At 36.7% G+C, this 72,089-nt stretch overlaps 2 protein-coding genes across 3 annotated transcripts; one reads left to right on the top strand and one right to left on the bottom strand.

Annotated features, from left to right (window-relative positions):
• Positions 1–26,390: 26,390 nt before the first annotated feature.
• Positions 26,391–32,535, bottom strand: LOC127083081 (uncharacterized). The gene is made up of 7 exons (XM_051023310.1): positions 32,107–32,535; positions 31,360–31,663; positions 31,171–31,279; positions 30,624–30,741; positions 29,732–30,484; positions 27,532–29,347; positions 26,391–27,159 (listed from the first exon to the last, which is right to left on the bottom strand). Exons 2-7 carry the CDS (start codon positions 31,553–31,555, stop codon positions 26,729–26,731), a joined length of 3,423 nt encoding a protein of 1,140 aa, XP_050879267.1. The 5' UTR covers positions 31,556–31,663; positions 32,107–32,535; the 3' UTR covers positions 26,391–26,728.
• A 17,044-nt stretch (positions 32,536–49,579) lies between these two features.
• LOC127083080 (protein Iojap-related, mitochondrial) lies at positions 49,580–52,459 on the top strand. Of its 2 annotated transcripts, none has more exons than XM_051023307.1 (4): positions 49,580–50,087; positions 50,247–50,334; positions 51,393–51,490; positions 52,209–52,459. In XM_051023307.1, exons 1-4 carry the CDS (start codon positions 49,788–49,790, stop codon positions 52,278–52,280), a joined length of 558 nt encoding a protein of 185 aa, XP_050879264.1. In that variant the 5' UTR covers positions 49,580–49,787; the 3' UTR covers positions 52,281–52,459. The 2 variants fall into 2 exon arrangements, with proteins under 2 accessions (XP_050879264.1, XP_050879266.1); XM_051023309.1 differs by lacking the exon at positions 52,209–52,459 and adding an exon at positions 51,918–52,201.
• Positions 52,460–72,089: the final 19,630 nt, after the last annotated feature.

Here is a 72,089-nt window from a genome sequence, read left to right as displayed (position 1 = left end):
GGCTCTTAAGCTTTGAGTCGACATATGGTCCTCTTGCTGATTATAGAAGTCTCAAAACACATGATCGAATCTCGGAGATTCACATACAAAATGGGTGAAACTTTCGTAATCCACCTTGTAACCCCCACTGCGTGAGGTTCCATTCTTCTTTGAAACTCTGAAGCATGTTGACATTGAATTTGTTGTTATTGGTTATGCATTTATGGTCGGTAGAATCCTTTATCATTGCCCGCTTGATTGTCTTGTTGATCATTTTGAGTCGCTTCTCCTTCATGCATGTTATGCAACCTCCTTATATCTTAAGCGTTGAAAGGTGTTTTCGGATTGATCATCTCATCGTCGGGGTAAGCAGGCACACCTGCTCTCATGCACAATTCATTTATAACACAAAAATTCCCACAAGCTCGTTGTGCAGCGTTAGCCATATATTTGATATTTTCATAAATTAACCGCCCCAAGTCAATGGGTTCCCCCCTCAAAAGACATAAAATACCTAAACACCACTTCACAATGAATTGTGATTGGTTAGGCGCGATTTCTAAAGATAACACAAAAAATGAGACCAAAGCCCTCAGAATTTGGCGAAATTAAGCATTTTTGAGTTGCAGCGTTAAGCCAGACTCAACTACTCATTTCCTCGTTTATAACCTTGTGCTCATGTCTATAGTTACTAAGAGCACATACAGGTGGATGTTGCAAATTGAAAAGAGAATTTATAACAGAAGGAGAATAGTCAATATACTTACCTCTCACATAAGAAGTGTAGGTGCTTTCCTTACCAAATGTCGTGTTTGCATAAAATTCTAGGCCTATGTTTTTATTTGCTTCACGAATCAAATTGTTGAAACTTACCCAACACCTTTGTTGCAGAACCTTCAATACCTCTATAAAACCTTGCAAATCTTCAATAGCGAAGGCTTTCTCCCTCACAATATTGTAATCCACTAATTTGAGGTATTTTTTAGCATGAGCCTCAGAAAGAAATTTGAAGTTGGGGAAGGTGGGAATGTTTGGAGTAGGGTGAGCTCTTGATGATGAACCTCTTGTTAATCTTCCTCTATTTGAAGCCATTTGTACCTATAACAACACCCAAAAAAATGCTGCATGGAGAAAAGAAAAGAATCACGCAGAAAGTATGTTAAGATGAATTTGTGAAAAACATAAGGATTAGAAAAAGAATTATGGAGAAAGTGATTTGAAAAATCACTATTTATAGGCCAACTAGTGGTTGCCCATCGCGCGCACTATACATCCATCGTGAGCGATGGCAAAAGTCATATCCAATGTCTCTAACATTTATATCGTGTGTCTCATGCCTTCATCATGCGCGTGATTTTAATGGTACTTGGATTCTTCCCTAACGTCTCTATCGTGCACGTTATGCACATATCGCGTGCGCGATGGAGTCCTATCACACACATGATGTCCCTGTGGGGAACAATTTAATGCACATGAGAATAACGTCAACTTTAGGCACCATGGAAGCTTCATAGAACAATATGGTTGGAATAGACCATTATTCATATTTTTATCTTCATCCTCAATACAAACTTCTTTATGACCCAAATCGTCTTGCCTAACAGATATCAACTAACTTAGAAAGACCATATACTTTTCCCCAAGTGGCCAAACACCCTAAAATCTGATGTTGTTGTAAGGACTTCTGATTCTCAAACATGTGATCCTACGTATTTTGAGGCTTGACCACCTATGGAGTGAAGCAAGAAAAAAGTAACAACCAAACTCAAGCACCTAAAGACCTTAACTCAGCGACCAACTTATAAAGAGTATCTTTTAAATCCTATGAGAAAACAAGACGACATCTAAGAGGTATACTTTTCAAATTGAAGATAAGTGATGTGAAGACTCTTTCTAACAACATTTCATCTAGAACAAGCTCTTCATTTGCGTTAGGGGTATCATAGTCTGCTATAGATGGTTTTAAAATATGTAAGATGTGGGTTCTGACCTTCCCTATCCCATGAGAAACATGAACCAGACCATCGGGACAATGACATGTCCGACTCATGATATGAATACTCATACACTTTCATGGCCATTCATTGCTTAACCACACTTAAAGAGTTATCCAATGCCATAAATAAACTATGATTGTTCTTAATGATAGGTGTAGAATCTTAAAATGAGAAATTATAAGATAAACACTATTGCTTTCATACTTTCCAACAATGGAACTCTCGAAATGGAATAATGCAAACTTCCTATATGAGTTAAGATCATTAGACAATGCAAAAATGCACCTCTTCTCTATGCAATACAAAATTGCATATGGTTAAGAAATTTAATCAAACGAGTATTAAGCATTAACGAAAGAGCATTTTACCATGGTTGGTTGTGTTGTTGCCTTGTATTACTTTGTTTTCATATCAATGAAATCAGAAAAAGGAGAAGATGAAAAAGCATAAGGATCGATTTAAAATTAAAGTGGTTTCAATGTTATAGTATCAATTATGATCAAAACAATTATCAACAGTGAGAAGTAAGCTTCAATATAGATAATATATCTCATAGAGAAGTCGAACCGTACATGTCAAATATTTACATTTTATTTATAAAAAAAACTATAAATTTAGTATATCATATTTAAGTTAAAAAATATATTATATAAGAATGGTCAAAACATTTTCATTTGTTTGTATCATCTAGGAATGACAATGGGTACCCTTTCGAAAGGGTACTATAGTGCATGTCCCCATACATACCCATATTTTTAAAAAGCATCCATACCCAAGCCCATACCCTCATAGGCAACAATTTTAAAGTATATCCCCATGCTCATGCTCTTTGAGCATCTCAGTGCCCGTACCTATACTCATTATCCACAGGTTAACAAGAACAAAAAAACAATAAATAAATAAATAAAAATATCACAACTAAATTTAAATGTGATTCAAAATCCTTCAAATGAACTCACAAAATATTGCAAACCAAAGTATTTAGAAAAAAATGAATCTCATACAAAATATGTAAATAAAAGTGTATATTGCAAAAATATGAAACGTAATTGAATTATGTAATAAAAAATAGAATATAGTCATTAATTTGTGACTCCTGAACTTGTGTTCTCCGTATCCTGAAAAATAAAATACTTTATACTAAAATGTTGTAATTTATAATAAAAAATTGTTGTCATAATAATTTTTTTAAAAATTAATGTACCTCTTCTCCGGAATCATAATCTTGAAAAGAATGTAATCACTTGTCTTTCACATGCAAATTTTGCTTTGCTCTGATCATACCAATAGAAGCCGAAACTAAACAAAAAACGACTAAACAAAAGTTTCATTGAAGAAATATATAAATGTAAAAAAATTTACCTTTCTTTTTATTATTCATCCAACTTTGTGCATACATAAGTGCCTCCAAAGTATCTTCATGAAGTTTAGAACGACGAGGACACAATAACCTGTCACTTGTGCTAACATTAGATTTTGAAACAACCGTTGAAATTAGGATGGGTAAAAGATCCTTAGCAATTTTTTGCAAAGTCAGATACTTAATCCCATTTGTTTTCCACCATCCAAGTATATCAAATGTAACACTCCTAGGCAATACCTTATCTTCCAAGTAGATATATATTTAAGACTTTAATTGTATATCGCTAGTATCATTGACAAATGAGTCATAACCACTAAGATAATTGTTATTAGAAACATTATCTAAATATGTATCAATGTCATTTGACTTTTCTGTTGATTTAGGCTTGATATTCTTCAAATATTGAGAAGAATAATTCTTTGATGTTGATAATTTCAATTGAAGATGTACTTCCATAAAGTAAATGAAATAAGTCCTTTAATAACTTCATTTTATATCTTTTATCCAAAGCAATTGCAATACCCACGATTCCATGAATAACAAACCAATATTTGTTAAACTTACCTATCATTCTGAAGACATTTTTAATTGCCTCAATAGAGAAAGTCTCTCATTTCTTCAAAAATAGTTTTATTTCACAAACTAAAGGAAAAAATATATATTTGTTGTGGGATATTGTGTACCTGAAAACATCTCAGTTACACTATTAAAGACTTCAAATCTATTATAAATTTCTTTTGCAATTTCTCAATCGCTTGTTGTAGGAAAATATGTATACAAATTCTCTCTTATTTTCAAATGAATAAAAACATCCTTATAAGCCAATGTAATAACAAGTATGTGATAAGTAGAATTTCACCTAGTTTTGCAATCAAGAATTAATTTATTTGTGATTGAAGCTTTTATTTGGTGTGTTGCTTCTCTAAAAGTTTATTCTCTCTTAGGTGTGGTTGTCTAAAAATCCACACTATTTCTTGTTGGAGAATGGCCATCCAAGGCGCAACGGAATTAAAAATTTCTCCATTTAGTGATCCTTACGAATGGGCATGATCAGTGATAGAATCGTTACCTCTTGTGGCGATTCAAACCTTTGGTGCAGATCTCTGATAATGATCAAAACCTTTGATACAGATCCACGGGGCGATCACGAATGTTGAACGATGACAACGTCTCTACTCAGTCCACACGAACGGATTCCTTCAATCGCAGTGCTAGCTGTTATGAATAAAGGCTTTGAGTGCGAGAGAGATACGAAATTCCAACTCTTCAGTTGTGTTGTTTGTCTCAGTGAGTTACTATGCTTCTACCCAAGGGGTTCTATTTATAGAGCCACTTGTGTGGGCTTCAAGCCAAAAAGCCCACTTAAGTGCATTTTGGCTCATATCTCATAATATGCCAAAATCACTTAAGTATTTGGTACCTTACCATATTTCGTATTCTGCTTAAGTACACCGTACCTTACGATGTTCCTTAATTATTCTATCTCTCATCAATCCGTCCTTTGTGTGTGACCCTATAGGTTTTCGCGACGTTGGCAATTATATTAAATCACGCATTTAACATAATAAACAGTGAGCGGTATCTAGCAACACATCACTGCTACCCAAGTCACGAAAATGACATGTGATCTGACAAAACCTCCTGTGATAATAATTATGTGTATAATTACCCCTTTGCCCTTATGTCTATATTGAACACAAGGTATAGACCGTGTCACCCTTGTCCAGTTCAATATTGGGCTCATAGACATTTATCCTGTTACGCAGGATGGGCAAATTCCATCTAGGACACTCATGTCCCTCAGCATGCTTTGTGGAGTATCCATCAACTGTCTTTATGGTTATCCAGTTACGGACAATGTTGGATCAGCAACAAAGCACTCGACTCTACATCTAGGATCCATAGTGGTTTCAGGTCAAAGAGTGGTATACACTATTATCACCATGAGAATAACTTATGACACTTTGCATAACTTTCTATATAGTATTCTCATAGCGGGTCAATCCGGTATAAATATTACTCCTAATATTCATACCTATGTTTAAGACTTGATAACTCTTTATCTATGATCCATGAGATGTGATCATCAGTCTACAAACATAAAAGTCTTAATGCTTTAATGTTATCCCACTTCACATTAAAGCTCGACTACGGATACTTTAAGAATAGTGCCCTTATGTTTAATGTGTTCTCATGATTAAGTCACACTTAATACATTAAACGGACTATCTATTCTAGGGACTTTATTAATCAACCATAATAAAGAAAATGCCTTTTATTATTAATAAATAATTCGATACAAGTACCAAAAGTATTGGCCTCTAGGGCTTACACCAACATTTCTAACCTTCTCTATGCCATCTCCAAGAACACTCAAACCATCTTGAGCAATTAAATTTAAAATATGAGTGCAACATCTCATATGAAATAAATGACCCTCAAGCATAAAAGCATATCTTCAAGCTTGTTTAGCAACATACCAACAATATATTCATTAATGTTACAATTATCCAAAGTGATGGTTGACAACTTCCTATCAATATTCCAAGTCATTACACATTCAAACAACTAGTTTGAGATGGTTTCAGATGTATGTGGACGTTCTACATACACAAACTTATTATGCAATATAATTTATTAAATGTTAATACAGTTTAAAATTCTACATGTAAGATAAAGTTAACAAAAAACTTATATATATCATATTTTAAAATACGACTTTGCATACCCCAGTCATCATCAATGTAGTGAGTTGTAATGGTCATATACCATTTCTTTTGGTTGCTAGTAGTCCACATATTTGACGTTAAGCAATTTTACTCTCGATCTTGTCTAAAAGACTCCTAGTTTTTAACTTTTCATTTTCATATATTTTGATAATTTCACTTTTAATCGTGTTTCGACTATAAACTTTGAACAAGGATCGAACACCTTCTGAATATGATCTAAATTCCAAATGATTAACTATTGAAAGTGGATACTCATGAATAATTATCATAGAAGTGTTAATATTAATTCATATTTTGAGAAACTTGTAGACAAAGTTTGTTAGAGGGTATTTTAGTATTTCCATTAAGTCTCACTTGTATTTAAGTAAGTGAGTGGTGTGAGCATTAGTATATTTTCTTTTTGAAGTGTGTGTGTGCATTGTGTGTGCAACCATTTTGTAACCATTTCAAGAGTAGTGAAAGTTTGTTATTATTCTCTCTTATCTCTCTTGTTCATTGTTCATATTTATCACCTTGTGCATCAATAATTAGTATCTAGAGCTCCGGTTCAGATCCACAGGGAAATACCACAGAAAATTCGTGTTTGAATTTTTGTTCAGAATCGTAATAGAATCATATATCTTGATTCTGCAGGATTGGGGAACACTGTGTTTAGATGAGATATGAGCGTATTGCACGAGGTTGAAAATGAATGGAAACGGTAATCTAAGCACCAAGCTTCCAGTGTTCGATGCCAAGAACTGAAATCGTTGGATAATTCAGATGCGTGTGTTGTTTGGAGATTAAGATGTTCTTGATCTCATCAATGATGGTTACGTTCAGGTTGCACTTCCAGAAAATGCAAAAGATGCGCAGGGAAATGCTCAGCATGATCTGAGGAAGAAGGATCATAAGTATTTGTTCTACATCCATCAATGTGTGGATGTGAACATGTTTGAGAAAATCGTTGATTCGATGACGGCGAAAGCTGCGTGGAACACGCTGGTGCGATGCTACGGAGATGATGCATCAGTGAAGAAGGTGAATCTTTAGTCACTATGTAAGTAGTATGAGAATCTCAGCATGAACAAAAATGAGAAGGTACCTGACTATATCTCCAGAGTGATTCTAATCACAAATGAGATGAAGTCGTATGGAGAAACTCTCTCTCAGGAAAGTATCATTGAGAAGGTACTTAGATATCTTACTCCTCATTTTGATTATATTGTTATAGTAATTGAATATTATAAGGATCTGAGCACCATGAGAATGGAAGAGCTGCAAAGCAGTCTAGAGGCGCAAGAGTTACGTCTGACTGAAAGAACCTCTGAGAAAGAGGTAGAGCAGGCTATGAAAGCTTCTTTTGTCAAGAAAGACCAGAAATAGTCTTTGTCAGAAGCCAAGAAAAGACATGGTAAGTCTCAGAAGTCAGAAAACTCAACTTCTGGGAGTCGGAAGGGAAAGGAGAAGTATGGCAAGAGAAAAGTTCAATGTTACTGTTGTAAGAAGGTTGGACACTTCGCTGCAGATTGTTGGTCAAACAATGAGAGGAAATCAGAAGAAGTGAATATAGCCAGAAGTTATGATGATGAACATGTGCTATTAATGGCTTATGATTCTGATAGTGCGTCTCTAGAAGACTGGTGGTGTATGGACACTGGTTTTTCAAACCATCTTACTGGAAATAAGAAATGGCTAGTTAATTTTAACTATGGGAAGAGGACTAAGATCAAATGTGCTAATGATAAGTATCTGAATGCTGAAGAAATGGGGAATATTAGAGTGATTCTGAATAATGACAAATCTGCGTTAATTCAGAATGTCTGGTATGTTCCTGGCATGAAAAGCAATCTGATGAGTGTAGGTCAATTAATTAAAAAAGGATTCTTGGTTACATTAAGTACAATTTTGAAGTTGTATGACTGTAACCAGAAGTTGATTATGAAGTCAGAACAAGGAAGGAATAGAACATTCAAGATGAATGTTAAAACTGCAGACTCTAAATGCCTTAGTGCAACAAGTGTTGTGAAGGAAAGTGAGTTTTGGCACAAAAGAGTTGGTCATTTGAAATTCAGAAGTTTAAGGCATCTGAATTCAAAGAAACTGGTACGTGGAATTCGTGCAATTAAGAAACCAGAAAAACCATGTAATGTGTGCATGAGAGGGAAGCAACCCAGACTGCCATTTGCATCAGAAGTAGCTCCACTACGCCAAATAAGGGAATAGAGGGCGCTTTTTTTGGCCTATAACAGCGCTTTAAAGCGCCCTCTAATCTGGCACTGGCATAGGTAAAGACAGCGCTTTTTTTCCTGGTGAAAGCGCTGTCTAAAGTGGCTCTTTAATCCCTTTAAGGGCCACTTTAGAGGGCGCTTTTTAAAGAAAGCGCCCTCTAAAGTGGAAACATTTAAGGGTTTAGAGGGCGCTTTTACTGGAAAGCGCCCTCTAAAGTGGAAACTTTTAAGGGTTTAGAGGGCGCTTTTACTGGAAAGCGCCCTCTAAAGTGGAAATTTAAAGGGTTTAGAGGACGCTTATTTTGGGAAGCGCCCTCTAAAGTGGGTGGTTATTTAAAATTTTTTTTTTAAAAAGCGCTATATATTTTTATTTATTTTAGACAACCTGTATATTGAAGCAGTACACCCAAAACTGTATAATTTGAAGCCCTTTTTCACACATTGCATTCAACAAGCCTTATATACAACAATCCATACATATACAACAATCCACTGATACATAATCGTTTAACTTCTAAAGATTCTAAATATACAACCAATTCATAACTTAAAAAGAAATAAAACTAAGTAGCAAAAGCATCTCTGAGATGTATTTTTTTTGCTAGCAGTAGTCTTCTTAGCAACAACCTCTTTTTGTTCAATATCAATAGCATGAACCTAAAATATCATAAAATTAGTTAGGTGATGTATAAGATCAAGAATTAACATTTTCTATGCATAAATATCATATAATTGTGTTTATACCTTTTTTTTTATGCAACTGACTCGATTTGCTGCGTAATCCCCTTATATTTTTGGTCCCTTATCTTTTGAAGATAGAATTGATATTTGTTTAGATGGACATGTTCCATTGTCGTGGAGGGATACTTTCAAATATCCAGCATCATCATCTACGCGAATGAGGCTTGACGACAATGGAACATCTCCATCTAAACAAATATCAATTGATACTTTCAAGTATCCCTTGCCCCTTGCACGAATGATTGACTTCATAATAGCCATTTTACCTGTAATAAAGAAAACAATTAAAATCAGATGACAAATGTAAAAACAATTAAAATCATAAGTCATTTTACCTGTAATAAAGAAAACAATTAAAATCATTTGACCTGTACCTTTTTCACTAAGTTCTCTTTCTTTTCTTGGTTGGAATATGTTCTACATGTCTCTTAACAACACGGACGGTTGGATTGATCCAAATACCCTCATTATGATCATTTCTAATATATGAATCATTTGATATAATATTCTCATCTTGATCATTTCTGGTAAACGATTCAATCTCAACATCAATATCACCTTGATCTCCAGTGTTTTCATCAATTACTTTGTTGGAAAAAAGAACTATAGATCATTTCGTACTTTTCGGATCATTGACATAGAACACTTGTCTAGCTTGAAAGGCTAGAATAAAAGACTCATCTTTGTATCCCACTCTATTAAGATCCACTTGCAAAAATCCTGACTTATCCATTCGAATGTCGTTATTATTTTCAACCCACTTGCAACCAAATATAGGAATCTGAAACTTCTCATAATCAAACACCCAAATGCGCTCGATAACACCAAAATACGACAGATTTGCAAATTTGGGGTTTAAGTCCTTCACACTTGATATGTGCATTGCTTCAGCTACCACGGTGACACCACTATTCTGCATAATACTTTTATCATCTTGTTCTTTGGTATAAAATGTGTATCCATTAATCGCGTATGCGCTATAAGAAAAAACATGGAAACTTGGACCATATGCTAAGCATCTCAACCTTTCTGTTATTGAAGCGGGATCTGAATAATACTTTGAATAAATATGATCCTTAAACCAAGGTATAAAACATCGATTGTGCTCTCGTACTATCCAATTTTCATTTCTATTGGGATTTAAACCTCGGAGAACATCCTTGTGAATTTCAACATACGGCTCAACCTCATTCTCATTGTGCAGAACATACAAATGCACTTGATCCCGTTCGACCCTTGATACTGCCACGATTTTATTTCCAATTAGATTTTTTCCTTCTTTCTTTTCGACAAGCTGAGACTTGGGGAGTCCGATTGACTGAACATTAGACAAATATTCAGTACAAAACTCAATCGCTTCTTCAACAATGTATCTTTCAACCATACAACCTTCTGGTCGACTTCGGTTCTTCACGTACCCTTTTAATATTTTCATATAACGTTCAACAGGGTACATCCATCTCATATAAGCTGGTCCACACAATTGTGTCTCTTTCACAAGATGAACAACTAGATGTACCATTATGTCAAAAAATGATGGAGGAAAAAACATTTCAAGCTCACACAAAGTAATAACGATTTCTTTTTGCAACATTGGTAAGATCGCAGGATTGATCACCTTACTGCAAATTGACTTGAAGAAAGAACACAACTTAGTTATAGAGCTTCTTACTTTTTCTGGAAGAATAGAACGTATACCTATTGGGAGAAAATGTTCCATTATAACATGGCAATCATGGGTCTTTAAACTCTTTAACTTGAGGTCTTTCATAGACACAAGTCTTCTAATATTTGAAGAGTACCCTTCTGGAACTTTAACTTCACTTAGAAACTTACACAATGTTTTTTTCTCCTTTCTAGATAGAGTATAAGCAGCAGGCGGTAGATATGTTTGTTTTCCTTTCTTCAAGGGTCCTAATTCAGTTCTTATTCCCATCGCTATCAAGTCCTTTCTTGCCTTAAGGCCATCCTTAGACTTTCCTTGTATATTGAGTAACGTGCCAATAACACTTTCAAATACATTTTTTTCAATATGCATAACATCAAGAAAATGTCTCACATACAAGGACTTCCAATACGGCAATTCAAAAAAAACTGACCTCTTCTTCCACCCACTTTTGACAAGTGTTTGGGCAAAAGGCTTGCCAAACTGAGTATCCAAATCTTTCACCTTTTCAAAAATTTGATCACCCGTCAATATAGGTGGAGCTCTGCCTTGTTCTCTCTCTCCATTGAACGCCTTTCTCCATCAACGGTAGTGATGATTTGAATTTAAGAATCTCCGATGACCGAGAAAGACATTCTTCTGACCAAACTCCAAGCGCTTCCAATCTGTTTTATCTTCACAAATAGGACACGCACATTGACCTTTTATGCTATACCCTGATAGATTTCCGTATGCTGGAAAATCATTAATTGTGCCAAACAACATCGCCCTCAAGTTGAAACTTTCTTTCCTATATCCATCATAAACCTCCACACCGGTCTCCCACAAAATCTTTAAATCTTCGATTAAGGGCTTCAAGTACACGTCTATGTCATTCCCTGGTTGTTTAGGTCCAGAAATCAACATAGACAACATCATGTACTTACGCTTCATACATAGCCATGGAGGTAGGTTATAAATCATAATAATCACAGGCCATGTACTGTGTGAGATACTCTGGATACCGTGTGGGTTCATTCCATCAGTAGATAATGCCAAGCGAAGGTTTCTTGATTCTTCTCCAAATTCAGGATAATCATTATCAATTTTCAACCACTGTGGTGAATCTGCCGGATGTCGATACTTTCCATCTATAATTCTTTCATCTGCATGCCAGGTCAAGTGTCTTGAATCGGTTTCACTACGAAACATGCGTCTAAATCTCGGAATAACAGGAAAATACCACAAGACTTTTGCTGGAGACAACTTGTTCTTATATCGCGAGACAACGCATTTAGGACACTCATTTAACGATGCATACTCATTTCGAAACAAAACGCAATCGTTTGGACATGCATGTATCTTATCATAGCTCATGCCAATAGAGCACAACATCTTTTTGGTCTCATATGTTCGATTGGGAAGAACATTATCCTCAGGAAGCATATCTTTCAAAAGGGCTAATAACTCTGTGAAACTTTTATCCGACCATCCATTGCCCGCCTTTAAGTTGTACAACTTTAATACCGCAGACAATCTTGTGAATTTAGTGCAACCATCATACAAAGGTTTCTCTGCATCACTTACCAACCTCTCAAACATTTCGGGACAATCCTTAAGATCTCCTTCAAGTGCTTCTGCAATCTCTTCAACTCGATCACAATCGTATGTATCTGCGCCACTATAGTTTGAGGCATAGGTCGTACTATCCCCTGGTTCAACATTCTCGTTACTTTTCTCACCATGCAAATTCCAACATGTATAACTTCGATCAATTCCATGCCTCATTAGATGCGATGTCAACTGAACTGCGTCAACCCGTTTCCCATAACAATAACCCAAGCAAGGACATATCATTCTACTGGGGTCTTCGGCGTGCGCAACGGGAAACTTAACGAATTCTGATACCCCATTCTCGTACTCTCTCGACAATCGATTGGAAGACATCCATGTATTATCCATTAATAATTAGAATAAACAAAAAACAATTTCAGAAGAGAAACCAATTTCAGAAGATACTCTGTGCAGGGCATTCATGTCTCCATTTACTCTATCAAATAACATCCATACCTAAACTTCTTAAGTTACTAGCTACGCTATGTACTGGTTGGCTGTTAATGAAGAATTCAAACACATTCGGACCTAGGTTTCTAATGATACTGGTGTTGACACAAAATCAGATGTTCATAAGTCGTATAACCCTAACTACTGGGTAATGTAGTCCCATTGCATGCGCTATCATGGTCACTAAAAACCAACCGTCAATTGCCTAATAAACCCAAACTATTTAAATGACTATGAATATTGAAACTTTACAGGTCGAAACAAACGTAGCATAGACAACAATAACATAAAACTGAAATGGGGCAAAGCTAAAACAAAGCAATAGTGCAAGTAATAATGTATGCATCGTGTACCTTTGATTGGTAGAAGGAGGAAACGTCGTAGATCTAACAGAGGTGGAAGGAGAACGCCTTAGAACCCTAACGTGAAAAAGAACGAAAATAACAGAGAGTGAAATAACAAAACGCGCAGTATGTTATAATTTTAATGTTTACTAAAGGGGACCTTAGAGGGCGCTTGTGGAAAAAAAGCGCCCTCTAAAGGGGGCCTAAGAGGGCGCTTATGGAAGCGCTCTCTAAGGCTTTCCAGAAGCGCTTTATAAGCTGGAAATACACATGGACTTATAACAACGCTTTATTAAAAGCGCCCTCTAAGGGTAACCTTAGAGGGCGCTTTCTAAAAAGCGTCATGTATTGTTGTCCCTCTATCTCCTCCTTATTTTTTCGCTTCACCTTAGAGGGCGCTTTATTACAAAAGCGCCCTCTAAAGTGCGCTGTCTATTGCTCCTTATTTTTTCGCTACACTTTAGAGAGCGCTTTTGTAATAAAGCGCCCTCTAAGGTGCGCTGTCTATTCCAGTTTTTGGCGTAGTGAGCTCCAAGAGCAAAGTATGCTTTCAGAGTAGAGCATTCTAATGTGTGTGGACCATTTCCAGAACCTTCACTAGGAGGGAATAAATACTTTGTGTCATTTGTGGATGAGTTCACAAGGATGACATGGGTATCCCTTATAAAGTTCAAATACGAGGTGTGTAACACCCCGATTAAAATAAGAGAATTATTTAATTGAGTCAATATTATTTTATTAATTTAATTAAATAAAGTTGAATTATTGGATTATTTTTATTATTATTATAGATGTTATTTATTTTAATAATAATTAAATAATAAAATAAATGGAATATGAAGAGTGGAAGGGTAAAAGTGGAAATTGGATAAAAGAGGCCAAAGTGAGGACTCAGGTTTTTTCACGTGTTTTGCCTCAGAGTCAGAGAAAGGGGGAGAAACGCTGAAGAGAAAGAGAAGGAAGAGGAAAAGGCCAAAGATTGCTCAGAGCTTCCTTCAATCCAAAGAGGTAAGGGGTCTGAACCTTATTAAACAATAATATGCTGAAAATGGTGAAATATTGGATGAACGAAAATGGGGATTTTAATCGAAGGAATTCGTAGAAATTATATGCAATGATGTTAGGATTTGTGAAATCGAATAGGGGACTATTTGTATTAGATGATATGAATGATTTTGTGTGAAATTTGGATTGTGGAAGGATGAATTTGGATAGATCTCGTAGCAGAAAAAGCCATTGCAGATCTGGAAATCTGGTTTCTGGTCATACGCGTATGGCACTAGGCAATACGCGTATGAGATTGCTGGTACGCGTATGGCACTAGGCAATACGCGTATGGATGAGGAAGATGATGTTTTGAACGTGTTTTGGTCTCTGTTGGTACGCGTATGGGAATGTGATACGCGTAGCATACGCGTATGGACATGGCAATACGCGTATGGATTTGGTCAGGCGTGGGCAATACGCGTATGGGCATAGGCAATACGCGTATGGGCAGACTTGTGGTCTTTCCTGGGCTGTTGTTGTGCAGTTTTTGTTTGGTTAGGCTGAGCGAGGTAACTTAGCTGATGCATGGTATACGAGGGATCATTTCCCGTTGCTTTGAGTGGTATAGATATTAGTAGAGTGTGATAATACTGTGTTTGATTATGTGGCATGATGTGATATGCTTTTGTGATAGAATGTGTTAATGATGATGATAACATGAATATATGATGCTGTTGTTGCTATGTTGATTATGATGCATGCTTGGTGTGCATGCATTCATGAAAGGCCGATGCCTAGTGATGAACGGACTGAGTTCCAATGATGTTGTTGACTCCAGGCTTGTTGAGAGGCTTGGTTCCTTGCGGGGAACTCGGATTCTATGGTGATGAATCTGGGAGTGGTGATCCTGTAGTTGGTCACAAAATGGGTATACCGAGTCGTGTTGAGTCATGCATGGGTGTGTGCATTGCATTTGATATGTTGTTTTGTTGATGTTCATGAATATGTTGATTATGATGATTATGATGAGCTGTGTTGGCATATGTGAAATATATTTATGTTTATATTTCTGTCGTTATATTATTATTTAATAATGTAATTCTCACCCCTTCTGCATGTGTTTATGTTCATCTATGATGAGCAATGTGCAGATAAAGAGGAGTAGCTATTGTTGAGGTTTGAAGAATAAGTGTAGAGTTATTCTACAGAGTCGAGTCAAATGCTCTGGTCATGTGACACCGGGGTTATGGGATTCGATAGATAATTGATTATTATTTACGTTGTTTATGATGACTAACATGTTGAGATGTTTTGTTGAGATAATGTTGAACCATTATTATGAATTGTTATATGATGAATGATAATATTAATGTTGTTGTCCGCTGCGAAGTTTTAATAAAATAAAAAATAATATGTTTTATGTTGTGATGCGATAATTGTTATGTTGTAAGAAATGTAAACTCTTCTACATGTTGTACTCTGATAATCTATTTAAATATGTCGTTTGGGTAGAAGGGTGTTACATTAGTGGTATCAGAGCATGGTCAGTCCAGTCGAGTCATAATGTGATGTTTTCCCTGTTGGTCGATTAGTGTAAATGACACTGTCGATATTTAACGGTTGTAGTTGTGTCGTGCAGAGTATGGCTGGAGAAAATGACCGTGCGATTGCTGAGGCTTTGGCTGCTATGGCGCAGGCTATGCAGGCGCAACAGAATCCGCCGGTCGACGAGTTTAGGAATTTGGGAAGGTTTCTGAAGAATAACCCTCCTACATTCAAGGGGCGCTATGATCCAGATGGTGCTCAGATTTGGCTGAAGGAAATTGAGAAGATTTTCCGGGTGATGACGTGTACTGAAGCACAGAAGGTGCAGTTTGGTACGCATATGTTATCTGAAGAGGCTGAAAACTGGTGGGATAACACTCGACAGAGGATTGCAGTACCAGGTGCTGAGATGACTTGGGAAAGGTTCAAGACGGCCTTTCTGGAGAAATATTTTCCTGCTGATGTGCGATGTAAGAAGGAGATGGAATTTCTGGGACTGAAGCAGGGTAACATGTCTGTTGCTGATTACGCTTCGAAGTTTGAGGAGCTGGTACAGTATTGTCCTCATTATAATAATGCTGATGCTGAGGAATCCAAGTGTGTCAAGTTTGAGAACGGGTTGCGTCCCGAGATCAAACAAGGTATTGGTTACCAGGAGATTCGTAGGTTTCCTACACTGGTTAACAAGTGCAGGATATTTGATGAAGATAGCAAGGCTAAGACTGCTCACTACAAGAGTCTTAGTGAGAAGAAGAATAAGGATCGTGGTAGTCCTTATGCATCTCCGAATGGTAAAGGTAAGCAGAAAGTGGTAGATGCGAAGAAGCCAAGTGGGGGAGGATCTCCCATAGCTGGTAAATGTTTCAAGTGTGGCGAGCCAGGCCACCGTGCTGATAGCTGTGCCAAGAAAGTGCTGAGATGTTTCCGATGCGGTCAGGCTGGTCATAGAGTTACGGAATGTAAGGATGCTGGTCCGACATGTTTTAATTGTGGCGAGAAAGGCCATATCAGTTCGTAGTGCTCGAAACCGAAGAAGGCGGCTACTGCAGCTCATACTACTGGTAGGGTGTTTGCTCTGAGTGGGACTGAAGCTCCTAAGGAAGATAATCTGATTAAAGGTACTTGCTTGATTAATAATGTTGAATTGCTTGCTATTGTTGACACTGGTGCTACTCATTCGTTTATTTCGTATGAGTGTGCGACCAGGAGTGGTGTGATTATGTCGTCCCTAGGTGGAAGTATGGTGATAGATACTCCTGCTAATGGTTCTGTGAAGACTTTTGTGGTCTGTCGAGGTTGTCAGTTGACGATCTTTGAGAGAGAGTTCGTGGTTGATTTGGTGTGCTTACCCTTGCACCAAATTGATATTATTCTGGGAATGAATTGGCTAGAATTCTATGGCGTGTTTATCAACTGCTATAGGAAGACGGTGCGATTTTCTGAAGTTGGTGAGAATGATGAGGCAAGATTTCTATCTGCTAAGCAGGTGGGGGATTTTGTGAAAGATGAAGCTCAGATATTCGCTTTATTTGCGTCTCTGCACGCGGATAAGAAAGTGGTAAGTGTAGATTTGCCTGTTGTCTGTGAATTTCAGGATGTGTTTCCGGAGGATGTAAGTGATTTACCTCCAGAACGTGAAGTAGAATTTGCCATTGACTTAGTACCAGGTACGAGTCCAGTGTCGATGTCTCCTTATAGAATGTCGGCAGCGGAATTAGTTGAACTGAAGAAGCAACTGGAGGAATTGCTTGAGAAGAAGTTTGTGCGTCCAAGTGTTTCTCCTTGGGGTGCACCAGTATTGTTAGTGAAGAAGAAAGAAGGTACGATGAGGTTGTGTGTCGATTACCGGCAGTTGAATAAGGTGACTATCAAGAATCGGTATCCATTGCCGAGGATTGATGATTTGATGGACCAGTTGGTTGGAGCTCATGTTTTCAGTAAGATTGATTTGCGGTCGGGTTATCATCAGATCCGAGTGAAGTCAGACGATATTGCGAAGACTGCTTTCCGTACGAGGTATGGTCACTATGAATACACTGTGATGCCGTTCGGTGTATCTAATGCTCCAGGTGTGTTTATGGAATATATGAATCGTATATTTCATCCGTACCTTGATAATTTTGTTGTGGTGTTCATAGATGATATATTGATATATTCTAAGACGGAAGAAGAGCATGCAGGACATCTGAGAATTGTTTTGCAGGTGTTAAGAGAAAAGAAATTATATGCAAAGTTAGCTAAATGTGAGTTCTGGTTGAAGGAAGTGAGTTTCCTTGGCCATGTGATTTCGAGTGGTGGGATTTCTGTTGATCCTGCTAAAGTTGATGCTGTATTACAGTGGGAGACTCCGAAGTCTACTACTGAGATACGCAGTTTTCTGGGGTTAGCTGGTTATTATCGCAGATTTATTGAGGGCTTCTCTAGGTTGGCATTGCCGTTGACGCAGTTGACTAAGAAGGGTCAAGTGTATGTGTGGGATGCAACTTGTGAAGCGAGTTTTGTTGAGTTGAAGAGGCGGTTGACCAGTGCTCCAGTGTTGATCTTGCCTAATCCTGGTGAGTCCTTCGTTGTTTATTGTGATGCTTCTTTGATGGGTCTTGGTGGTGTTTTGATGCAGAATGGTAAAGTTGTAGCTTATGCTTCTAGACAGTTGAAAGTTCATGAGAGGAATTATCCTACGCATGATCTAGAACTTGCAGCTGTTGTATTTGTGTTGAAAATGTGGAGGCATTATCTGTATGGTTCCAGATTCGAAGTGTTCAGTGATCACAAGAGTCTGAAGTATCTGTTTGATCAGAAAGAGTTAAATATGAGGCAGAGAAGGTGGTTAGAATTACTGAAGGATTTTGACTTTGAATTGAGTTATCATCCCGGTAAGGCTAATGTAGTTGCAGATGCGCTGAGTAGAAAGTCTCTACATATGTCTATGATGATGGTTCGGGAGCTCGAGTTAATTGAACAGTTCCGTGATATGAGTTTGGGTTGTGAAGTTTCCGCTGATAGTGTAAAGTTGGGTATGCTGAAGTTGACTAGTGGAATTCTGGAAGATATTCGGAATGGTCAGCAAGTTGATGTCGCTCTAGTTGATCATATTACTATGGTTAACCAGGGTAATGGTGGTAATTTTGAGATTGATGAGAATGGCATCCTGCGATTTAAGGGTAGAGTTTGTGTTCCTGAGGTGTCTGAATTGAAAAAGAGTATTCTTGAAGAGGGCCATAGGAGTGGATTGAGCATCCATCCAGGTGCAACTAAAATGTATCAAGATTTGAAAAAGTTGTTTTGGTGGGCTGGTATGAAAAGAGATGTTGCTAAGTTTGTGTATGCCTGTTTGACTTGTCAGAAGTCAAAGATTGAACATCAGAAACCGGCAGGTATGATGCAACCTTTGAAGATTCCGGAATGGAAGTGGGATAGCATTTCCATGGATTTTGTGACGGGATTGCCGAGGACGACGAAAGGTAATGATTCTATTTGGGTGATTGTGGATCGATTGACTAAGTCGGCGCATTTCTTGCCGATGAAGATTAATCACTCTTTAGAGAAGTTGGCAGAGTTGTATATTGAGGAGATAGTGAGGCTGCATGGTATTCCATCCAGTATTGTGTCTGATAGAGATCCCAGATTTACTTCTAGATTTTGGGAAAGTTTGCAGAAAGCGTTGGGGACTAAGTTGAGGTTGAGTTCAGCTTATCATCCTCAGACTGATGGTCAGACTGAAAGAACTATCCAATCCTTGGAGGATTTGTTGAGAGCTTGTGTGTTGGAGCAGAGTGGTTCTTGGGATAGTTATTTGCCGTTGGTGGAGTTTACTTATAATAATAGTTTTCATGCTAGTATCGGTATGGCTCCATATGAAGCATTGTATGGTAGGAGGTGTAGAACTCCATTGTGTTGGTATGAATCAGGTGAGAGTGTTGTACTCGGACCTGAGATTGTGCAGCAGACGACTGAAAGGGTTAAGATGATTCAGGAGAAAATGAAGATTTCTCAGAGTCGTCAGAAGAGTTATCATGATAACAGGAGAAAGGCACTTGAGTTCCAAGAGGGAGATCATGTGTTCTTGAGAGTTACTCCGACGACAGGTGTGGGTAGAGCTTTAAAGTCTAAAAAGCTTACTCCGAGGTTTGTGGGTCCGTATCAGATTTTGAAAAGGGTTGGGGAAGTGGCGTATCGGATAGCTTTACCGTCGTCGCTTTCTAATCTGCATGATGTGTTTCATGTATCTCAGTTGAGAAAATATATTGCGGATCCTTCGCATGTTGTTCAGTTGGATGATATCCAGGTGAGGGATAATTTGACCGTTGAGGTGTTGCCAATTCGGATAGATGACCGAGAAGAGAAGACCCTGAGAGGTAAGAAGATTGCTCTAGTGAAAGTTGTTTGGGGAGGTCCAGCTGGTGAGAGCTTGACTTGGGAGCGTGAAGATCAGATGAAGGAGTCGTATCCGGCTCTATTTGCTTGAGGTATGTTTTCGAGGACGAAAACTCTTTTAGTGGGGGAGAGTTGTAACACCCCGATTAAAATAAGAGAATTATTTAATTGAGTCAATATTATTTTATTAATTTAATTAAATAAAGTTGAATTATTGGATTATTTTTATTATTATTATAGATGTTATTTATTTTAATAATAATTAAATAATAAAATAAATGGAATATGAAGAGTGGAAGGGTAAAAGTGGAAATTGGATAAAAGAGGCCAAAGTGAGGACTCAGGTTTTTTCACGTGTTTTGCCTCAGAGTCAGAGAAAGGGGGAGAAACGCTGAAGAGAAAGAGAAGGAAGAGGAAAAGGCCAAAGATTGCTCAGAGCTTCCTTCAATCCAAAGAGGTAAGGGGTCTGAACCTTATTAAACAATAATATGCTGAAAATGGTGAAATATTGGATGAACGAAAATGGGGATTTTAATCGAAGGAATTCGTAGAAATTATATGCAATGATGTTAGGATTTGTGAAATCGAATAGGGGACTATTTATATTAGATGATATGAATGATTTTGTGTGAAATTTGGACTGTGGAAGGATGAATTTGGATAGATCTCGTAGCAGAAAAAGCCATTGCAGATCTGGAAATCTGGTTTCTGGTCATACGCGTATGGCACTAGGCAATACGCGTATGAGATTGCTGGTACGCGTATGGCACTAAGCAATACGCGTATGGATGAGGAAGATGATGTTTTGAACGTGTTTTGGTCTCTGTTGGTACGCGTATGGGAATGTGATACGCGTAGCATACGCGTATGGACATGGCAATACGCGTATGGATTTGGTCAGGCGTGGGCAATACGCGTATGGGCATAGGCAATACGCGTATGGGCAGACTTGTGGTCTTTCCTGGGCTGTTGTTGTGCAGTTTTTGGTTGGTTAGGCTGAGCGAGGTAACTTAGCTGATGCATGGTATACGAGGGATCATTTCCCGTTGCTTTGAGTGGTATAGATATTAGTAGAGTGTGATAATACTGTGTTTGATTATGTGGCATGATGTGATATGCTTTTGTGATAGAATGTGTTAATGATGATGATAACATGAATATATGATGCTGTTGTTGCTATGTTGATTATGATGCATGCTTGGTGTGCATGCATTCATGAAAGGCCGATGCCTAGTGATGAACGGACTGAGTTCCAATGATGTTGTTGACTCCGGGCTTGTTGAGAGGCTTGGTTCCTTGCGGGGAACTCGGATTCTATGGTGATGAATCTGGGAGTGGTGATCCTGTAGTTGGTCACAAAATGGGTATACCGAGTCGTGTTGAGTCATGCATGGGTGTGTGCATTGCATTTGATATGTTGTTTTGTTGATGTTCATGAATATGTTGATTATGATGATTATGATGAGCTGTGTTGGCATATGTGAAATATATTTATGTTTATATTTCTGTCGTTATATTATTATTTAATAATGTAATTCTCACCCCTTCTGCATGTGTTTATGTTCATCTATGATGAGCAATGTGCAGATAAAGAGGAGTAGCTATTGTTGAGGTTTGAAGAATAAGTGTAGAGTTATTCTACAGAGTCGAGTCAAATGCTCTGGTCATGTGACACCGGGGTTATGGGATTCGATAGATAATTGATTATTATTTACGTTGTTTATGATGACTAACATGTTGAGATGTTTTGTTGAGATAATGTTGAACCATTATTATGAATTGTTATATGATGAATGATAATATTAATGTTGTTGTCCGCTGCGAAGTTTTAATAAAATAAAAAATAATATGTTTTATGTTGTGATGCGATAATTGTTATGTTGTAAGAAATGTAAACTCTTCTACATGTTGTACTCTGATAATCTATTTAAATATGTCGTTTGGGTAGAAGGGTGTTACAAGGTGTTTGCTGAATTTAAGAAATTCATAATCAAGGCTGAGAAACAGAGTGGTCAGACTCTGAAGATTCTCAGAACTGATGGCGGAGGTGAGTATAACTCTACAGAGTTTAAGAAGTCTTGTGAGGAGAATGAAATTGAGCATGAAGTGACTTCTACATATACTCCTCAACATAATGGTCTTGCTAAAAGGAGAAACCGAACTTTGCCTGATATGACAAAGAGCATGCTGAAGGAGAAGAAGCTTCCTGACACTTTGTGGGGAGAAGTTGTTGTCACTGCAACATATGTGCTCAACAGGTGTCCAACCAAGAAGCTGAAGGAAATTATTTCTTTTGAGAGGTGGACTGGAGATAAGCAAAGTGTGAGTCATTTCAGAGTATTTAGTTTTGTCTGTTATCCATTCACTAATAAGGTTGAAGTCAACAGAGATGTTGTTGTGAAAGATTCAGAAGTATGGGATTGGAGCAAGTCTCAATCCAACTCTGGTGTAGAATTAACTTTTGGAGATATTGATTACGATTCTGAAGATGAGTCAGAGCTTGAAAATAATTCTAAGAGTGAGTCAGAATAGAAGGCGAGAATGACTATGAGGAAGAATTTGATTTTGATCCAGATTCTGATGGTGATTCAGACTCTAGTGGGTCTAGATTCTAGGAATATTCCAGATTCTGGAGGTGGTCATGCTTCTGAAGTTGGTACTTCTAGATTTCTAGCATCTGATGTTGTTCCAGAATCAGAAGGTTCTGAACAAGTTTCGAGGCCACAAAGAATCAGAAACATTCCGAGAAGGTTTGCAGAGTTTGACACGATGCAAGATACTTAAGTAGATTCTAAAGGGGAAGTTATTCAATGTGTCATGTTAGTAGACTCTGAACCTGTGTGTACGTAAGAAGCTCTCAAGCATAAAGTCTGGCTAAAAGCCATGAAATAAGAACTTGATGTCATAAAGAGAAACAAGACTTGGAAGTTGACAGAACTTTTAAAGAACAAGAATGGCATCAGCGTGAGATGGGTTTATAAGGTGAAGCTAAAGCCAGATGGATCAATTGGCAAACACAAATCAAGGTTAGTTATGAGAGGTTTTCTGCAAAAACCTGGGTTAGATTACTTTGAAGTGTTTACGCTTGTAGCAATACATGAAACAATCAAACTAGTGATTATGATAGCCGCTAACAGGAATTGACCTCTGATGCATTTAGACGTGAAATCTGCATTTCTGAACGGTCCATTAAAAGAAGAGGTTTATGTGTCACAACCTCCTGGATTTGAGAAAAAGAATCAGGAAGGGATGATGTATAGATTACACAAAGCTTTGTATGGACTAAAGCAAGCCCCTAGAGTTTGGAATCTGAAAATTGATTCATTTTTCAAGAAGTTGAGATTTCAAAAATGTGAGATGGGGTATGGTGTCTATGTTCAACATACTTCTGAAGGCAATATAATTTTGGTGTGTCTGTATGTTGATGACATATTGCTAACAAGAAGTTTTGAACATGAGATAACTAAGTTCAAGAAGGAGATGATAAATGAGTTTGAGATGACTGATCTAGAAAATATGGTTTATTTTCTAGGGATGAAGATTATGCACTCTAAGAAAGGCATAACTTTACATCATCTGAAATATGAACTTGAGCTTCTGAAGAGGTTTGAGTTGCTGAATTGTAAAGTTGTTATCACACCTGCTGATACAAATCAGAAATTGGATTCTGATTCTGATGGTGACGATGTAGATGCGACAGTGTTCAAACAATTGGTGGGATCTCTGAGGTATTTGTGTAATACCAAACTTGATATTTGTTATGTAGTTGGAATAATGAGTAGGTTTATGAGTAAACCGAAGTGATCTCATTACCAAACTGTTGTCAGAATTCTGAGGTATATAAAGGGAACTCTCAAGTATGGAGTTTTGTTTCCTTCTGGTGTTGAAACTGGATCAAACCTTCTGAGCTACTCAGATTCTGATTGGTGTGGAGACATAGTTGACAGAAGAAGTACTTTTGGATACTTGTTTAAGTTTTTGGGAAGTCCTATTTCTTGGTGTTTCAAGAAGCAACCAGTTATTGCTTTATCAACATGTGAAGCCGAATATATTGCAGGTGTTGTGACTGCATGCCAAACTGTATGGCTTTTGAATTTACTGCAGGATTTGAAGATCAAGGTAAACAAGCCTCTGAAATTGATGATCGATAACAAGTCTGCAATCAATCTTGCCAAGATCCCAGTGCTGAATGGGAGAAGCGAGCATATTGAGACTAAGTATCATTTTCTAAGAAATCAGGTTCAGAATGGAGTGCTAGAAGTTGTGCACTGTAGCACCCAGAAGCAGTTGGCAAATGTTCTGACGAAGGCGATCAAGACTGACCAATTTCTCCGCTTGAGGGATGGAATTGGTGTTGTTAGTTTTGGTTAAGCTGAATATGAATTAAGGGATTGTGTTAGTATTAATTCATATTTTGAGAAACTTGTAGACAAAGTTTGTTAGAGGATATTTTAGTATTTCCATTAAGTCCCACGTGTATTTAAGTAAGTGAGTGGTGTGAGCATTAGTACCTTTTCCTTTTTAAGTGTGTGTGAAACCATTTTGTAACCATTTCAAGAGTAGTGGAAGTTTGTTATTATTCTCTCTTCTCTCTCTTGTTCATTGTTCATCTTTATCACCTTGTGCAGCAACAAGAATCAAGGTCTTTTCTTGATTTCTCAGGATCAAAATGGTAATCACTCAGATAACTAAATGACTCATCTACCTATTTATGTTATCTCATCAAGATTGATTGTCTTATATCTTCAAAATGTCTACTCAAATGCTTAGTTCAATCATTTCTTCTACCCGTTAAAGCTTTGTTGCAATAATTACACACAACCTTTTCCTATCCATTAATTGTTTTTCTTTTGAAGTGATTCCAAACAAACGACATCGATTTTCTTTTATCATCTTTGGTCAATTCATAAGCATCAACCTCACCAATAATAGGAGGAACGCTCTATGAACGTGGGCTCAAGTAATTACCCGCAAATTTAAGCGACGTCAATTTTTAATTATTATTTTTAGATAAGAAAACATACAAATATTAAAAAAATTGGTTAAACACTGGATGGTCAACTACTAGACTAGATGTTTTATTTTGAAAATTAATGTCACCACTTTTATTTATAACATATTTGTTTTATAAAATATAACCCTTAATAAAATTATCTATTAACCCTAAATAATTACTTACTATTTAATTATAAACTTATTATTATATAATCTATTAAATAAATATTAAGTAAAAAAACTATATTTATTATATTTTTGAAAGAATAGGGATGAACTGAATTTTTTATATATTATAAATAAATAATTAATATAAAATATTATTTCCTCTATCCCAAAATATTATAATACACACAAAAAATGGGCTTAGTTTGTCTTTCATATTTATCTTATAATATTGCTCAGATTTTTTTTATGATATTAAAGTTTGGCCTTTGCAATTATACCAATACTTTAACAAAATTCTCTAAATTAATTTTAGATTTACCTTTTGATGTTTTTTTTAATAAAATATTTGAATTCTTCAGAATACTTCAAATGAATTCACATCAACTCAAAAATGTCTTGCACAATTATACTTTGAATTCTTCAAAATACAAATGTGTTGTGGAAAATTTAAAATTAAAATTTTCTAAATAAATATATGTTTAGATAAATTTATAAATACAAATTTTCTAAATTTTAGAATCGAAAAATTTACCACCTTTAATACATTTTAATAATGCATTTAAATGTATTACATGATAAAAGTGGTGACATTAACTTTCAAAACACAATATGTAACTTAGTTTATGGGTGTTTCATGTGCATGACTTGGATTCAACTCCCCCACAAAAAAAAATTATAAAAAAAAATCCATGTGAATTTAAAATTAATGAAAAATAGTAATAATTATCACATTGATATTATAAAATGATAAATAATTTGAGACAATAATTGAGATGCACAAAGTTATGAAATTGGAGTATATTGGTTGCATTTTTGATTGGGAGTTAATTATATTTTACTGGGATGTAGTGACTATTAACACCTGTAATTAGACGGAAATTATAAGATGGAAGGAGTAAATTATAATATTATCTAACATTATCTATTATATAAAAGTGTATGTGAGAGAATTTGAACACATGGTCCACCATATTAAAGTGTGTAACAATTCACCTTGATTGTTACCTTTAAGTTTAAAAAAACACTTAATCACTGAAAATGCATGGATTTTTCATCGTATTAGTTTCTGTTAACTCTTATAAAATCATGTTGCTTTGTAATTAATCTTAGAAAACTAAAAAAAACAATGTCTACAATGCACTTGACTTGTCATGGACAGACACTTCACATGACATGTATATGGATATTTGTTCACTCACTCAAACTCAAGCCAAAGAAGGAAACAGGAAAACAGTGGCAACAATGTCAATGAATATGAATGCTTTTCACACTTCCTTTAATAGATCACTTAGCTGACATAACAAACAAGAATGCAGCATGTGGAGGGGGCACAGACACAGCACAATCCTCCAAAATGCCTTATATCTGATAATAGCCTACTAACAGAAAAAAGGTAAAAAAAAATAATAAATAATAAACTTTACAACTATGTCAAACACAACGTGGCATTTGTTACAAAATATATTGGAATAGAATCAACATAAACCAATTGGCAATGGTTATTATCATCCCAATCAAAACCATAAACGCTCAAGAACTTGGCTAGGATCTTGTAGTATAGGTGCTGGAATTGAAAGCATTGGACTCTCACATTATTATGCAATTGCACTTTGATTCAAGCTTTGGGGGCTTCATACTATTATCTACTTTGTTAGGAAGCCCGACATTATTTGTGAAAGACTCGTCGATATTTTCATCATTCTCCGTCTTGCCAGAAACGATTTTGACACCAGTTTCCACACTCTTTGGTCTGCTCTTTGGAGTTTTTACAGTACGCTTGCTAACAGGTCGTCTGCGAATATCCTTTCTGTCAGGAACCGATTTCCCCAATAAAGTTACGGTTGGTTCAGAACCTTCGAATGGACCTGAGCATTCGTTTTCCATTGCTATCGTTGCAGCTTGATATGCTAGATCATGGATGATAGAACTGCAAAAGAGGATTGTATCGGTTGCCTCTTCAAGTGTCAGACTTCTAGTGTTGCCTGCATCTAGATACTCCACTGTAACCGTTGATTCCTCTGACATAAAGCATAAGAGAAAAGTTAGAAGTTGGCCATGTTCTATTTTTCTACAGAATGTAGATGTGGAAATTTATATCACTGATTTTACAATTTCAGATAAATGAATCAAGAAAAAACATCAGAACTATCCTAAACTCCAAAAATTGATAATATCTTTTAGTATCCCACTATTAGCATCAGAAGCAGTTTTTACTGAGACTAAATTGTCCTTCTATAAAGTATTGTATATCATAAAATTGCCCAAAATTTTATGCAATGCACAGTGCATGCATAAATGAGTACATCTTTGAGAAGAGAAGCTAAAATTCTCATCTCAATAATTATTACTAATATCTTTCCATGGAAATTTCAATACAGTATATACCGTACCAGATCCATGGGACTCGGGTGCATTGAGCTCTGAAACAGAAGCAGTGTGACAATCATTGGAAGGATTTCGAGCAGAAAGTTCCTGTAAGTCATCAAGGGCACACTTTGATGCCAGATCAGTATCTTCCCCTTTGATTTCTGATTCTGTGATTGTAGAACAGTTGGCAATAACCGAAGCATTCAGGTCATTAACATCATAACTCTGCACATCAAGATTCTCATGACATGATGACTCTGGAGTCCTAACCGATGTTTCTGTATTTGAGACACTCCTTGCAATATCTGAATGGTCTTCAACATTTTCAATTGAAATACAATCCCCGGGATCTGGAAATGATGTCACTAAATTGTCATCAGGTCGAACACCAGTTGTGTGGCTTAAAAGTTCTGAGCTGCAAACATTATTTCCTCTACTACTATCATCATTTCCTAGTTTTTCTTCATCAACAAAAGTTGAATCGATAGGAGAAGCTTGATTTAAATCTATCATTGTATTTTCTGAAGCTTGATATTCATGCAGAACTTGAGGTATATCCTCCACAGGGCTACATTCTGTGTTGCCGGAAGTTTCTCGATTTGCAAGACCTACTTCATGGTGAGAACGGTTTGAAGTTATAGAGAAAGATGAACCGGCGGTGCTTGGAGGCTTAATCCTTAAATCATGTCCGCAGTCTGCATCCAATTTCCGGCCACTCAACTGCCTGTGCATATGAAACTCTGTTTGTTTAGTAGAGCTAAAATCAGTTGATGATGATGCAGAATAACTGCCAGGTCTCGTAGAGCTTCTTATACTGTTTAAACTGTCTCTTGAAAGAGACAGGTCATCATAAGATATAGTTGTGGCAGTAAAAGTCCTTGCCCGAACAATAGGTCCTTTGTTGCTGCTGGACCTTTTCAACAATACAGAAATGCCGGTGGCTTCCATGGGGTCCATGTCCATATCTGGGCGATCACTGTAGTGATCCAACAACTGATCCCCAATTTCATCAACTCCTGATTGGTTCATCTCTAGCCAGTTTGTAGGCATATGCTCACCTCCCTCCTTCAGTGAACTTGGATTTGAACTGTTTTGTGAGTGAACCCGGTTTAGTTCGCTGCATGAAGTTTCACTTTCGTCATAACCATGTTCGCCAAGGGGAAATTGAGAAAGTTCAGATGCAGTCCTTAGCTGGCCTGTTTCAGCTGTTGAATTTTCTTCTTCTTTGGGCATGTTTGTAGAAATCTCTGAAGAACCTTCAGATACAGCCAACACTGTCTCAGGGAGGTTTGCTCTCAACAATGTGGTTTTCCTGCTGCATTGTGGACAAAGCTCAATATTCTCCTCAGTTTGAATAATGACTTGATAACAACAACCACATTGAGAACAGATTGCTGTGTTTTCAAAACTACCAGTTTCAGAAATGACATCTCTGACATGAGAAGTTTCTGAACATTCATTGCCTTCAGCATCAGTTGGACCAAAAACAGTATTGGGGCCTTTGTTTTGATTTTGCAGAAGATCAACTGATTCCTTGTTGATCTCATGTTCAATATTGGCATCTAGTCCATCAATCTTATCAAAGGCAAACACTTCTTCATGCAAATCAGAATATAACATCTTGTCAGTTTCACTTGCCATATCATCTTGACTATGGTCAATCCCTTCAGTATCATGAGCAAAAATTGTTACTCGGTCAGAGGTTGCATTGCTGCTTGTTGCCATGGAGTTCCTAGACACAAGGGATCGATGTGCAGAATTTGCATTGCCAGCATAAAGGGTTGTACTAGGAACACTTGATAAAAGTGGCCTGAACATGTTTTGAGGGCTTTTCCTATCCTGCATGGAGCATATAGAATTAAACAGGTTAGACCCAATAGGACACCAAAAATTCCCTGTTAATATTTACACTGAAACCACAAAGATCACCAAGGTTTCAAGTATCTGAGTATCAACCAACAGAAAACCTTGTTACATGCTATTGCTAGTGCAAGCATGCTATACTATACACAAGTCCACCAAACAAAATCAATAATGCTGTGATAAGAATCCATTGGCTTGGAATCATTGTCTAATCAAGTGTAATTTTTATGACAAGAGCAAATAAAAAATCAGATAGCATGAAAATTAAACACTTCATAACTCCCTGACAACAAATTGACAGTAAACCCATATAATGATTGAGAAAGGAAATTTATTTAAGTGAATTAGATTACAAAATACCATTTGACGGAAAGCAGAGTCGAATGATTTTTTAGGAGCAGAATTTGGGGACATCATCCTGGGTGATTTCTTGGAAATGGCAGGAGTTCTGTTGGTTGAAAAAGAACTATCTCTTCTTGAACTCAATTTGTCTAAGCTACCCACTGGGATGGAGTGAAGAGAGTCTAGATCATCATCGCCAGATGATGCAACAGAACCTTTGCTGCGTGAGCTGAATGGGTCACGATCATGACTATGAATAGAGCTACTGCTTCTAGAAGCAGTTGGAGACATTGATTGCCTGCTGAATTTGGGCGTGGATTCCTTACCGCTTCTCGATGCTGGTGATGAACCCCTGACATATGTTGCCGGTCGATCAGCCAGCGAAGTACGGAGATTGGGAGGAGCTTCAGAAGAGAAGCCAGGTATATTAGTTTGCCATGCCCGTATCTTTGGTGATGATGAGTTTCCACGAGTTGTCTTAACCGGGGAAGTTCCCCTAACTCCAGATGAGACAATAGAGCCACTCGAACCAGTGCTCAACCTCCGTGGAGTAAAAGTGGAAGACCTGGAAGCAGGTGTAATGGGCTTATTTGGAGGTGGAGATGATCTTCTTGATGGAGTGGCATACCGTAAACTTGAGGACGTTGGACTGTAATTTGGCAATGATGAAGGCCTTCCTCCTGCTTGCGATGTATTAGTTCCCGAACGAGGAGATGGACTTAAACGATTTGGACTTGCACTGCCCCTACTGCTTCTGCGACTTTTCTCCATCTGAAACACAAAAGGCATCCAACGTAAGATGAATATGAAGTATAAGCCCAATCACATTATTTGAGATGGAAAAAATTAAAGGAACTTTACCAACAAATAATGGAGGAATATAATAATAAAAATGGTTTCAAAATCTCACCGTAGATGATCTTGATATAGAAATGGGTTTACTCTGCCTTCCTCTACTTGCAACATTAGCAAATGGTGGATCTTCATCCATTGAAGGAAACAGTGGTGTATCCGGGGGTGTCAATAACCTAAAATGAACGATACAGAAATGGAATCATTGAGTGATATGAGCAGTGGTGACCAGAAATCAACAGATGCATAGCTTTATGATCAAGAAACTGGCATTATAGTCTAACCACGTCCATGCATTCTTAATGTAGAAACAAAGACAGTTGCAAACAGTTAGAGTCAACTCATCAATACCCTTTTTGTTTTTGGTGTAGCCTATTTACTTTCCAAATATACCCTTTTTCAGTTTTTCTTTTCCATGCTTAAATTCTCACAAAGCCTAATAATTGTTCGACGGCGGTTTCCTTTTCCAATTTATTATACAAAGAAACACAAAAGAGAGCAGCTAGTGTGAAATAAAAGAAATTGCAAACAGTTGGAATCGAAAATAATGACAATACACAAAGTGATTCAACATATGAAAGTTAAACATATGGAATATGACTCACCAGTTATAGTCATTCTTGTCGCCATCTATATTAAGCAAGTCACTAGTTCCTCGCCGCCCAGGAATGGAGATTCCAACATTGACATCAGATAAATGTCTCAACCTTGTAGCTGTAAAAATAAATATCACCCCAATGAATCAACCAAAGAAGGGCACAACATTTTCATAAAAAGTCAGTCAAGAAAATTACCGAACGAATCTTCCAAGTCATCTGAAGACTGGAGCAAAAAACTATCTCTTTCTCTAGTCTGCATTTCATTGAACAAAGCAAGATCGTCATCATTCCCCCGGAAAAGTATTCCACTTTCAAGACTGTGCCTCCGCTTATGGCCATCTCCTCTCGCCTCTCTCCCCGGAGAGTATCTCATCGCTGGGGAAGGCGGCATCTCCACTTCCCAAACCAGTAGCAGGCAAATATTACCGAGACGCCTCCAAATAAACCAAAATATAAAACCTAACCAGTAGCACCCATAAATTTATCTCAATTCCCAAGCCTACAACAAATTCAAACCCCAATCATCACTTTCAGCACACAAAAAAAAAGAGAAAGCTTCTATTGGTTCTCAGATGAAATACCCAATAAACACTAGCATCATACTGATTAAGACTGAGTCAACAAAACAGCATAAATATAGAAACGAAAGAAAATTGAACATATTAAAATAGTAACCCGTTGGGAATAGAAACAACTGTACCATTAAAAATGCAATAATGACTCAATAATAGCTCAACATTCATCCACATACAAAAGAAAAAAAAATCCAAAAACCAAATAGACCCTTTGAAACCCTAAAATACAAACAAGCTAAAGATCCCAATTATGAGAGTGAGAGTTAAAAGCAAACCAAATTGAAACCGAAAATTAAAGTTGAGGAGCAATTAAGGCAGCAATGAAGATGGAAAACAACATAGGCGTGTATGTAGAAGTAGAGCTTACTTGGGAAAATTGACCCAAGTCAAAATTGGTTCAACGACAACGTGGAAGGTAGAAGAAAACAGTTTAAGATCCCAAGTTTTGGAAGAGGTTGAATGCGAATTACAATGCGACGAATGTTGTATTAGACACTCGGATCTATAGCATTCATGGCTATGTCTCAGCGACCAAAGTACAGATCGAAAACCAGAATGATCCAACGGTTGCTACAAACGTAAAACAAATAATTTAATTAAATTAAATTAAAATTGTTCTTTTCTTCTCTCTTTCTCTCTCTCTCTCCTCACAACACAAACTCAGTACTAGTAATAAAAACATACATATTTTACAACTATAGAGTGGAAATTAAGAATAATAACAAATACACATGTTGCTGTTGTTGTTGGATTTTGCTGCTTCTCTCTACAGCAAGTATCCAATTTTTTTTTTAGGTTTTTTTTTCTTTAATGATATTTGCACAAATAAAGTAAGATATGTGAATATTGAGAAAGAAAAAAAAAAGAGTATATATTAACTTTAATGTATTGAAAATATTGAAAATATTCCAATAAATATTGTACATGTAACCTTATCTTCAACGGCAAAAATCTAGGAAGGACAAAAGTATTAATGCATAAAGTTTACGTCTTACTTTACTTGCTAATCATATCATAATAATTATTAATTAGGGTATGTTTGATTTTAATCTAAAAGAGTAAACGTTTATTTTAGAGGTTTATATCTAAATTTGATTTATTTTTAATTGTGAAATAATATATTGAAGAAAAAAAAACTAGTTTTGTATTTATGGGACATGTGAAAGTTGAGAGAAAATGGATGAAAAGTGATTTTCAATGTAATCGAAAATGATTGAAGGGTGAGAATTGAGATAGAGATGCATGAAATAAAGTTTGTATACATGATGCACATTTAGCTTTCTAACAATTGAAGGGGAAATATCAAAGTCTGACCCGACAATGGTTAACTAAACCCAATCTAATCTAACTATAGTTTGACGTCTCTAGTTGGGAGATACTAGATCCTTACCTTAAACCTTATTGTGAGATTTTATGAATTCATCACCTAAAATACGAGAAACAGGTTTGCAATATCAGTAGTGTATTTTAATAGAGTAGATTTGAATAAATAAGGATAGATTGAAAATTATCTATTGAGACAAATATTCAGAATTTTCTTTTAAAATAACAATGTTTTTTTTTTTAATTTCAAAATAATTAATTTTTCAAAAAAAAAACATCAAAATAATTATTTATCAAACAAAAAAATTTGTCCTTAAGATGATGCGTCACTGCACATGACGCATGCATTCATCTTTTAGTCTAAGGTATCATTGTCTATAGCGCATGTCTTTAGGAGTGGTCAATGGATGTGACACATGCATGCAACTTTTAGGAGTATACGTCATTGTCTGTGGCTCCTGTGTTGTTTTGTCTTTTGTATATATAGGTAAATGGCACATGCTATTAAAAGTTGTATGCATGCACCACATCCATTGACTACTCCTAAAGATATGCGTCATAAGCAATGCAATTAATGGGGCCTTAAAGCAATAGATGAGTACATGCGTCACGGCCAATGGTGCATTCTTTTGCGGACAAATTTATTTTGTTTCAAAAATAACTATTTTGATTTTTTTTTTTTTTTTAAGAATTGGTTATTTGAGATTTTTTTTAAGAAACATGTTATTTTAAAAAAAAAAAACAAATATTCATGTTAGCCCCCATATTTTGGATGATTTTTTTTCAATAATAATTTATTGTGTTAATTTCTATTTGCATGGTAGCATTTTTAATCGTTAATGTTAAAAATAACGGTAAAATATGATTTTTTTTTAAATAATCAAGTTTTTCAAATTTAAATAATCAATATTTTAAATTATATATCAAAATATTAATGTTTTAAAAAAATCGCTCATAAGAGGTGTCACTGTCAATGGTGCATGCATTAAAAATTTGCTTCAGACATCATGTCGAAGGCGCATGCATTGTGGACATGTCAATGCATTGGGGCATGCATTGTTACCTTAAGAGGATGTGTCATTTTCTCTAACGCATGCATGTTGGCCTAGGAAGAGGCGTCATTCCCCTCATGCTTATGTTGTAGTATTTTTTTTTATAAATAGGTCACTTATTTTCCACCATTTTGTCACCTATTTTCTCATTTTATTCTTAAAATTTTCTTTAAAATGTCTTATATCATTAAAAGAAATACTATTTTTTGTATTCGTCAGTAAAGTCTTTGATGAAGATTCGACTTTGAAACATTGAGACTTTCGAACATCTTGATAGGAGCTTGATGTGTTGATTAGACGGGAACATTGAAGACGGTGAAAAAAATTAGAAGAATTGAAAGGCATCGAAAAGCTATTGATAATCACGTTGCTGAGAGCAATTTATTTTAGGTTATGGTCCTTTTTCAAGACCAAAGGTTAAAAATGGATTCAGTGTTACAATCGTAGAGTTGTTTAGTGAAAGTTGTATGAAATTTATTAAGAAAATGGTCAAAGCTACCACGCATCTGGTTACCATGTTTCTTAGAGGTTGGTTCAGTGTAGAGGAAACAATGGACCATAATAAAGAGATGTTATCGGGTCGAATTAGATAGAAATTATGTGATTGCAATGTAAAATATTTTTACACTATCAACTAATGAAGGACATGTATCTCGCTAAATTATATGTTTATTTTTAAAACATTGTCATAACATGGCTGAATATTAAAATCTTATTGGATAATAGTGTAAAACTATTTTACATCAACAATACAATATATAATATATATATATATATATATATCACTATGCCAAACAAGACCTTAGACAGCGCTTTTTTTGGCCTTAGACAGCGCTTTAAAGCGCTGTCTAAACCTCCGCTGCTAAAGGTTTAGACAGCGCTTTTTTAAATCTTAAAAGCGCTGTCTAAGCCCCCCCCCCCCCCCCCCCTTAGACAGCGCTTTGGCCAAAAGCGCTTTCTAAGACCCTCCTATTTTAATTTTTTTAGGTATACCTTAGACAGCGCTTTTGACCAAAGCGCTGTCTAAGGGGGGGGGCTTAGACAGCGCTTTTCAAAAAGCGCTGTCTAAGCCCCCCCTATTTTAATTTTTTTAGGTATACCTTAGACAGCGCTTAAGGCAAAAGCGCTGTCTAAGGGGGGGGCTTAGACAGCGCTTTTCAAAAAGCGCTGTCTAAGCCCCCCCCCCCTTAGACAGCGCTTTTGCCTTAAGCGCTTTCTAACCCCCCCTTTAGACAGCGCTTTTTACAGAAGCGCTGTCTAATGTATACGAAAATTTTTGAAGCTTTTGTTTTAAATCCCATTTTTTCCAGGTTTATAAACCAGAATTTCTACCTGTTTTCAACCAGATTTTGACAGACAGTTATCACATTTTATACATGCCATTTTGGCCTTTTTTCTACCAATTTTTGGCTAACAAATATATATATATACCAATTCAAACCAATTTTGTACACATTTACAAATATGACAATTAGTATCAAAATATATACAAATTTATGTACACATTTACAAGTCATTACATATACTACAAATGTACACATTAATTACACAAATTTATGAAAAAACTTTGAGCTCTATCATGAATTGACACCACTCCTCTTTGATTTCGTCCACTTGATCCTTTGTATAAAATGCACACTTGAATTCCTCAAAGTACTACATAATAATATAACATATTTTGAATTAATTCCAACTATTTAATTATATGAGATATGTGTAAATATAAAAATAACTCATAGGTTAGAAATACATACATCGGTGGGAATCACTAATCGGCCCAAAGCAAGAGTATCTCGCATAAACCTCAACACGAAATACCCGCAATCTATTTGATTACGTTGTTGAGGACACTACATGAAAAAAAATATGGATTATAAATCCTAAGTTTTATCAAGTGTCATCACTAATATAATAAAAAATGTGGTAATTAAAAATATACCGCCACTTTAATCCATGTAATGCGGTTGGCGCTCCTCCTTGAGGTTTGGATATCTCGTTGGGCCCGAAAAGCTTGTAGGACGCTATTAAAATAAAAATGAAGCAATTAGAACAATTCACATAAACTAAGAAAAATTTTGAACATTCTCACTTACGTGTCAATTAGGTTCTTCATATCCGGGTATGTTGTCCAATCATTTCCTAACGAGTCAAGATAATACACAATTTCTCGGATAGGATTGATTGCGAGCAACAACCAATGTCCACTGTAATGATTAGGCAAATGTTAGATGGTAACTTGGAAAATAATTATAATAGATGAATTTAGAATGAAATGCTAACCCGGTATTAAACGGTATAAAAAACAACTTCTCCGCATCTTTATTCTCCATGAGGATCTGAAGAACATACTCTGTCACGGTATGCGGTCTACTTAAGATTAAACCTAAGTTGACGGTCGCGGGTGCTAAGAATCCGAATGACTCGTCCAAATCATTGGGGCGCATCAATTTGTCATACAAAAACCTAATATAAAAACATCATTAACACCTCTTTTGAAACATAAAGTAAACCGGATTAACATAAAGTAAACATCATTAACATAAGTTGTTTAATTAATAAAACAAAGTAGACCGGATTTACCTAATATATGTATTGACAACGTTGACGCCGATTTCTTCATGACCAAAAACTTGCATGAAGTCTTCATTACCAATCATTTGGTCGTAATCAAAGCCGAAAATCCCTACCTCCATATGTACATTCCGAACACCTTCGGTCGGTATATCGGTCATCTCTATAAATGTCCTGAGGCACGACCTATACTTGGCGGTAGGTTTTTTCCTAGCTACGGTCTTCTTAGCACCAGAACTTTTTACCCGTGCGGAGGCGTTGCTAACCTCCTTTTTTTGTTGTGCGGAGGCATTGCTAACCTCATTTTCTTTTGATTTGGATTTTGTGGGAGTCTATTTAACATAACCAAGGAAAATATGTAAGTAAAATTTTAAGCATAAATTTTAAACTTTGAATATACATATTAAAGTTAACATAAGTTTTAAGCATACCTCATATCCTACGCATATGAGGTTTGTCGGCCATGCAACAAACGAACCTACTGCTTCGTGCACCGTTGTTGCATCCGAATCATCGCTAGGATATGGTAATGCTGCATTCGGCTCAACTGCAATATCAACTGATACCTTCAAACATCCAGCAGGGAGCTCTCTAGTGTGGAGTAATACTCCGCTAACGTTATGCACTTTTCCCTTGCCAACCATCCGATAGTATGGTGACGACAAATACAGCTGACATTGGGAAATTCCCTAAAACCAATAATAACAAGAAATCGTTAATGTGTATATATGTCAAATACATAATTTAAGCAAATAGTTCAATTTAAGACAATTATATGTAATTACCTCTGGAATGTTCGGCTGAAAGGTACAGTTGATACTGTTTTTGTCCGAAGCATCTCTGTATACCGTTGAGGCGCTAGCCTCTCTTTCTCTCCTCAGTGCATCAAGCTCAGCTTGCATGGCTTCCAATCTTACATGAAGCTCCCGATTACTAGGAGCCTTTCCTTTTTTAACACTGAGGGAGGTCAGAGTGACTCCAAATCCCTTACCCCTCACCCGACCAGAATACTCAGGGACATCTAATGCCCGACTAAGTATGCTCTTAGTATCATCGGGAGATAGAGACTGAGATAGCTCCTCCTGAAAAATCAGATGAATACCGTATACTTGTCAAATATTTGTGTATAAAAATGTTATTCAATTAATGAAAAAATGTTATACTTACACATTTCTGGTATACGTTTAGAACTTCTTCTTGTGGAACTCCAGATTTGCCCACACGGGCTTCCTTCCACAAAACATGTGCAGGAAGAGATGTTTCTGAACTTTCCTCCTTCTGCAGCTACACATTAAGTCATACAATTTGATCAGATAAAACTAATATATGATGAACAAATTTGTTTTCGCAATTTATAAATACTTACCATGGATTGTTCTAAGCGTCCATATCCGACACGTCCTTTTCGGTACGGATATGCGGGACTTGATGCTCTTTCCCGATTTGTAGCACTTATTCTTTGAAAAGTCGGGTCTTGTCTTTTGGATTTGAAAGCTTCCCATTCTTCAGCCGATATCAAACTTTCATATTTTCTAGGAAGCTCCGCATCCACAAAATTACCATCCGCATCCTTAAGGAACTTGGATGATAAAAATGTCCGAAACCCTCTAAGAAGCTTTCCGGCCAATTTCATACAAAACCCTCTTCTTTCTTCTTCGATGTTAAAACATCGCTAAGAAAAACATACAGATTGATAGTTAGTATCGGTAATTGAAAAAACATAATTGATACCGTATAATTAAGGGTCAAATGATTGTACATTTATCTCACTCCAAATTTTTTCTTTGGACTCTTTCAACTCTTTATTTCTCCAATCATCACATGTAATGGGAATTTCATTCCTTACTAGTGCACCGATGAAATTAGTTAAGGTATGCCCATTAGGTTCTATAAGTTGTCCCTGGTTGTTCCAAGAGACATCTAGTATGATGCCTCGAGATCTTCCTTGGACCACCCTTCGCATTACTGTGATGCCTCTTCGAATTTCTTCTTCCGCGGATACTTTACTAACTTCCTCATGTTGGTTATCAGCCATGTCTAACCTGTAATAAACCAAGGAAACCATCAAATATCAAATATAACTTATAATCAAAGCAATTGAAAACAAAAAAATAAAGAAATCATGCATTATCAGATATAACTTATAATCAAAGCAATTGAAAACAAAAATATAATGAAATCATGCATTATCACATATAACTTATAATCAAAGCAAATGAAAAAAAAAATAAAGAAACCATGGATAATTTACCTAAGTCACTAACATCTCTTTCTTTTCTTTGTTGGAATATTAATCACTTGTTTCTTAGCAATGCGTACGGATGAATTGATCCAAATTCCCTCATTATGATCGTTTCTTATATATGACTCATCCGGTATAAGATCCTCAACTTCATCATTTCTATTCAACTCATTCCGTCTAATGCATGACTCATTCTCAACATCAATATCACATTGATCGACATCGCTATCATCAGTCACTTTGTTAGAGAAAAGCACTATAGACCATTTTGTACTCTTCGGGTCATTCACATAGAACACTTGTTTAGCTTGAGATGCTAGAATAAAAGGTTCATCTTTGTACCCCACCCTAGTAAGATCAACTTGCAAAAATCCAGACTTATCCATTCGTATGCCACTACTATTCACCCACTTGCAACCAAAGATGGGAATCTGAAACTTCTCGTAATCAAACACCCAAATGTGCTCAATAACTCCAAAATATGACAAATTTGCATATTTGGGGTTTAAGTCCTTCATACTTGATATATGCATTGCTTCAGCTAGCACGGTGACACCACTATTTTGCATAGTACTCTTATCATCTTGTTCTTTGGTATAAAATGTGTATCCATTAATTGAATATGCGCTATGAGAAAACACATGCAAACTTGGACCATATGCCAAACATCTCAACCTTTCTGTTACCGAAGAAGGATCTGAAGAGCGCTTCAAATAAATATGATCCTTCAACCATTGTATGAAACTTTGATTGTGCTCTATAACTATCCAATTTTCATTTCTGTTCGGATTTAACCTTCGGAGTACATCCTTGTGCATTTCAACATATGGCTCAACCTCATTATTATTGTGCAGAACATACAAATGAACTTGATCCCGTTCATCCCTTGATATTGTCACAATTTTATTCCCAATTAATTTTTTACCTTCCATTTTGTCGAAAATCTGAGCTCTGGGGAGTCCAATCGATTGAACGTTAGACAAATATTCAGTACAAAACTCAACAGCTTCTTCAACAATGTATCGTTCAACAATACAACCCTCTGGTCGACTTCGGGATTTCACGTACCCTTTTAATATTTTCATATACCGTTCAGCAGGGTACATCCATCTCATATAAGCTGGTCCACACAACTGTGTCTCTTTCACAAGATGAACAACTAAATGAACCATTATGTCAAAAAAAGACGGAGGAAAATACATTTCAAGCTCACACAAGGTAATTACAATCTCTTTTTGTAGTGTTGGTAAGATCTCGGGATCGATCACCTTACTACAAATTGACCTAAAGAAAAAACACAATTTAGTTATGGCACTTCTTACTTTTTCTGGCAAAATAGAACGTATACCTATCGGTAGAAAATGTTCCATTATAACATGGCAATCATGTGTCTTCAAATTCTTCAACTTGAGGTCTTTCATAGAAACAAGTCTTCTGATATCAGATGAGTATCCTTCTGGAACCTTAACTTCACTCAGAGACTTACACAAATTTTTTTTCTCCTTTCTAGATAAAGTAAAAGCAGCAGGTGGTAGATATGTTCGTCTTCCTTTCTTCACGGGTGCTAATTCAGTTCTCATTCCCATTTTTAACATGTCCTCCCTTGCTTTAAGGCCATCCTTAGACTTGCCTTTTATATTGAGTAATGTACCGATAACACTTTCAAATACGTTTTTTTCAATATGCATAACATCGAGAAAATGTCTCACGTACAAAGACTTCCAATATGGCAATTCAAAAAATATCGACCTTTTCTTCCACCCACCTTTCACAATCTTATGTGCAAAAGGCTTGCCAAACTCAGTACGCACATCTTTCACCTTTTCAAAAACTTGTTCACCTGACAATGCGGGTGGAGCTCTACGATGTTCGGTGTCTCCATTGAATGCTTTTCTCCACCCACGGTAGTGATGTTTAGAATGTAAGAATCTACGATGACCGAGAAACACATTCTTCTGGCAAAGTTCCAATCGAATCGTATCGGTTCCGTCTTCACAAACAGGACACGCACGTTGACCTTTAATGCTATACCCAGATAGATTCCCGTATGCTGGAAAATCATTAATTGTGCCAAACAACATCGCCCTCAAATTGAAACTTTCTTTCCTATATCCATCATAAACCTCCACACCGTTCTCCCACAAAATCTTTAAATCTTCGATCAGAGGTGTCAAGTATACGTCTATGTCATTCCCTGGTTGTTTAGGCCCAGAGATTAACATAGATAACATCATGTACTTACGCTTCATACATAGCCACGGAGGTAGGTTATAAATCATAAGAATCACAGGCCATGTGGTATGTGAGATACTTTGAAGACCATGTGGGTTCATTCCATCAGTAGATAATGCCAATCGAAGGTTTCTTGCTTCTGATCCAAACTCAGGATAATCATTATCAATCTTCGACCACTGTGGTGAATCAGCCGGATGCCGATACATTCCATCAATAATTCTTTCATCTGCATGCCAAGTAAGATGTCTTGCATCGGTTTCACTACGAAACATGCGCCTAAATCTCGGAATTATCGGAAAATACCATAAGACTTTTACGGGAGATAATCTTTTCTTATATCGAGACAAACCGCATTTAGGGCACTCAGTTAACATTGCATATTCGTTACGAAACAAAATGCAATCGTTAGGACAAGCATGTATCTTATCATAGCTCATGCCAATAGAGCACAACATTTTTTTTGCCTCATAGGTTCGATTAGGAAGAACATTATCATCCGGTAGCATTTCTCTCATAAGGGCCAACAACTCTGTGAAACTTTTATCCGACCATCCATTGCCCGCCTTTAAGTTGTACAACTTTAATACCGCAGAAAGTCTTGAGAATTTAGTGCAACCTTTGTACAACGGTTTCTCAGCATCGCTTACCATCCTCTCAAACATTTCAGGACAATCATGAAGATCTTCTTCCAGTGCTTCTACAATCTCTTCAACTCGATCACAATCGTTTGTTTCCGTGTCTTTGTCGTATGAAGCATAGGTCGTACTACTTTTTCCACTCGATTCAACATTCTCGTTAATTTTCTCACCATGAAATATCCAACACTGATAACTTTGATCAATTCCATGCCTCAGCAAATGCGATTTCAATCCATGTGCGTCAACCTTACCAATATAACAACAACGCAAGCAAGGACAATGCATTCGTCTGGGGTTTTCAGCGTGTTGAACAGCATACTTAACGAATTCCAAAACCCCACTCTCGTACTCTTTGGTCATTCGATCGGCACAGATCCATGTTTTATCCATGGTTTTCCTACTTATTTAAGTAAACAATTAATCCAGACGAAAATACATAACTAAGGTAGTATCTTTGAACATTCAACTGGTCAAAACTATTATTCCATAGTAGTTTCAATGAACATTCAAATTGATTTCAAAATACATTCACCAAAATCCATTTAACATCCTAACTAGTATTCACCTGTCACCAAACTTTGTAGCTTGTTCTTTTCAGACTAGCATGAGTTACTAAATTGATACACTAACTACTACTTTAACTCCTATTAGCATTTCAATAACTGATTTCAAAATACACTAATAAACCTTGTCCATTCAATATTAACTAACTTACTAACTTTATTTGCCAATTCAAACATGACTAACCAACTTTCCTAAATAACTAACTGAATCACATTTCAAATTTCATAACAGTCCTACTAACAAAACTGTTCTAATTAATCTCTAACAGTCTCTGACACATAATTAACAGTTTCATAGCTAACTATCGAATCAACTCAACTAACAATCATATTATCAATAACCAACTAACTACTTTTCACTAACTTACTAACTTAACTAACATTTCAAACTAACACTTTAATTCCCTAAACACTAACTGATTCAACTTCAAAACCAACATTCAACCCTAAGGCAACAGAATAAACTTCAAAATCTCAAAATTTGGGTCATTTTATATGACTGAGTTTTCACACATAATACAGAACCAACATTGGTGATACAGAAAAATATGACTGAGTTTTCAACAGAACCAACATTGGTGATACAGAAAAATACAGAAAAATATAAAATGGGGCAAGAGTTTTCACACATAATGTTCAACATGCATGTGGTACCAAAGTTATTTAGGGTTTGAGAAAGAGACTTACCAAGGTGTGGTTATGGTGAGAAGTACGTGAGCACCGCCGGTACAGTGAGAAGGAAGGGTTTGTTTCGCTGCCGGTATAGTGAGAAGAAATACGCGCCGCCGGTACCAAAGAAATACGCGCCGCCGGTTTGTTTCCAGAGAGAAATACGTGAGCACGGCCGCCGAGAGTGAGAAGGTAGGGCTTTTGTGGAAATGGCGTAAGTTTTTGAGGTGAGTGAAGAAGAGGGAAAACAAAAGAACAGAACACGAAAGCGCTTTTGTGGTCTGAAATTTTATTTTAATAAGACCTTAGACAGCGCTTTTGTGTAAAGCGCTTTCTAAGGTATGCCTTAGACAGCGCTTTCCAAAAGCGCTTTCTAAACCCCCCCTTAGACAGCGCTTTTGGTTTTAATTTTTTTTTAATTTAAAGACTTTAGACAGCGCTTTATCAAAAGCGCTGTCTAAGGTCTATATTTAAAAGCGCTTCCTAAAAGCGCTGTCTAAGGGGGGGTCTTAGACAACGCTTTTTAAAAGCGTTGTCTAAGACCCCCCCTTAGACAGCGCTTTTAGTATTTTCTTGGAACATTTTCAGCGCTTTATTTTAATTTTAACCTTAGACAGCGCTTTCTGTTAAAAGCGCTGTCTAAGATGCGCTGTTAAAAGCGCTTTTTGGCGTAGTGTATATATATATATATATTGAAAATTAAGCAAAATGTTGATATGGATTGTTCTGTCAGTCCCATTTTTTTGATAGATTTTTTAATGGACTTGTCATGTTAAATTCTATTTGCATCGTTAGCATTTTTAACGGCTAATGTTAAAAATAACTGCAAAACACATTTGAATTTTTTATTTATTTTGAATTTATATATTTTAAATTTATATATTTTGAATTGTACCCAAAATACATAAATAAATATATCTTAAAATAATTAGTGTTTAATTTCTTTTTCATAATCTTGTCAAAGTAAAACTTAAAAGTAAATATATATAAAATTCATCTCAATTTTCAACTATAAAAAAATAAAATTAGAGATATATTATCATCAATAATAAAAAGAACAGTCAAATTTTATCTCATTTAAGATCGACTATATAGAACAAACCACGTCATGATATTCTATAAAATATTTGTATCCAACTCATTAATCTCAAGATATATTTTTAATACTTTCTTTTAAATGTTTTTTAAAATCTTCTCTTATCTCTAGTTGTTTGACTAAACTTTATTTGATTTATTTTTCTTATTACATAACTCACTAATCTTGTATATATTTGTCCAAACCATCTAAATTTATTTTCTATATATTTATTACTATGGATGTTACCACAACTCTATTTAATATTGTCATTTTTAATATTATCTCATATAGGCTCACCATGCACGTGATGCAATATCCCTCTTTAGTTCCTAAGGATTTGTATAATCTATCAAAAGTTTTAGTTTTTATTTAATCACCACCCTCATAGTCTCTTTCTTATAATTTCTTAAGTTTTTGGCATTTTTACACCTAGACTAATATTTAGAACATTCATTTTTACTCTTATTTTTCTTCGAACACTTTCACTCAATTACTATTGTTCTTTACGCCTAGGTCCAAAATCTCTTGATTCTACCAACGTCTATTTTACTACTTTTCTAATTTTTTGTGCCATAATGTCCCACGTATCACTTGCACATCCTTGGACTGCCCGAAACCTCCCTCAAAGATTTTGTGTTGGATTTTTTTTTGTCTTTCACCCTTCAAATGCCAACATTTGATTCGTAAAGCCCTTTTATGGTCTCTCTTCTTGACTCTTACATCCATAATCAATACTCTATGTTGGATAGTCAAGCTCTCTTCCAGTATTACTTTACAATCCAAAAAATTTTCCTATCTAACTTCATAATAAGAAATAAATATATCTAAGACACGTGTAATTTCACTATTGAATGTGACGAGATGTTCATATCTTTTTGTAAAGCATGCATTAGTTATTGTAGGATCAAAAGTCAAAGAGAAATCTATAATGGAAATACCATTAACATTTGCTTCCTTGTGGTCATACCCCTCGTGCATTCCATCAAAGCCTCTCGATATGCTCCTTACATGCCCATTAAGATTCCCTCTTAGAGAAACACTTTCTCTTTGAGGTATATTATGAACTAAACCTTCAAGTTCATACTAAATTTTACTTCAAGATGTTCTACTTGTGAAACTATGTACTTGTGTGTATAATTAATAAGTGATCAAAACTCATACATAAACAAAATCTGTTTATCCCTGATGATATCATAGTTTTGATGATGAGACGTACTCTTAACAACGCATGAAGTCAAGTAATGACAGAAGTTAGCTTAATCGATCAAATATGCACAAGATGGTTGATCAAGCTATTCCTCTTAATCAAGCTAAAGAATTAGGGTTTATGATCACTAATGATATATTTGCAACTTTTTGATGGTGGTGACTGACTTGAAGATATATCATGATTCATCCACAAGAAGATTCAAGTTAAGTGTTCATATGATTGGTATATCTGACAAAAGAACTTGAAGCTTCATAGTGTGAAACAGAGGAAGTGTGAAAGCTCGTCTAATCGTGTACGTCTGAGTGATTTGTGTATTCTAAAGATACAAAGGCATTTTTGTAAGTAGTATGGTTAGAACACACACATAATTAAAGTATTTTTGAAGCCTATATTTTTTTAAATAAAATCACCAAAAATGCTTTTGGAGCCTATCTGGTTGATTCGGAAACTGTTAAATTGATTAGGATAAGTTTTTGAACTGTCTAATCGATTAGAACAAATACCTAATCAATTTGATAAGGGAAAATCAAGCCCATAATAGATTATGACATGTATTAATGAATGGTAATGAACCTCTATCAAAACCTTCTAATTTAGGCAACAATAATCGATTATTGCAAGTGCCTAATTAATTAGGTCATTTATTTTGCCCATAGATTATTTCCTAAAATGAACTATTTCTTAACCTATAAATATAGGGTTTCCCATTCATTTCAAATCATAAAAAAAAAACATAAATATATCACTTTTCCTATTTCCCAGTCTCCCTCTAAAAAATATTTATTTATTTCTCTCACATATTTTTAACCATACTGATTTGAGAGCATTCTTAAGTTTAGTGGGAAAATTATTTTGGGTGAAGGACATTATTGTAAATTCACCAAGAATAATTTTTCCTTTTGAGTAAGTCATTCTTTCTTATGAAGTAATCTTTTAGGTTTGAAGCTAAACTAGTGTAAAAAAAATTGGGAATTAATACAGCCTGAGCTCCGACATTGAAGAAAGGCTATCTTTTTGGGTTCGTGAAGAATAATCAGAGAGAAATCTTCACAACAGTTCTTGAGTTCAATTTGGTTAAAAGCTCTATCGGTTCAATATTAGTCTCGTATAAAATCTTACTCAATTTATGAGTTCACCTTGTGTAAAAGCTCAATAGACTCAATATCATCTCATTAAAAATATCGGTTCGGTTCGTAGTCAGCCAGTGTAAAAGCTCGGTTCACAACAACTGAGTGAAACTACTTCCAACATATATACTTTGGGAATCAAATGTGTAGTCCTTCATTTGCTTCACTTGAAAGTCAATAAAGTAGGTAATATCTCCTACAATGCTAAACTCAAAATCAGACTTCATTTGTTGAACAAAATGCCCCATCATCTTGTCTGACATGTTACAAAGGTGAACTATCATAAGATTTCTCATTGTCTTTCACAGTAACATCCTCCAACATCTAAACAACCTCTTTAAATGTCAAGGCTTCTTTTGATAACTTCCTTTTAAGGGATATCCTCTTTAGATACAAATACTTCCACTTCAACACACTTTTCTTAAAATGGAAAGACATGTTGTCTAACGAAGCAATAAAAACATTTGTGGAAATCCTTTTGCCACTGGCATCTTTAGTAACACCTTCATTGACAGGAGCAAACCCGTCATGAACTTCATTGTTCTCAGGGATATAACCCTCATCATTATTGGCATAATCATTCACAACATCATCAATATTGTCACTCACATTATTCACCATATTATGCATTTCTTGAGTAGCCTTGTTTTGAGACTTGGTTCTATTCACCATATTTCTCCCTATTTGCGAGCAGTTCGCACTTGACCATAAAGAAACTACTATCAACATCCATGATCTAAAAACCTCCGGTAAGTTTCCATATCTTCTTCAACCTATCCTTCATCAAATGATAGTTAACGTTCTTCCCAAGGAGTTTATTGACTACCGCCTCCTTCCAAGGGTTGCACAGTTCTTGAAAAAGTTTCCCATCCATCGTGACCTTTGTTAGCAATCAATTTCCTCCTTCAAGAGAGACTTTTATAAGCCCTTTTTCAATCAGGTCCACTCTCTCATTCACAGTAGTGACTCTTTGGCTTTCAGTGAGAATATTATAGAACGACAGTCTAAGAGGTCTAAATTCACTTTTTTTTCTGGTGGCTTGACAGGTGGCGGTGACGTGGAAGCGGTGAAAACAAACAACTTAATGCGAAAACTCCTTTAATATTCAAAAATTGTTGTTATTAATGTGGCTAAAAAAAACCCTCCCAAAGCTCTTTATTCTCTTAAATTGTGCAAGTAAAATAAAATGATTAATGGTTTTTTGATAATTGATTTTTGGCAAAATACTCCTTTTCCTCCCTTATCTATACCTCGGGGGGTCTATTTTGGTCCTTTAATTTTTAAAAGTCTCATATTGATCCCTTATTTCTACAAATTGTGGCATACATCCTTTTCGTCTATTTCACACTAACGGTGTCTATTTTTGCATGCGTGACATCCTAGTTGGCATCTACTTATCACCTTCTTCATTTTCTCTAAACTCAGGAAAACAAAAAATTCCAAAAAAAAAAAACTAGATACTCATATTCATCAACTTAAAAAGTATATTCGTAAAAAGTCATCTATTCCCAAACTCAGATATGGAGTTAATCAGGTTGCTTGAGTTGCTTTGTATGATTGGATTTTGTATCACAAATTAAATTCATAGCACACACGTTCTTCTGTTATTAGGGTTCGTCATCTTCATATATTGAATATTCTAACTCCAGATCCATGTTAATTATGAAGATTCTTTTTCTGATCATTTAGTCATGGAGCTCTGTCATTCTATTGGTTTTGCTATTCTTTTTATGTTCTTTTCCTATTCATATTCGATTTTTTTTTCTTTTGCCTTCAATTTTGATCAGATTCGATTTGATTAATGAGATGATGAGTGATTCTAAGATGTTTTTGTATTTGGGCCATTGATTAGATTCAGTTTGTGATTCTAAGATGTTTTTGCATTTGAGCCATCGATTAGATTCAACATCAGCATCTTCTCTTTAGATCTGAATCGGTTTGATTGGTGAAATGATGAGTGATTTGAAGATATTTTTGCATCTAAATCGGTCGAAGATGTTTTCGGAATCAACGTCTTATTTCTTCACTGACTCCGACAATACCTCCAGCGAGTTCAACAGTTGTTGTTTAGTCGAGTTCAATTGTTGTTGTTCTGACGAGTTCAACCGATGATGTATCATAATTCACTTTGATGTTTCATGATAAACTCATAAGAAACTCATTTTGATGTTCTTATTCTTTACATTAGAAAACATGGATGAATCAACATTGGGCCATGACAATGTTGTTTATTTTACTGCCTTCAAATTCTAAATATAAAGTATTATCTTTTAATTAATTAATTAATTGTGTAATTGTTAATTATTGATGAATATGGATTCTTTTCCAATAACACAAAGATGTTGTTTTGCATTTTATGGGATCTCATGTGACTTTTTTTTGGAAGAAGATGGAGAAATTTATGGATCTAAGGAAGAAGATGAAGAAATTTGTTTATACTTTCTATGGGCATGAATTTTTCTGGATTTCAGTTTATTCAAGGCATGAATTATGATCTTCATCTTCTTCGTTGTGACTTATTTCAAAAAATTGATTTATATTTTTTTAATAAAATTTATTTATTATGTGGCATACACATGACTTCCACCTTGACAAAATAAAATTACACATAGCCATTTCAAATTTCACATCAGTGCCACGTAGACTATTTCATTGACTCTGATTAATTAAGTAAACATAAAAGATTACCGTAACACATTATGTATAATTGAGAGACCATTTTGACACATTTAAAATTTAAGGGACCAAAATGGATTCCGAGATAAAGTTAAGAGACTAAAAAATATATTTTACCTTGATTTTTTTATAAGGTAAATTATTTTATATTAATATAAGATGAATATCAAATTTTTAGTACAAATTATTTTTTAATTTCTAATTTATTTTAAAATAAAATAAAAAAATGATATAACATTTATTTAATTAAGAGTAGCAATACTCAATTAAAAACACAACTAAATTCAACCTATAATTACAATTAACTTATGATAGATAAATAGTAGTAGGGTTTAAGTAGATATGTAGTAATTTGTACATAGTCATTTAAATCAATAGTATATTATATCATTAAAAATAAAATAAAATATAAATATATGATCGTTAAGTGTATCACCCATTTTCTCTAAATAGCATTGCAAATACAACTTAGATAAATTTTGGAGAAAAAAACCCCATCCCTTCAATAGGAAAAAAAAGCAGCCTTCATTTCTTCATCACTTTCAACACCACCTTTTTCCACTTCGTCGTTCAACTCCCGATCTCCAACTTTTGCAGCCCCACCGTCAAAATCAACCGCAACCTAACAGAAACAAGTAGAAGTTACAGTCTGTTGCGCACTCCAATGTGGGCAGTTCTGCGAGCTCGTGCTTGTTCCTCGCGCTATGCATCAAATCCACAGCCTCTTCTTCAACCATGGAAGCTAGGGTTTTCCTCTCTATCCACTACCGTCAACACTGACGGTGGCGTCAGTAAATGCTTCTTAGATCTGCAAGAGATCGAGAAGATTCTGACGGACGTTCAAGCTGACGACGTGAAGATAATTCCAGTTCCCAAACAGAGCGAGTGGGCGGATTTCATGGTGCTCGCCACTGGTAAATCCCCATGGCACGTCAGGAATATCGCTCAAGCCCTAATTTACCAGGCATGTTCATTGTTCGTTACTTCTTCTAACACGTTTTTCTTTCTGTCAATTAATCTATGCGATGATTGATTAGATTTAAACACTTACAGTTCTAAATTTTCTAATTGAAGTTTAAGAAAAAGAAACTGAATAGATGTTTGTTGATTTTTGTGTTACCAGGCTAAGCAGAAGCAGATAGGCGCTCGGCAAATGATGCTGCCTAGCGTGCAAGGGCAAGAGGATGGAAAATGGATCGTTATTGACTCTGGTATATGCTGTTTTTATTTATTTTTTATAATCTTTGTTTTGTATCTATTCATTTTGTTGAAGTTGAAAAACCCATTAAGTTTAGAAGAACCTATGGAAGCAAAATTATAGGAATCATAATGGCCTGTAATTTGTATATCGTCATTCATTAGCTTCTTAGCCGAGGGAGAGAAATGTTCACTCATGTTATCTACCATAAACCGGTTTGCAGATACTTATGCAACTTAGGAGTCTAGGGGATGGTGCTTTCCTATATCCTAACTAAATTCTAAGCCGTTATAGTTAGTAGGGCCTATGTATATGGGCGACTGACTACACATAAATTAGGTTGCTGACTCTGACCGAGTGTAACCTTGTTACTATAAGACATACCAATATGATGTCCAATTCATTATTAAGATTGTTAGAAGAGAACCTAGTAAGAAAGAGTAAACAAAAACTTAAATCGCAAACAACAAACACGATCTCTTGTGAATATGAGTCATACTCAACAAAGATACTGATTTTACCATCAGTGTCAAGTCAGATTCTGCTTTCTGTATCCTCTGATTTTCTCTCCATATTCTACGTTGTTAGTCCATGGAATTAGTGGCTTCTAAACCCACTCTCGACCATTAATCTAAACAAAAGTCACGCACTTATTCCCAGGTGTGCACGGCCCTGTTATTGAGTAGTAATGAACTGAAGTGTTTGGATTCTACAGCTACTTTGTCATTGTTGCTTGATCCTTTGTATTCATTGTGGGAATGCTGCAATATATCAATCCTATCATGTGCCCCTTAGAATCTCACTCCTTTCATTTCTTAGAGCATCTTGTGGCTTGACAAGGAATCAAGAAAAAGGATCTCCATGTCATTTGATTTTTGGTATGAATAGTTTTTTCCTTGTCATCATTGGCTATGGAATGAAGAGTAAACTTTACAACAATCTCTTGTTGAAGATAATGTATGATATTCTGTGTCAGTGACTGTTTCTATTTTTTAGGTTAAAAAAATTGAAATTAGTTATTGGTTCTATCCATGCCCTGTTTTTCCATACTGATTCATTTCATTTGTTCAGGTAAAGTGATAGTTCACGCACTTGATGAAAATGCTAGAGCTTACTACAATTTGGAGGGTCTTTGGACCCGCGGGACATTGCAAAATGAACCTGTTGAGGTAAATATGTGCCTAACTTAGTGTTCCAAGAAAATTAGGTTTTGTTCCCATTTATAGTTTGAAATTGAATTAATATAAAATACATGATATCTGAGGTTTGCAAAATCATTTTGGAAGCAACTAACTTAAATTTGCATTAGTTGGCCTGTTCTATTGAAAACTGCTGTTAGAAGAGTCTCGTTGTAATGTTATTATTAATCATGTAATGTAATTTGTGAAATGCTACATCAGTTGCACCTTTTTGGATAATAGTAAAACGCAACTTTGTGTAAGTTTTTACCAACAAAATTTGGTTGACCCAATTTTGAAAACCATGTGAGACTTCCCAATTTACAACTTTTATGTCTCTATTCCCAACTCCCAAGTGACTTTTCACTTCGTTCATTAATTAATTTTTATATTTATGTCGCCCAATGCTTTGTACCAGTTGTAAAGAGTACTCAGAACAGTAAGAGAGCAACTACCAACTGGGAATTCTGTTTGTAGGAGGTCTTACGCGCGCATTTGTTTGCTTAAACATCTCGGGCTGACATTTTGAGCCATTTTTATCTGACTAGTCTTATGAGTAGTTTGTCTTTCGGTCAATAAGGCTTAAGGAATCACAAACATAATTCTTTTACTTTATTATTGGTATTATTATTGTTGTTATTGTACCATCTTTAGGCAAATTTTGTGGCATGACTGATTTGAATGATCTCCTATTTTCTTTGATATTTAGGATTTACAAAAAGTTTTGGTGAAGGTCCGGCGGAAAAACAATTCCAAGAAACCTGCACAAAAGAATCCCTAATTGGTATTTAAATGTAAGAGGGTTGCAAACAATAACCTTTAACTATAGTTTCAGCCCGTGCATCAGATAAACAATAAGTAATTTGTAAAATATCGTCAACTTTATTGTATACAATTTTGTCTGGTTGGTCAGATTGCTGCAATGATAAATTTAAGCGGACATAAAGCTGACGTTTTCAAGTTATCCCACTTTCATGTTTTCGGTTATGATTTTCATTAAAAGTTGGAGCATGGCCTCGATTACATTTTACTCATCTTTTTTGAACCATTAAACAATTTTTTGTTTTTTGTTTTTTGTTTTATAATTTGCCTCGTATTTGTTCAATCAAGTTACTATTGCCTTGATGTCAAACAAATAAAAGTGGTGTGACTGTTACTAAATTAACGAGTGTGTTTCAATTTTATAATATAAAAGGAACTATCAATATTATTATTTATAACCCATATTATTTACAACATTTTAGTTGGTGAATAAATATTAATCCTCTTGTTGGTAAGTTTTTTGTTTACACGTCTATGTGGTGAATATCAAAAAAGAATGTAGGTGAAGTTATCAATTTCCTATCCAATTTCTTTTTAATAAATGTTCGACTAATGTTTTGTTTTGTTATGTTGAAAATGACTATGTGTAATACTAAAGATCATTTTCACATTTTCTAGCATTTATTTCATCTATAAGCTCACACATTTCTTTTGTATAGTTTTGATTTTGGTATTGAATTTGAGTTTTGCAATTGGTTGACCCAACCTTTTAATATGACTTTAATAATTTATTTTTATTTTTATTATTATTTTAATTAAAAATATAAAATTAATATCTCACTAATAATCATAAATTTTTTATTTTTTATTTATTTTTCATCAATAATACTATTAGACTAATGAGTTTACGTAATTCTAAGATAAAATATTTTATTTTTTATTTTTTTATATTATTTTCAATTTATGTATTTTATGGAAATATCATGTCTTGTTGAATTTTATACTATTATTATGTGTTATATCGTGTTGATGAATTTTATTAGATATTATATTATGTGTTTCATTGAATTTGAGTATTGTAAATGAGTATTATTGTATTAAGTTGTGTTATATTTTTTTAAACTGACAAAAAGAATCATAATAAAATATATTTTTTATTTGAAACACAATCCGCGAACCCAACCCATAAATGAATGAGTCGGTTTTCACAATGAAATTGTACGTTGGATGAAGAATCTGATCCATTAAAGTTTGAACGAGCTGGGTAACGACTTAGGTCAAACTCAGTCCAACCCAACCCATGTACACACAAGAAAGGACAATAGTCAAAAGTAGATTTACGATGATTTACTGAATCTGCATAGTGAATGTTTATGTATGCCTTTATAGTTAGGTTATCACTTCTCTTAAATATACATTATTTCAAGGGGGCAATTCTTAATGTACCTGTCATACCCCAAAATTTGCCTGTTAATTTTTATGATAAATTGATTCATGCATGACATTCATTTCACATTTGCATTCATTCATTAGCATACATTCTCATATAAATTATAAATTTTAATTTATTTATTATGTGATACATATATAAAAAATAATAATGATTTTGGTTATCTGTATGATATAAATAAATTATATATATAAAAATAAAATAGTTTTAATTTAATGATAAATAAAAATAGATTTGAATTTTAACTGTATAATTAAAATTTTAAATTAATTTTATTTGTTAAAGCTCATTAAATTATAATAACTATTTTTTATAATTTAGTGACTCATGTTCCATTTATTCATTATTTATAAATAATATTTATTTAGTAATTCACGTTTTTTACTTAATAAAATTTATTTATAAGAGTAACATTTTTTTAAAAGCCCATAAATTATAAAATAATTTTGGTTGATATAAGTAAGAATAATTTTGATTTTTTTAAAATGATGAAAGTAAAAATAGAAATAGGTTTAAATTTTAATTCAATTATGTAACTAAAATTTAAATTAATTTTTATTTGTTAAAAGTCATTTAAATTATTCATTATTTATAATAATATTTGTATTTAATAAATATTTATTTATAATAATAGATTGCAAGGTTAAACCCTAATCCACACCATTATAGCTAACTCTCCTAAATTATAGGAAGAGATCCAAATATTTAGCAAGGTTAAACCCTAATCCACACCATTATAAATACTTTATATGGCTGCGAGAGAAAAAAAAAGGGAAAAAGAGGAGAGATACAACAGAAGAAGATACACAAGGCAAGATAGAAGCAAGAAGATTCACGGTGAGCAAGTTAGAAGAATCAAATCCCCAGTAAGTATTCATTATGGAATTTGCATCCAGCATGATTACCTTGCAATACTCCTTAATTCATGCATGAATAATATTGGTTTAATATATATATTGAGATGATGTATTCATGGTTTGGTGGATGTTGATATTGTTTTATTCAAGTATGCATCTGTTCTTGATATGTCATAGCATGCTGGAGAAATTCTGTTTGCATGATTGAAGAATTATATCTGTCATTTAATTATTATTATATGAGTGTTGTTTCTAGCATGATTATGTTTATTTCACATGCTGTTATTACATAAATGATGATGATGATATAATGGTGATAATATATATCCTTGGTTGTCTTTAACATGTATGTGTAAGGTTTGTTTTATCATTATCACTTGCAGTAAAGAGAACTAATTCAAATGCTGTTATTACATAAATGATGATGATGATATAATGATGATAATATATATCCTTGGTTGTCTTTAACATGTATGTGTAAGGTTTGTTTTATCATTATCACTTGCAGTAAAGAGAACTAATACATGAGTAAAATAATATAAGCTTCTTGATTTGTGCATGACTATTTTTATTATTGCATGATGATTACATATGATCTTATTTTATGTGTGTGGTTTGATATAAGATGAAGTTACAGGTTTGTTATATTCACATGAAAGAAACAGCATGAGAAAAAATAAAGTAGCTTGCCGTAAGGGAGAAAGCTGTAACATGCATGGTGGTGTTGTGTCAAAAATGGAAAAATCCATGTAGAATTAATATATATTTTAATGAATGCGAATAAATAACGCATGGACCAACATGGCTCGTTGGTAGCTCCCCCCTCACTGCAACGTATAGGTCCTGGGTTAGAGCTAGGACCTATTTTTTAGCTTTTCAGTGTTTTTACTATGTTTACTCCCTTTCCACTATAATTAATTCACCACTATTTTTCTATTATTAAAATAAAATCCATTAATTAATTTTCTAATTAATATATTATATTAGTTATTTAAACTAGGATATATTAATTAAATTTTCATATATCACTTAATTAATTAAAATGGACTATTTTGAATAATAAAAATCTAATTATATATTTTTTTATTTCTTTCTTTTTTAGTTTAATTAGGTTTTATTATTTTGTATGCCCTTTTAATTTTGTTAATTAAGATTTAGATATTTTATATCCCCTTTTAAATTATGTACCCCATCCCGAAGCCATGTAATAGCGTAGTCTTATTTTTCGCACTTTAATTTTTCCATACTGTGAATATAACTGTCTAGATGTATGCTAATAGGATTGAATGGAAAGATAAATAATCGAACTTAGATAAATTAATTCAAGATAATATATCTGAATCCAATCATTTCCACACTTGCACCTCTAGGGTAACCCTCTCTTTGTTGCCTTACGATATTACGGTCATGTCCCGCAAATGTGGGGATACCCTTAGCAAAGACCCTTTCGATTAAATCATCATCATCTCTAAACAGATAAGTCATAGTCCCTTCGATCAAAAGGTCAATGTCCCTACAAGATAAATCATAGTCCCTCGAACGTTGCCTTCGAATATATGACCTTGTCCCTCGAACGTTGCCTTCGAATATATGACTTTGTCCCTCGATGACCCTTCGTTGTAGCCTACGATTAAATGATGATCGTCCCTTCAAATGCTAAGGTATCCTTACAAATGTTGCCTTCAATGACCAATCGACGATCCCACGATGACCCTTTACATCCAAAGGATAAGACTACTTACTTCTCAATAGTAAGGACAGTTTTACCCTCCTAAGGATAGGAAATACCTATAAAGACCTTGGTTAGGTATAACTCTTAAATGCTTGCTCACAGCTTAAAATACTTTTCACACCTCACACTTTTCATAACATCTTTTAGAAAATCACCACTTGGTATACATTCGCACCAGAATCATCGCCGAGTTATATTTTTCTAAACATCTTTCAAAATCAAACGAGATAAACACTTTGTATACATTCATACAAGAATCATTACAAAGTTAAACTCTGCTTTCAAAATATTTTCTAAACACACCACATTTCTAAAACACTTTCTCAAACAAGGAAAACATAAGTGAGGTAAGCAATTAAGAGCCCATGGATAACCATGGATACAAAGGGTGCTAACATCTTCCCTTTGTATAATGTACCTCCCGAACTCAAAATCTAATCAAGGTCTTTCCTATTCTTTTCCGCCTTTCCTTATTGGATAAAAGAAAAGTCGGTGGCGACTCTTGCTATCCGCAACATTGCTTTTCAAAGCAAAAACACAAAGTCAGTTCACCGTATCACAGAACTGGCGAATCTGCTAGGGAATCTTAAAAAGAGAGGTTACCTTAAAGATAAGATCACTTATGTTTTCGAATTGTTTCTTTGTCTGATTTACTTTTAAGGGATTGTTTGGGTATTCTATGCTTGAGTGGAAGATCCTACACCCGGATCTAGTGTACCTTAGGTAAGTAGCAAGAGATCATCGCGACTATCCGGCGTATACTGGAATGGTTAAAATGATGGCTATGGTTAATGTGACACTTTGGATGTCCTGATGTTCCTCATGTTTACTTGAGGAAAAATTTGGCGTCTACGTGGTGTCACCAAAGCATTAACCAGACCTTTAGAACCCTAATTGACTCATCCTAGCCATTAGAAAGTAGTGAGATAACTGACTTCGGTTCCGACTAGGGTTGGTTGATACTCGATACTACACTCTTTGAGATTGGACTTTAGGGAAATTTTGGTCAACCGCTTGGTGTTGCACTGAAGTGGACTTAAGGAAAGGTCAATGATTTGAGATCCTTCTAGAACCCGATTACTATTCTAGGACAGGTTGAACCAACCAAACTTCAATTGGGAGGGTACTTACCTATGGAGCTCATGCAAGCCTTAAAACCTAGGAATGATTGTGGTGTGACTTGTTTGTGCTTGTTACTTACTTGACATCATAACATCATGACATCATGACATCATGGCATTGTACTAACCATTTCGAGGACTTAGGGATTTAACTTTGCTCTGTTTTGTAGGGCTATGGCTTCCAGGAAGACCATCCTGATCAATTTTGTAGCGACCTCTCCTCAACTCAAGGATTTAGTGTCGGAACTTCCCGATCATGCTCAGTTCATCAAGAAACATGGTTATCTCCTCAATTTAGTTACCACCGGTTTCAAGGAAGATATGATGAGAGTTCTATTCCAGTTCTTCGATCCTAAACATCATTGCTTCACCTTCCCAGATTATCAGTTGGTACCCACATTAGAAGAATTTTCCAGGTTTCTTGGGATACTTATCCTTGATCAAACACCTTTCAGTGGTTTAGAAAAGATTCCGAGGTCTGAAGAGGTTGTCGCGGCTTTACACATGACAAAGTCCAACATTGAAACTAATTGGGTAACAAGAAGTGAAGTTAAGGGTTTACTTGCCAAATTTCTGATAAATAAGGCCCGAGAATTCCTAAAAGCTATGAGTGTCCACGCTTTCGAAGATGTTCTAGCATTACTAATATATGGTTTGGTGATATTTCCTAATCCGGATCAATTCATAGACATGAATGTTGTTAAGATATTTCTCACTCATAACCCTGTGCCCACCTTGCTTGGAGACATTTTGCATTCCCTTCACACTCGTACTATGAAAAGGCAAGAGACTCTCATGTGCTGCGTACCTTTATTATCTAGGTGGTTTATTTTGCACCTTCCTCAATCAGTCTTGAAGAATGAGCAAAATTTGAAATGGTATCAAAGGATAATGTCGCTCTCCCATTCAGACATCCATTGGTGTCCCCAACCCAAAGAAAATGTTATCATCATTGACCGTTGTGGAGAATTCTCTAACGTACCACTCCTGGGGATAAGAGGAGGTATTACTTATAATCCTGCTTTAGCCCTACGTCAGTTTAGTTATGCTCGAAGAGATGGTCCACATGAAATAATTATCCAAGGCACTGTGTTTGACTATGACAACGATTCTCAAGGTCTCCATCAAAGGTTTGTACGAGTTTGGGGCATGGTGAAAAGAAGTACTTTATGACAGAAAAACTCTATTCCTATGGAGCCTTATCTCAGATGGGTACGCGCCAGAGCTCGTGAGCTTATCATGCCATATCTTGCAATCGGATCTCTGATTGTTGAACCAAAAGTTGAAGGAGGTACCCCTCAGATCATTCCTTATCCAGATATGCCTACCAATGTTGAAGAATTGAAGAAATCTTGGATCCAGTTGAGAGAGGAAAGGGATACTTTTGAAGCTCAGTTTTGTGCTGAAAGGAAGAAAGTATTAGAGCTCACCAGCCAGCTTAATGAGGAACGAAGTCTCAATGCATATCTCCGCCCAAAAAGAAGTCGTCCCTGGGAGACTTGAACTTTCATTTTTTCTTGTAATGAACATTGATTAAAGAAATTATTAATAAAAGTTACCCTTTTTGGTGGTTTACGCAAAGTTAAATTCCAAAAGTCCTTGAAAACATTTCATACATTGCATAGCATAACATAACATTGCATAACAGGTACTCCAAAGGATCAATGTTCTCACGGTCTTCCTCTCAAATAGAAAAATAGCCCTCGAACAAACTGTCAAGGATCTCCAGGCTCAGAATGCTCAATTCCAGGAGATTATCTTGAACTTGTGTCATACCCCGATTTTGATCCTGAATTTTTATGTTCGTTTGGCATGCTTGACCTAACTTTGCTTTGTTTTTATATGAGGATTGGTTTTGATTCAAAGTCATGGTGTTGTGATTGTGGATACATCTATGGTCTTGGTCATCTGAACGATCAAGCTTCTTGTGTTTCAAGCCACTTGCTAGTCAGGTTATTGGTTCATGGATACTATGCCAAAACCCTAACCTTATGGTCTCATTTCATGGCTTTGTTCATGTACATTATCAGTCAAGTTATTTTCCAAAAGTCAAACATGCAAGTCATAAGACAAAACAATTGTGAAACCAACTTCAAACCATTTTGCTAATCCATTTCAATTTATTTCATGTCATTGTAAACCATTACATTGAATTCCATTTACAAGAAAAATACAAAAAAAAATGAACTTTGACCAATTTGTTGACTTTGGTCAGCAATTGACTTTTTGGTCAACTTTGACCAAAGTCAACCCTCATTTGCTTTTGCCCATCCAAACTTGGCATGACCCTTTTGCTTCAATGTACATCCCATCCTCATCTTGAAGGTCCGAATCACACTACAAATTCACAACAAGCCTATGCAATCCGATTGGCAAAGGAAAGGAAATTGCATCAGCAGCGTTATATTCAACAGCAGCAACAGCAGCTTGCTGCAACAAATGCACCGATTCCACATGGTCAAGCACAAAGTTCCCAGGCCCAATCACAAAGTTCATCTCAGCAAATATCTGTTTCACCTGCAACACCATCACCTGCAACACCACCATCCTGGGTTCAATAGAAATCCTGGTTCTAGTGTGACTAGTCGAGCAGTGAAGCAACGACAACGGCAGGCACAACAGAGGCAGTATCAACAGCCTGCGAGGCAGCATCCTAATCAGCCACAGCATACACAGGCTCAACAGCAGGCTAAACTTTTGAAGGGAATGGGAAGAGGAAGCATGTTGATCCATCAGAACAATTCTGTTGATCCTTCTCATATAAATGGATTATCTGTAGCTTCAGGAAGCCAACCTGTTGAGAAAGGTGATCAAATTACACAAAAGCAGCAGGTCATAACCGTTTCAAGTCAATCAAAATCATGATCCAAGCAAAGGAAATGGGCCATGTGATGCTATATGAACTAAAGCTCGTTAAAGAAAGCCTTACCACAAACTATCCATGTTCCTTATGAACCTTGAGATGTTGATTAAGAACCATGAGATTTGCCTTCACACCACAGTCATTGGGATTTGAAAACAATGGCAAAAGAGCATGGGTTGACAGAATTATGCAGGCTGAAAATAGGGATGTTAGCACAGCTCTATCTGTCATTTAACCCAACACATCAGCGGCAACATGCTTGGCCTCAGTTTCTTTGACTCTTTCATCTCTAATTGGAGCTTGGATTGCAAATAACTCCAATATTTTCTTCCAGAGTAAATTAATCTATGGTGACACAAAAGCAATCAACCATAACCCGATCCGTATCAACTCTCATAAACCTTGGATCACAGGAAGTCCTCACATGTTAATGGCAATTAAGTTGGACTGCTCATTTCCAGCACTCAATATCACAAAGAAACTCCCCCTAAAACCTGCAGTTGGCACACTTCACTGCAACCTGGAATCAACAGCATTTCATAAGCCAGTGTTGCACACAATAAAACCTGCTCCGGGAACACCGACATCCTGCCCAACAATCCAAAAACAGTTCAGTAAAAAAAAAGCATAGAGTTGAAGGGTCAAGCCAAATAATATACCAAAATCAAGTTCCAAACTTCTTTCTCTTACAATGAAGCTCTTGTGGAAAACTCACATGAGGCTACAACTGATTAAACTAGTCTTCTACTGTTACGTGTTTGCTTTCAAGTCCTGCATATTTCGTTGGTTCTCTTGTCGTTTGTACGTGTAGGGTGGAATCATGGGACTGCTTGAACTTGGTGCTTGGATTTTGGAGGTTTGCACGTCGTCATTTTGAATTGGAGCTATTGTTGTTTGCAGCTGGTGTGCGTGGATATCGCGTTTGGCTTGACGGGATGGCATATATAGCTAGCCCTATAAGGAACAGAATCAGAACTGTACTTCCATTTGCTATCAAAATAGTAGCACCTCTGCTAAGAGAAGTTCCTCTGCACTAATCTGAATAATTTAAATATCACTGTCACCAGCTGCACAGAAGTTGCAATTGTAATCACATTGTATTTTTTTATCTTACCTGAAAAAGAATAAGGAAATGCAGTGAAGTAACGAATAAGTCAGGTAAAACGGAGCCGAAGCATGTCAGATTAGAAAGAAAAAATGTCTCACATCAATGTGTTTTTGTACTGTGAACCGACTGTTACGTATGCAATCTGGTTGTCTTGTAAATCCACAAGCTGCAATTGAGGGCAAATGTTGTCTCCCATTTCAAGTGTATTGTTCAAGGCATTGTGTCTTAGTTTTCTCAGAATAGTTTAAAACACAAAAAAATATGGTTACTCATTCCATTGCTACTTCGATCATAGTGCCGCATCTCAGCTCTCTCAACAGAAAGAGTTCAATTTGCGAAAACCATCTTCTTACCATTATGATTTACTTCTTTCGGGATTTCTGACGTTATTGTGTGGCCTTATTGGAATTCCTCCCGCAAATGGGGTCATACCGCAATCTCTGATGCATACGAAAAGCCTCGCAACTCTTAAACATCAGTTGCTTCGTAACAAACTCGTGATAACTGCTCTCCAATACAACAAAACAAATAGAACCTGCAACAAACAACAAAGTTAGCAGCAGACACAATGTTCACAAGCTGACTTCAATTTGAAACCAATAGCATGGAAGCTCATTAAATTAACCTTCAGTTCCAATCTTGACAGTATGTTAGCAGTGGCTTATCATCCCTTTTCTGCAACTCAAACCGGCAATGCATTGGATGCTACTGAATGCCTTGCTCGTGAAACCGAACTTCCAACCATCCAACGAATTTCACCAAAGTTACAACTTGTGACCTGCAAGACAAACAATCTATCAAGTATACACCAACAGTTGGGAAACAATGTCAATGGGTTACAGCCGCAGCAGGTCCTTAGACCTCAATCTGCCAATTCAGGCATGCAGACAAGCCAGCACTCTGCGCACGCGTTACAGCAATCGAAGGTTCCAATTCAGCAGCAATCACAACAAGGTGCATCAAATTTGTTATCATCTCAAGCACAGCAGTCACAACAACAAGTGCCACAGCAGCAATTGATGCCACAGATTCAATCTCAGCCTGCACAATTGCAACAGCAAATGAGTTTGCAACAGCAAGCAAATCCTTTGCAACGAGATATGCAGCAATGGCTTCAGACACCGGGTTCCATACTTCAACAAACGGGTGATCTTGATCAACAAAAGCAGTTATATCAATCACAGCGGCCCCTTTCAGAAACTTCGTCAAATTCTCTGGATTCAACAACACAGAGCATGAACCTATAGCCCCTGAAACTTCAGCATAAGAAAATGGCAATAGCATACTCCAAAAGGGTTTGAGCTCATGTCCTGATACGACAATTAGAAGTTCACCTCTCTAGTAAACGGAGTGATTCAAGACAACAATTACAATCAAAGCTAGAAGGTACAGAAGGAATGCGACATTGGTATATTTCTCTGTCAACTGCTCTGGAGTATAAACAGGTGATTGGTGATTGCCAAAAGCCACTAGAAAAACATTTCCAAGAACAATGAAAGCCGTGGCAACCAGTACCTTGACTGTCACCACTATGTTCAACACAAAGTAAGCGAATACGGGATTCGGAACGTTGAATTATATCATTTTCCTACTTGATTGGTAGCATATTGTGGAGGGATTTGGGATAAAACTGCTTTTTCATATATAATCGGAAGCGATCGTCTTCATTTTTCCTCACTATTTTGGACTCCACCACAAGATGGTCCGCAAATGAAGGATCAAATTGCTGCATATGTTGAGTACTTGATTCAGTTTACATCAGAGCAATTTGCCGACGATATTGCTGAGTTGATCCGCAACCGTTACCCGTCGAAAGATTAGTGAATCCAGTAGCAGGTCGGTAAGGCTTGAAGCTGATCAAAAGACACTGTCAGAGCGTAGTACCTGCTGTTTTCAACATCATTGTGCATTTACAGAGCCCACATGCATTTTATGTTAACTTGAGATGTAAAACAGTTGCCGGTACTCCAAATCCAGGTGTCTGGTTCATGCATGGTCATAGTGAAGTGCACATCCCAAAACTCAAACCAACTCACCATGAAACTACTAAAATTCAAGGAAAAATCATAACCCATCCTTCAGATGTTGAAATCAAACCAAGCTCACCATTTTTTTTTTACTGCGGTAAAAAGGCACACATTAATCAGTCAATTTGCAAAACCTACAGTGCAAAACCATTAACCAACAGTCAGAGGGCAAAGTCCAAAAACATCCCAAATTGATATGAGGTCAAAGCAGAGAAGAAAGGATACCTTTTCTTGAATCTAACATGGATAGGGCAATCCAATTTCTGAGCCTCCAAAGTGCTTTGCAGAGTAACTTTTCTGGAACACAAGGGCACCAATTTGTAACCCTAATTTACAGAATATAAAAGGAGGATGAATCAGTAAACAACAGGGGACCTAGAGGCAAAAATCTGAAGCAAAGAAAACCCTAATTTCTAAAGGTTAGAGGCGGCCACTATTCACAGAAGACTTGGAGGCGAAAGTCTGAAACAAAGAAAAATCCCAAAATCGATTACCTGGAGGCCAGCTTCTTCACGCCTTTCACCATCGTCGTGACACTTTGTAAGAACTTCTCCTTTTTTCCTTTTATCCTTTACATATGCTTGTTGATGGAGATATCGTGTGAGTGAGAGAGAGATGTTGAGAGTTGAGAGAGAACGATTTTGGGGAGATAGAGAGAGCGCGATCGAGAGGGTTTTGGTGAGAATGAGAGATAGGTGCGAACGAGATTGAGAGAGCGATGAGGGAGAGATTTCTCTGAGCTTGAGGGAGTTCGTGAGGTTGGGGAGAGGTGGAAGGAAGACGAGTTCCTGCTTCGTCGTCTCCATTTCGTTCTTTTCTTTTTTTTAATTTTTTTTCTAATTCCTTTTTATTTAATTTAATTTGTTTTTTTTAACAGAGGTAAAAACCATAAAAATGTTTATATGTTAGTATTTTCTTTTATTGTTCTTAATTTTTTTTTATTTTTTATCCCGGTTCATATATTTAAAGTAGCATCAAAATATTAAATAATCCTGAGTGGTCTGGTGGAGAAGGGCAGTGTGCATATTCTTGAGTGGGGTGGGTTCAACACTCATGTGTGGCATCTTTTTGGCATTTTTTATTTCTCTTTATTTTTTTTTTTTAGCATTTTTTATTCTTTTAGTATTTTGTTAATATCTTTTTTTATGTCTATTATAATTTCATTTGTTAGTAAATGCATAGTTCAAAAACCATTTTTTTAAACTATAAAAATCATACTTTTCTCGATTTAATATCGAGCCCATTTTTCACACCCTTGTAAGTCGATTGCTTCTTAAGCATCGCCATCGACCTCACATAGCTTACTCTTGGGCTTTCTTACAATGAGCCGGTTCCTTTGCACTTACACTCATACATTGTTTAATGCTTTATTATTTCATTCTTTGATTATTTGATTCGATTATATATTTGTTTATACCTTACTTGTTTGATTAACTGTGGCCTACTTGTATGGTGTATGAGGCATGTATTATTATTGTTTGTTTGCCATGACAACCCCCATTCATAACAAATGTACCCCTCTCCCATGAAATGTATAATATTTATTCTTTCATTCTTTATTCATCTGTTAATACAAGAATTAAAATGAACATCCGATAACCATTTCAAAACAAGACCAAAACCTCGATCCAACGTCGAGTGATCACTTTTCTCAAAACCTAACAGAACCAGCACGTATTCCTCCACCCCTTTGTAAGTCGATTGCTTTATGCATCGCCATCAACCTTGTAAGCCGATTGCTTTATGCATCGCCATCAACCTTGTAAGTCGATTGCTTCATGCATCGCCATCTACCCTCATCCCTAACACTTCTCCTTGCTCCATTCGTCGATTCTTGTTCCGATTAGGTAGCACCCATTAGATAGAACCCTTTGTATGATAACATAGGTAGGATTCCCATATCCTTTTGTATGATAACATAGGTAGAATTCCCATATTCTTTGCATGCTAACATTAGGTAGATATTCCCATTTGTAAATCCTAAGACTTAAGTACATATTGCATGACAACTCTAGGGCAGAGCTTCCCCATTTCTTTTAGACCTTCCGTGCGTCTCCGATCTTGCGGCATGTAGTCCGTCCTATTGCAAAGAGGTAACTGCCTAAGACTCGATTCAGCGAGCTGCGACACCTACTGCTAGGACGTGAACACATCGCCCACTCTCCTTTGACACAACTGGTGTCCTCCTTGTAAGTCCATGTTCAGATGGCAACCCCTATGAAGGGGAACTACGTTGCCCTGATTCTCATACCAGATGAGGTACGTAGGCAGGAGATCGTGCGAGATCTCTCCGGGCACCCTTTTCTTTCTTTTTGTGTGTGTGCTTGACAGTTATAGGCTCGAGTTCCCGACTCCCTATTAACTTGTTTGGTTGTTGTGTGCTTGGAAGCTGATGTAAGTCCATCGAGTGGCATTCGGGTTCCAGTGTGTGTGTGTTTTGGTTCGGATGCCGATGTAAGCCCAGTGATTGGCGTTCGGGCTCCATGTTTGCCTGCTTGTGTGTTGTTTGTTTGGCGTGCGTGAGCCGAACTACGGCAACTCTGATTCTCACGATCAGGTGAGATACGTAGGCACGAGACGCGATGTCTTGCCGAGTTTGACTAACAACTAACATCTGATTCTCTTCTCTCGCCCTCGTTGCGATCGAGACCTTCCCTTTCTCTTGCCCTAGTTGCAATCGAGACCTTTGTTCCCGTAGTTAGCTGAACTACGTTTTGCTCTGATTCTCATTCCCGATGAGATACGTAGGCATAAGACGCGATGTCTTAGCGAGCACATTTATCCTTAACCCATAGGTACCCGAGCTACGAAGACTCTGATTCTCATATTCAGATGAGATACGTATGCAGTGGATGCGACATCCGTGCGAGTCATTTTTTTCTCTTGACCCTTTTAGTAAATAGTACATTAGATAAACATACACCCTTTAGACAAGAACAACAAGAGTGGATCCCGTAGAGTACTACGGATGCGTAGGGGTGCTAATACCTTCCCTTCGCATAATCGACTCCCGAACCCAAGATTTGGTTGCGAGACCTTGTCTTTTCCTTTCCTTCTCTTCAGGTTTACTTCGAGCGTTTCCTTTCCCTCCTTTGGGATAAATAACGCACGGTGGCGACTCTTCTGTCATTTTCTCTCGCCGGTTGTTTTTTTCGCTTACCGTATTTTTCGGGTTGCGACAGCTGGCGACTCTGCTGGGGACCTCTAGTTTCCCTAAGCGAGTCCCTCCTAGCTTTTGTAGGTTTCTTGTTTATTGGGTGTTTATTCTTTTGTACAGTTATTTATTTTCAGCATTTACCTGCTTTACCTTATTGCATTCATGTACATATGTTTGCTGTATCTGCTGCCGTTTATCTGTTTGTTGGGATGGGGTGTTCTATGAGAGGTAAGCCCATTACCCAGGCTTGAGTGTACACACAGATTTTAGAGTGGATGTTCATGAGGCTTGCGTGGCATGTTGCTACGTTAAGTCGTTCGTGAAGAGCCACACCCAGACGAGGTTTCTCTTGGATATATTATGTCCTACGGATGTTCCGTAACGACATGATGTTCCTCTAGAAATTGTCGACTCTGGTGACCATTTTCCGAGAACTCAGTCGAGGCCTCTCCTCCGAGACGTGATTATGTTAGCTCTGGTGGGCGCATTCTCGCTGATCAATCCGAGGACCCCGAGACTGGGAACTTGCTTTAGGATGTCCTGTTGAGGGGAGTCAGCAGAAGTCTTTTATCCCGTAATAATGCCAAACCTTCAGTGGTAAACGTATTATTCTCGACTGAAGGGCTGAAGCTGACAAACTTCTGTTCTTAGAACCTACCTGTGAGGGGAGGGTTTGATCTCTACAGATACGGTTTCTGCTAGTGGTGCTGTGATGGTGACTTTGGTTCAGCCAAATTTATGGACGTTTATTTCTGGGACGCCGGAGTTCTGTCCGTGGTTTATCAGCGGGTTCCGTTTATTTCGGATCCCTGGGCTGAATCTGTGGGTGCTCACTCAGATGGTGACTCAGTTCTCCAGACGTGGGTTCAGATGCCAGTTGATCAGATTGACTTTGGGTTTCAGATGGTTGTGATCAGAGTTCAAGCCGAAGCTTCGGATCCTGTGTGCCGAGATGCACAACCTGCCAGTCTTGGCTCCATCCTTTGCATCATAGCATGTTTATTTTCCAAAAAAATAATAATGCATGAAAAAAAGTTAACTCGCATGTGCATATCCTTTTCAGGATCATTCATGATAAAATAGCATCCGCATCATATGCATATCATGCACATATCATCCTTGCATTGCAGACATGCTTGGGAGAGACTTCTCACTCTGGGTTTTGACTGAGACTGGATTGTTGATCATCGTCCGCACCGCAACCAGATTGAATCATCAGAGGAGTATGGATCAAGTCCAAGCTGAGTTGGCTGAGATGAGGGCAAACATGGCTCAGTTCATGAGCATGATGCAAGGGGTTGTTCAGGGGCAAGAAGAGCTGCGTGCCTTAGCCCAGAGACAGGAAGCTGTGACTCTGCCGCCCAGTCGTGCTTCACCAGAGGGGGTCCTTGTCAATGATCAAATTACTGCTGTCACTATTCCCGTCAACAACTATGCCGTGGGTGAAGATTTGAGGGGTATTATAATCAGTGGACAGCCCCTTGCTACAGAGACTGTTAATGTCAGAGCAACCCTTGCTCTGGTTCGCCATCCTGGCTCTTCAAATCCTTCAAGTTCTAAAAAGCCATCCTCTGGGGCACCCAGAAGGGGAGAGGGTGAAACAAACGTTGTGCACCGTCGGAGGAGCGTGAACAAAGGACAGCATCGGCAAGTTGCTGCTGTGACTATTCCAGCCACTCAAACTCAACAACAATAGAGAAGACCAACTCAGCAATATCAGCATCAACAACATCGTCCTCAGCAGCAGACTTACCGGCCTCCCAATGGTAATCAAGCCAGTACGAGTAATGAGAGGAAGAAGATCATTTTTGATCCGATCCCTATGTCCTATGCAGAGCTGTATCCCTCTTTGATAGAGCGGAACTTGATTACTCCCAGAGACCCGCCGGCTATACCCGTCAACCCTCGGTGGTGGTATAGGCCTGAACAGCATTGTGTGTATCATTCGGGTGCTCCTGGTCATGATGTGGATAGTTGTTTCCAGCTAAAGATGAAGGTTCAAGACCTTGTGAGGTCAGGGATTCCGAGTTTTGAAGACTTAGGTCCCCGTGTTAATCAAGCTTGAAGACGGCAAGTCCCGGGTTGGTGATGGTTATTCTTCTGAGGTCTTCAACGAAGAGGTTTGTTCAAAAGCAGAAGTTGCTGATGCAAAGGATACTGACAGTTGTTATCCCTGGTGGGATCTATCACAAATGGGTCACTGTGGGTGTTCCTACAGCTGTTCAGAAGTCAGAGTAATAATCACTTTGTTTAAAAACCCTTCTCCCATGCCAAAAGGAGAAGTGATGACATTGTTGGCAACATTTTGTGCAATGATATTTTCATTCAAATAAATGCATGTTAAACATTTGTTTTTTCCAATTGTTTTCCTTTTTCACTTTTTACATGAAATTGGTGATCACAAAAAACCCTAAAAACAGGAATAAAAACAATCTTTTCATCTGCATAACGATTGTCTTGTTTGATTTCCAAAAAGCTTTTCATATCAAAATCATTATGCAGGTTGTTTCTTAAACCCATTGAACACAATGATCTGACGTCATCTCCCAATTGTGAATTCCCTGTATTCGAAGCGGAAGAAGATGATGTTGAAGGGATTCCTGACGAGATTTCCCGACTTCTTGAGCAAGAAAAGAAGATCACTCAGCTGTATCTCGAGAATCAGCAGAACAGCCAACTGGGGCATAAAAGAAAAAGAAAAAAGAAAATACAAAGAAAGAAGAGGGTGCAAAATCAAAAGAAATCAGAATCAAAAGAAAGAAAGAAAGAAACAAAAGAAAAAATAGCACCCTCAAAGTCCCAAGTTGACTGATGCTGAATGGATTCAGAGTCACTACGACCAAGTGAATCTGATCGAAAGGAAGAGATCAATTGCCATGTGTCATGGTCAGTCATATCAGCAGAGAGTGAAAAAGCATTCAACAAGAAGGTCAAGCCTCGTGTGTTCCGAGAAGGTGACCTTGTGCTCAAGAAAGTCTTGTCTTTCGTGCCCGATTCCAGGGGCAAGTGAACTCCAAGCTATGAATGTCCATATGTTGTCAAGGGAGCCTTTTCAGGCGGTGCTTTGACACTTACAACAATGGATGAAGAAGTTCACTCGTCCTGTGAATCCAGATGCAGTCAAGAAATACTTCGCCTAAAACAAAAAAAAAGAGCAAAACAGCTCGCTAAGTCGAACACCCCAAAGGGCGACTTAGGCAAAAAGGAGCGTCTCGGTGGATTGAAAACCCGAAAGGGCGATCCAGGCAAAAGGTAGAGACATTAATAAAAAAAAAAAAAAAAAAAGAATTTGCATCCCGCTAGATTGATCACCTCACACTGGGGCAATCTAGGCAAAAATTAGGGATTTGGCAAGTAACTGCATCTTGACAAGACTGTGTTCTATATCTGTCATCCGTCAGGAATCCTCGATGCGTCGTCGACTGAAGCTCTGAATACATCGAAATTCAGAATGGTAGAGTAAGGGTCATTATGTTCAATGTAGCTCTCTCCAATATATATCACCGATTTCAAACTTGTACAGATCTATGGAGTCTCGCCCTTTGCAGACTACCATTCCATCACATCAATTTGAGCTTTTATCCAATTATTTGCACTCTTATTTGTTTCAACTCAACAAACGTTTTGCATATTTTAATTGATAAAGTATCATTGTTTTTCAAAATAAATAATTTTTTCAAAATTGTTCTCAAACTAAGTGAATATTCACAATGATGGAAGGATACTTAGGAGACCCACAGTGCTCTCCCAAGGGCGGTATGATTACCAACAGGTAAGACAATTGTTCGTATCTCGAGCATGACTGTATCTTTTCCCTGTAGAACCTCTCATGGTTTCTCCTCAGCGAGATTGCCCAGTGTAGTGTTGGTTGAAGTTGTTCATCTTCATGTCCCCGGCAGTGCAGTTTTTTTCTTCCAAGTCCCTATTAGCACCTATAGTGGGGCATCCCCAGTAGAGTGTTGTTTGAGCCCTATTGTGGGGCATCCCTAGCAAGTTTGCTGTTTGGACGCTTTTTGTGGGGCAGTCCTAGGTAGAGCATTTATTGAAGACTTCAACTTTCCTCTCTCCAGCAGAGCAGTCTTCCTCCCTCCCCCAGCATGGGTGCTATTCTTGGAAGATTCAGTATTTGGTGGATTGACATCCAGTACTCCATCATGTCCTCAGATAGATCCCCAGCGGAGTTGTTAGCATGAGGAGCTTTATTAAGGCCTATCTATCTTCATCAGAGATCTGGTTGCTTCTGAGTATCTCTGATTTCCAGCACGAGTTGTTGTGGCGCGTCCGCCAGTATGTTGAACTCTTTTCTCCGGTTATGACTAACGATCCCTCCGGAAACCTCTGGTGGCCTTCCTCCCCAGCAGGATGGTGTTGCTCCCTGATATCCCAGTCTCCAGTGGATTTTCTTGGCTCTCTGGTGACTTTGGTTTTCCCTCTGAAAGAGTGGTGCCGGATGGTTGATTCCTGGACCTGTGTGTTGAGCACGTCTGTTTGTCAGCATTCATCATACATTTTTAGGTATCATGCATACATGCATAATCATAGCATTCAGATACTCATGATGCAGCTGTTGCCGTGTATCTGTTGATGGTTGTCTCCTGCTATTTGTTGATACAGATCTCTCCAGTAGATCCTCCCTAACAGATTTGAGATCAGTGTCTCCTCAGCGAGCCTGAAGGTTACTGCCTTCCCAGTAGGGTTTGTGTTGATGTTTTTCCCTCAGTGAGATCCCCAAGCGGATCGGGTTCGGAGAAAATCATCCCCAGTAGAGATAAGAATGGGTTGCCTCCCCTAGTAGGGCGATCTCCAAGCAGTTCGGGTTCGATGGAGTGCATCCCCAGCAAGGTTTGTCTTTCCCCAGCAGGATGGAAGTTGACATGGTTATAGGATCCTCAGCACAGTTCCTGGAGTTCCCCGGTGTTGTCTCTGGAGGAGACGTGTGTTTATGCATTCATCATTTAGATAAGCATAGCATATTGCATCATTAGTGCATAGCATTTCCAGGATCATGGGGCATTGTGTAAAACAAAAAAAACTCATGCATCAACATTGCAAACATGTCCATTAGCCCTAGACCGTGGTGACCAGCCGAGATTGGGTTGTTGGAAAGAGTTTAGCATCGCGCCATTGGATCGGCTTCAGAAATGGGCTCATCGGCATGGTTGAGAGGTTGGTGCTTTCCCAACAAGTGACTCCTTAGTTGAGTGGGTATCCCCAGCAGTGTTACTCCCCGAAGTTGGCATCATTTTGCAAGCTTGGTTCAATTCCCCTAGTATATGTGGGCGTGTCTGATCTCTCCATATAGAGTCGACCCCTTAAGCAGAAAATGTCCGCCATTCCTTCTGCGCTCCCCACCGAGATACATCCTCGTGGATGACGGTTGCTTCCGTTCCCCCCCTAATGGGATGGGTTTTCCCTATTGAGTTCTTTCCTCATTAGGATGAGTCTTGATTCAGTTTGCCTTTTTTGGATCGATCCTAAATTGGCTTCTTGTTCGCTATCTCTTGTACTTCTCT

Source organism: Lathyrus oleraceus, chromosome 5 (genome assembly GCF_024323335.1).
Source record: "Lathyrus oleraceus cultivar Zhongwan6 chromosome 5, CAAS_Psat_ZW6_1.0, whole genome shotgun sequence".
NCBI lineage: Eukaryota > Viridiplantae > Streptophyta > Magnoliopsida > Fabales > Fabaceae > Lathyrus > Lathyrus oleraceus.
This window is presented reverse-complemented; position numbering and strand designations above follow the sequence as displayed.

What these genes read in the sequence shown, in the direction of transcription:
- LOC127083081 (XM_051023310.1), bottom strand. Translation starts at nt 31,555, where the DNA reads ATGCCGCCTTCCCCAGCGATGAGATACTCTCCGGGGAGAGAGGCGAGA. An exon ending in ACTCTGCTTTCCGTCAAATG is followed by an intron (nt 29,348 to 29,731) that starts GTATTTTGTAAT and finishes TGCTCCATGCAG; the next exon opens with GATAGGAAAAGCCCTCAAAA. An exon ending in ACCCGAGTCCCATGGATCTG is followed by an intron (nt 27,160 to 27,531) that starts GTACGGTATATA and finishes GCTTTATGTCAG; the next exon opens with AGGAATCAACGGTTACAGTG.
- LOC127083080 (XM_051023307.1), top strand. Translation starts at nt 49,788, where the DNA reads ATGTGGGCAGTTCTGCGAGCTCGTGCTTGTTCCTCGCGCTATGCATCA. An exon ending in CTCAAGCCCTAATTTACCAG is followed by an intron (nt 50,088 to 50,246) that starts GCATGTTCATTG and finishes TTGTGTTACCAG; the next exon opens with GCTAAGCAGAAGCAGATAGG. An exon ending in TGCAAAATGAACCTGTTGAG is followed by an intron (nt 51,491 to 52,208) that starts GTAAATATGTGC and finishes TTTGATATTTAG; the next exon opens with GATTTACAAAAAGTTTTGGT.